Source organism: Triticum urartu, chromosome 6A, assembly GCF_056163025.1.
Source record: "Triticum urartu cultivar PI428250 chromosome 6A, HENAU_Tu73, whole genome shotgun sequence".
NCBI classification, from domain to species: domain Eukaryota; kingdom Viridiplantae; phylum Streptophyta; class Magnoliopsida; order Poales; family Poaceae; genus Triticum; species Triticum urartu.
In genome coordinates this window covers 255,334,212-255,406,300 of record NC_141878.1, presented here as the reverse complement: position 1 = coordinate 255,406,300, position 72,089 = coordinate 255,334,212, and the positions used below count along the sequence as shown (strand labels likewise).

Sequence of the window (72,089 nt, the reverse complement as noted above, 5' to 3'; positions counted from 1 at the left end):
CAGAGATTGTTGGGTTTTTAAACAGGCCGGCAAGCTAAATGCCGAAAGAAAGGAGAAGGGATCACAAGGCGAGGACGATGACGAGGAGCCCCGGCTACCGAACACTGGGGGACAAAAGAAATTTCCCCCTCAGGTCAAAATGGTGAACATGATATATGCTACCCACATCCCCAAGAGGGAGCGCAAATGCACACTCGGGGACGTCTACCCGATAGAGCCAGTCGCCCCAAAATTCAATCCATGGTCATCATGCCCGATCACTTTTGATCGTTGGGATCATCCGGCCAGTATCCGTCATGGCGGTTTAGCTGCACTGGTCCTCGACCCAATCATTGATGGATTCCACCTGACGCGAGTCCTCATGGACGACGGTAGCAGTCTCAATCTACTCTATCATGACACAGCGCGCAAAATGGGCATTAATCCATCACGGATCAAACCCACAAAGACTACCTTTAAAGGAGTCATTCCATGTGTAGAGGCCCGCTGTACGGGCTCAATCACACTGGAGGTTGTCTTCGGATCGCCGGACAACTTCCGAAGCGAGGAGTTAATCTTCGATAGCGTCCCCTTTTGCAGCGGCTATCACGCACTGCTCGGACGAACCGCGTTTGCTCAATTGAACACAGTGCCACACTATGCTTACCTCAAACTCAAGATGCCCGGACCACGTAGCGTCATAACAGTTAATGCAAACACGGAACGCTCCCTCCGTACTGAGGAGCACACAGCTGCCTTAGCAGTAGAAGTGCAGAGCAGCCTTTTTAAGCAGAACATCAATTCGGCGGCCGAGGACCCGGACACTGCCTAGACAGTCTGGACCACTCTGCAGTAGGACAGCCCAGCTCGTCAGGAGCTCGACTAGCAATTCGGCCTCCATCCCAGTCCCGATCAAATAGCTGCGTTCGTACCGCGCGTACATAATTACGGACTCAAGATACCATGGGCATAGACGGAGGCATAACTAGCCTGTCATCCACAATACGGCTCGACCGCTCCCGGACACACATACTCTCACTGTTTCCTCTTATACTTTTCAGGTTTTCTCTCCATAGGTTACCCCTGGTGGCCCAATCACCGGTCCTTTCAAAGGATACATATACCAAGATGGCACAGAGCACAGACGTATAGGGGAATTTAGGTGGTTTCTTTAACAATCACTCTACCTGTTTTTAGGACCCACACATAGCTCTCTCTTGGTCGTGGCTTAGCTCGTTGCTTATTGCACTATTTGTATCAATGCACTTCAACGTATTAATAAAACTTAACAGAAACAGTTTGAGGCCCAAATTCTGCGGCATTGGCTCATTACCCTTGCTCTTTTTCTGATTTCCTTTTTTCATTATTGATAATATTATCAGATAGCGCACGTACACTTTGGTACATTCTAATTTTCCAGGGGCTTCATAGCACCCCACAACAGGGCAACAAAGTCCGAACACTTTCCGCTATTCGGCACCCCAAATTTAGCACTATATGCACTTGCTCTGAATCATGTATTTGGTCAATAGTTGGGTTGCCCGGCTCCTGTGCTTACTACCTTACGTTCCGCTATATCGGCTAAGGTAGTAAAGGGAGAACTACTGCGATTGTGCCCTGGTTTACCCGGGTGAGCACCTTAGTAGAGAAAGCCGAAAACTGACTGTCATGATGCGGCGAGAGACGGTCAGCTCTTTGGAGGTCTCAAATCGTTAGAGATTTTTTCCGCATCACGCGAGGGATAGGTGCTTGCCCGATCAGGTGTTTATAGCTTCCTGGTTCGAATACCAGGGGCTGCGCCTGAATTTTTATTGTCAAACTCCTATGGCTAAGTGAGGGTATTCAAGCTGAATAGTCTGATTGCCTGGTTCGCTGCGCTAAACACCTCCTTCTAGGACCAAAGAATTGGATCAAGAGTGTTTAGATTATATCCCGAACACCCCCGTACTTCCTACGTGGGGGCAGAAGCCGACGACTGGCCAACTCTCAGATTTCATACAACACGGCCGCACAGGAGGTGAAAATTTTAAAAAATAAACATTATATTACATAACAATTTTTTTTCATCATACAAGGCAGAAACAACATGAATATGTTCATTCGAATATAATGTCTTGCGCACATTGCGTCGCCACAATGCGGCACCCCTCCAGGACATCTTCAAAATACCGCTCCAGCGTGCGGTGCTCCTTGCCTTCAGGTGGCCCCTCGGTCACAAGCTTGATAGCATCCATCTTCGCCCACCACACCTTGACGCGGGCGAAGGACATGCACGCGCCCTCGATGCAGGCCAACCTCTTGACGATGTCCAGTCGAGGGCAGGCACCAACCAGCCGCTTCACGAGTCCGAAGTAGCTATTGGGTATAACTTTGGCAAGCCATAGCCAGATTATTAAATCCTTCATGGCCAATTCGGCCACCCTATGCAGCTCGACCAGCTGTTTTAGCTGATCGGTGAAGGGCACTGGATGTTCTGGCACAAGGTATTGTGACCAGAACAGTTTCTCTGTTGAGCTCCCTTCTTCAGCTCGGAAGAACTCCGCAGCGTCGTACACACAGTGCGGCAGATCTGCGAATGCCCCTGGAGAACTCCGAATCTGGGTTAGTAGGAAATACTTCTTATTCACATACTTGCTTGGCATACTAAATGCCTTACCCGCCGCGATCTTCTTGGCCTCCTGGATCTCTTGGAGGGCACCTTGGGCTTCAACTCGGGCTACTTTCGTGCTTTGGCGAGCCTTGGCGAGTTCGGTCTCTCGTGCCGACATATCGCCCTCCAAGGTCTCATACTTCTTCACAGCGTCCTGGAGCTCTTGATGGACCTCGTTCAGCCTGTCCTTAAGCTTCTTACGAGCAGCCTGCTCCTTGACAGCTCTCCCCTCAGCTTCGGCCAGGGCCTTTTTAAGGGCCTCGACCTTGGTCGTCGCTCCTACACATATCATGACATTACGGTCAGTATACATCATTTATTCTTTTCCGAATATATAGCAAGTCACTACATACCTTGCTGGTCTTCGAGCTGCTTCCTCGCTTGGCCGACCTCCTCTTCGGCCCGCTCCAGTCTCTGCTTTAGTCCGGAGACTTCGGCAGTGTGTGAGGTCGCGGCCAGTAACGATGCCTACTTATTAACATAAGACACATTTAGTTAGTTTCCTACGCACTTTAATTGATCCTCTATCCGTCTTTTCTTTCCGAACACAGGACAATGTCTCAGGGGCTACTCTCTCTCTATATATAGGGATTTTATCTTTGGTGTCGCTTACCTCAAAACCTATCAGCAGGCCACTGCAGGCTTCGGTCAGTCCGCTCTTGACGGACTGAACCTTCTCAATCACCGTACCCGTAAGGATACGGTGTTCTTCCACAATGGAAGCGCCTCGCAGCGCTTCCAGTAGATTATCCGGTGCCTCTGGATGGACATAGGTCAGCGGTGAGACAGGCACGCCCCCCCTCTCTGGAAGGAGGCTGCCTATCGGATTCCGGAGCCTCATGGGTCTCCGGATCCATGTTCGGATGAGGGACGAACTGAGCATGGCCCCCATCGTCAATCTTCATGGGGGTCTTTTCCCGCATGTGTCCGGCGGTCGAGGTGTCGCCCTCCGGCGCTGCCATGACGGCCTCCTGAACCTCTCCCTGGCCCAGGAAGGTCCTTTGAGATAGCACCTCGTCGTGTCCCTTGGCCTTGGGAGAGTAAGCGGCCGACGGTGAATCGCTGGCCATTGCTTTCGAATCAACGAGCCTCTTGATGAGGATCGCTGGGAGCTGTCATGGGCCGGACTACAATAACATGATTAGCCATATAAAATACCATAAGGTGGAGAGGCCGGATAAATGGACGTGTGCGGGTTCTTAGTACTCACAATGCGGCTAGGGGCTTGTTCCGGGGACGCCGCTCCGGACTGCTGTCGACGTCCCACACAGAGTTGTCCGCGAGAGGGCCTTTCCCCTTCTTGGGCGCCTCCGCCTCCAGATTTGTGGAGGCCGCCCTCTTCTTCCTCACCCCATCAGGGGGAGAGTCGCTCTCCTCCTCCCCCCTCGTCGTCGTCTTCTGCGGCGGAGGAGCGGGTCTTGTCTTCGGACGTCACGTCTGAAGCACCCTTGCGGTGGGGGCCACTCAGAACCCCCTTGGCCTCCTTCTTGCCTTCTTCTCCGACGCCGTACAGGGCGCCGGTACCAGCATCTTCGCCAGGCATGGGATGACTGGTTCCTCGGGCAGCGGATCCGGACACCAAATCCACTCCGCTCTCTTTGTCCATACCTGAAATAATGGAGTTTAGATATCCTCCTTGAAACAAGCAAGTAGAGGATACGTAAAAGGCTTACCTCGTTGGCGGAATGGGTAATGTCGTGGCCGCAATACGAGCCTAGGGCTGGCGGCGTCTCATTGCCTTTAAAGACCAACTTCCAAGCATCTTCGTGAGTGGTTCCGAAGAGCCTCTCCAGAGTTTGATGCTTCTTCGGATTGAATTCCCATAAAGGGCGGCTTCGGCTTTGACATGGGAGAATCCGGAGAACTAGCATCACCTGGATTACATCGACGAGCATAATGTTTTTATCCACCATGCTTTGAATGCGTGTTTGCAGCGCTATCAGCTCGTCTGGCGAAGACCAATTAGGACCCTTCTCAATCCAGGAGGTGAGCCATGTTGGAGCTCCGGAGTTGAACTCGGCAGCCATGGCCCAGGTGGCACCGCGGAGCTCTGTGATGTAGAACCATAGTTTCTGCCACTCCTTGACAGTCTCCATGAAAGTACCTTTTGGATAGGTGACATTGGATAGCCTGCTCACCATGGCGCCTCCGCACTCCGCGTGCTGGCCGCCCACCACATTTGGCTTCACATTGAAGACCTGGAGCCATAGTCCAAAGTGGGGTTGGATGCAGAGGAAAGCCTCACACATGACAATGAATGCCTAGATGTTGAGGAAAGAGTTCGGGGCTAGATCATGGAAGTCTAGCCCGTAATAGAACATCAGCCCGCAGATGAAAGGGTGGAGTGGAAACCCTAGCCCGCAGACGAAATGGGGGATGAATACCACCCTCTCGTTGGGCTTTGGTGTAGGGATGACTTGCCCCTTGGCTGGGAGAGGGTGGGCAATTTCCTTTGTCAGATACTCGGCTGCCCGAAGCTCAGCAATGTCCTTCTCCTCGACAGAGGAGGCCATCAACTTGCTCTGATCTCCGGATCCGGACATGGTTGAGTGCTTGCTCGAGTTGGGATAGATGAGAACTTGGACGCTAGAGCTCAAGAGTGGAAGGCCAGAGGAAGAGAGAAGGCGTGGGTTAAGAAGGGGAGTCCTTATCCCCTTATAAAGGCAGTAAAATATTGAATGCCTCCCCACTCACCTTAAAACTCGCCTATTTCCAAGGGCTGTATAAACGACACGGTTGGATTACCCACGCCCGTATTGATGAGAATCCCGCAATAAGGGGGACACGATCTCTTCTTTGATAGGACATGCCAATGGAAACCGCATCTCGAAACGCGGTACGGCAGACAAAAACAGTTCGATATAATGACTAGACAGATGTGATGTAATCTCGCAAAAAGTTGTCAGCATATGGGATTTGTTAAATATTATACTCTCCACGGCTGTGTGTGTGGTACTTTTGTTGTAGCTTCAGACACGTTCGTTTCATACGAAGACTATCTTGGAGTATTCGGAAAGGGGAACCTGCCTTGCAATGCCGAAGACAATCTGCGCGCCGGGCACCTCGTCATTGAAGCCTGGTTCAGGGGCTGCTGAGGGAGTCATGGACTAAGGGGTCCTCGGGTGTCCGGCCTATTGGACATGGGCCGGACTAATGGGCTGTGAAGAAACAAGACCGAAGACTCTCTCCTGTGTCCGGATGGGACTCTCCTTGGTGTGGAAGGCAAGCTTGGCGACCCAATATGAAGATTCCTTTCTCTGTCACCGACCTTGTAGAACCTTAGTCCCCTCCGGTGTCTATATAAACCGGAGGGCTTAGTCCGGATAGATATGCCATCATAATCATAGTCATACAGGCTAGACTTCTAGGGTTTAGCCATTACGTTCTCGTGGTAAATCAACTCTTGTAATACTCATATTCAGCAAGATCAATCAAGCAGGAAGTAGGTTATTACCTCCATAGAGAGGGCCTGAACCTGGGTAAACATTGTGTCCCCTGTCTCCTGTTACGATCGACCTTAGACGCACAGTTCGGGACCCCCTACCCGAGATCTGCCGGTTTTGACACCGACAATCATATAAATAAAAATCCACCGAAGGTGGCGATCTCCTAGCATGGAAATGAAAATTTTGCACAAAAAATAGTGAGTAGGAGTTACTATTCGCGCTGGTCGTGGAGGAAGTCGACAAGGCCTGCATTCTCAGCCAAATAATAAAAATCTTCATAAATTCCAGCTTCTCTCAAGAACACATCACAAGGCCATTCACACGGCCGAACTTCCGCAGTGCGAGGGAGATTATATTTGGGCTTCTTATTTTCTTCAGTTTGCTTATCATTCGAGCTTCGGCTCAAAGGTCCCCTCAACAATCTTTTCATCATTTTCTTCCTGAAAAAAATCTGAAATTTTTAGTAACTCAAAATAAAAGTGAGCCAAACTCAACAAAATTGATAGCAACTACTCCTACAAGTGCCTAGAGGCCATAACATACATTAAAACTACTTGGGACCATATAAATTTGACATGCAAGCTCAAGAACAGAGTCACCTAAGCAGCAAAAATTTGCAATAAATAAAGCACTAGAACAAAAACTAGTTGGACCATTGGAGGAGCCACATACTGAAGAACAATCCCCCAAAGCAGTTTTGTAAATGGAGCCTTGAGCAAGGAGATCGAAAATGGCAGCAAGATGAGCTAGAACTCGGGTTTGAGCTGGTGGATGATTTTTTCTAGAGGAATACGAAGTGTGTGGGTGAAAGAATAAGTGGAGGGGGAGCCACGTGGGGCCCACAAGGTAGGGGGGCGCCTAGGGGGTAGGGCGCGCCCTGCACCCTCGTGGCCAGGTGGTTGCCCCCTCTGGTGTTCTCTCAGTGCCAATAATTCTTAAATATTCTACAAAAAATCATATTTCATTTCAGGACATTTGGAGAACTTTAATTTTCGGGGTATTTTTTATTGCATGGATAATTCAGAAAATAGACATAGAATACTATGTTTGCTTTATTTACTCTTAATAACAGAAAGTAAAAAGAGGGTACAGAGAGTTGTGCTTTGTAACTTCATCCATATCATCCTCATCAAAAGGAATCCACTAATCGCATGAAACTGGAGAAATTACGAATAACACTAGGTTACACCAAAGGAGATATGCACGTCACCAACAATAAGAATATCATATTTCTTCTTAGCAGTAGGAAGAGGAAATTCAAAACCTCCAATAGTAATCGTTGGAATTTTTCCAATAGAATTGATACTGTGGACTTGAGGTTGTTTCCTCAGAAAGTGTGACATACGCTCATTACCATTAACATGAAAAGTGACATTGCCTTTGTTGCAATCAATAACAGCCCCTGCAGTATTCAAAAAGGGTCTACCAAGGATAATCGACATACTATCATCCTTGGGAATATCAAGAATAGCAAAGTTCGTTAAAATAGTAATGTTTGCAACCACAACAGGCACATCCTCACAAATACTGACAGGTATAGCGGTTGATTTATTGGCCATTTGAAAAGATATTTCAGTAGGTGTCAACTTATTCAAATCAAGGCTAGGATATAAAGAGAGAGGCATAACACTAACACCGGCTCCAAGATCACATAAAGCAGTTTTAACATAGTTTCTTTTAATGGGGCATGGTATAGTTGGTACTCCTGGATCTCCTAGTTTCTTTGGTATTCCACCTTTAAAAGTGTAATTACTAAGCATGGTGGAAATTTCAGCTTCTAGTATCTTTCTTTTATTAATAACAATATATTTCATGTACTTAGCATAAGGATTCATTTTAAGCATATCAGTCAAACGCATACACAAAAAGATAGGTCTAATCATTTCAGCAAAGCGCTCAAAATCCTCATCATCCTTTTTCTTGGATGGTTTAGGAGGAAAATGCATGAGTTTCTGAACCCATGGTTCTCTTTCTTTACCGTGCTTCCTAGCAACGAAGTCTCTCTTATCATAACGTTGATTCTTTGATTGTGGGTTCTCAAGATCAATAGTAGGTTCAATCTCTACATCATTGTTATTGCTAGGTTGAGCATCAACATGAACATCATCATTAATAATATAACTAGGTTCATGTTCATTACCAGATTGTGTTTCAGCATCAGAAATAGAAATATCTTTGGGATTCTTAGGTGTGTCAACAACAGGTTCACTAGAAGCATGCAAAGTTCTATCATTTTTCTCTTTCTTCTTCTTAGAAGAACTAGGCGCATCAATATTAGTTCTCTGAGAATCTTGCTCAATTCTCTTAGGATGGCCTTCAGGATACAAAGATTCCTAGGTCATTTTACCCCCTCTATTCACAACTCTAACAACATTATCATTTTTCTTATTATTTAATTCATTGAGCAAATCATTCTGAGCTTTAAGTACTTGTTCTACTTGAGTGGTAACCATAGAAGCATGTTTACTAATAAGTTTAAGTTCACCTTTAACTCTAGACATATAATCACTCAAGTGTTCAATCATATAACCATTTCGTTTCAAATGTCTACTAACATAAGCATTGAAGTTTTCTTGCTTAACAATAAAATTATCAAACTCATCTAAGCATTGGCTAGCAGACTTATAACGGGTGATATCACCTTCATCAAATCTATAGAGAGAATTTACCTTTACTACCTGTGTCGGGTTATCAATAACATGTATTTCTTCAATAGGTGGTAAATTCTTAACATCTTCAGCTTTAATACCTTTTTCTTTCATAGATTTCTTTGCCTCTTGCATATCTTCAGGACTGAGAAATAGAATACCCCTTTTCTTTGGAGTTGGCTTAGGAGTTGGTTCAGGAAGTGTCCAATCATTATCATTACTCAACATATTATTCAATAGCAATTCAGCTTGATCAATAGTTCTTTCCCTGAAAACACAACCAGCACAACTATCCAGGTGGTCGCTAGAAGCATCAGTTAGTCCATTATAAAAGATATCAAGTATTTCATTTTTCTTGAGAGGATGATCAGGCAAAGCATTAAGTAATTGGAGAAGCCTTCCCCAAGCTTGTGGGAGACTCTCTTCTTCAATTTGCACAAAATTATATATTTCCCTTAAAGCAGCTTGTTTCTTATGAGCAGGGTAATATTTAGCAGAGAAGTAATAAACCATATCCCGGGGGCTACGCACACAACCAGGATCAAGAGAATTAAACCATATTTTAGCATCACCCTTTAATGAGAACGAAAATAACTTAAGGATAAAGTAATAGCGAGTTTTCTCATCATTAGTGAACAGGGTGGCTATATCATTTAATTTAGTAAGATGTGCCACAACAGTTTTAGATTCATAGCCATAAAAAGGATCAGATTCAACCAAAGTAATTAACTCAGGATTGACAAATCATAATCCTTATCGGAAATACAGGTAGGTGAAGTAGCAAAAGCAGGGTCATATTTCATTGTAGCATTCAAAGATTTTTCTTTAAGCTTAGCTAATAATTTCTTAAGATCATATCTATCATTCGAAGCTAATAAGTCTCTAGAAGTTTCTTCATGCATAACATAAACCTCAAGCACAACAGGCAATTCATATCTAGGAGGAGAATCTTCATCATCACTTTCATCAATATTATCAGTTTCAATAATTTCATTCTCTAGAACCCTAGCAAGTTGTTCATCAAGAAATTCACCTAATGGCACAGTATTATCAAGCATAGAAGTAGTTTCATCATAAGTATCATGCAAAGCATAAGTGGCATCATCAATAACATGCGACATATCAGAAAGAATAGCAGGTGTAGGTGTCGCAAGTTTACTCAAAACAGAAGGGGAATCAAGTGCAGAGCTAGATGGCAGTTCCTTACCTCCCCTCATAGTTGAGGGAAATTTTTTGGTTCTTCCATCTTTCAAGTTCTTCATAGTGATCAACAGATATAAATCCCAAGTGACTCAAAGAATAGAGCTATGTTCCCCGGCAATGACGCCAGAAAATAGTCTTGATAACCCACAAGTATAGGGGATCGCAACAGTTTTCGAGGGTAGAGTATTCAACCCAAATTTATTGATTCGACACAAGGGGAGCCAAAGAATATTCTCAAGTATTAGCAGCTGAGTTGTCAATTCAACCACACCAGGAAAACTTAATATCTGTAGCAAAGTAGTATGGAAGTAACGATAACGATGGCAAAGGTAATAGTAGTAGTTTTGTAGTAATTGTAACAGTGGCAACGGTAAAGTAACTAAGCAAAGATCAATATGTGAAAAGCTCGTAGGCAATGGATCAGTGATGGATAATTATGTCGGATGTGATTCCTCATGCAGTAGTTATAACATAGGGTGACACAGAACTAGCTCTAGTTCATCAATGTAATGTAGGCATGTGTTCCGAATATAGTCATACGTGCTTATGGAAAAGAACTTGCATGACATCTTTTGTCCTACCCTCCCGTGGTAGTGGGGTCCTATTGGAAACTAAGGGATATTAAGGCCTCCTTTTAATAGAGTACCGGACCAAAGCATTAACACTTCGTGAATACATGAACTTCTCAAACTACGGTCATCACCGGTAAGTATCCCGATTATTGTCACTTCGGGGTTAACGGATCATAACACATAATAGGTGACTATTGACTTGCAAGATAGGATCAAGAACTCACATGTATTCATCAAAACATAATGGGTTCGGATCTAAAATCATGTCACTCGGGCCTTAGTGACAAGCATTAAGCATAGCAAAGTCATAGCAACATCAATCTCAGAACATAATGGATACTAGGGATCAAACCCTAACAAAACTAATTCGATTACATGATAAGTCTCATCCAACCCATCAGTGTCCAGCAATCCTACGATGGAATTACTCATGAACGGCGGTGAGCATCATGAAATTGGTGATGGGGGAAGGTTGATGATGACAATGGCGACGGATTCCCCTCTCCGGAGCCCTAAACGGACTCCAGTTCAGCCCTCCCAAGAGAGATTAGGGCTTGGCGGCGGCTCCGTATCGTAAAATGTGATGAATCCTTCTCTCTGATTTTTTCTCCCCAAACGTGAATATATAGAGTCGGAGTTGAGGTCGGTGGAGCAACAGGGGGCCCACGAGGTAGGGGGGTGCGCCCCAGGGGGTGGGCACGCCCCCACCCTCGTGGACAGGGTGTGGGCCCCCAGGTCTTGATTCTTTCGCCAGTATTTTTATATATTCCAATATTCTTCGTGAAGTTTCAGGTCATTCTGAGAACTATTATTTTTGCACAAAAATAACACCATGGCAATTCTGCTGAAAACAACGTTAGTCCAGGTTAGTTCCATTCAAATCATGCAAGTTAGAGTCCAATACAAGGGCAAAAGTGTTTGGAAATGTAGATACGATGGATACCTATCAGGACTGCATCACCTAAACTCCCCTCTGCTCTTTCCATGGACGTGGTCAACACCTGCATCTTGCCACCTCATTGACCTACCTTGCTGCTATCCACTCGAGGTCCTTGTGTTGCTTCATTTCGGACCATCAAGACTAGGAAGATCGACTACATGCATGGACGCCAAGTACCATGACACCGAAGACCCGGACTTCACCAAAAACCAGTACGCGACGACCCTAGGGTGCGCCAAGTACCTCTATCGATGACTCGAACGTCTACGGCCCGTGTACAACTACCGTCGTCTCGGATTGCACCAAGTAACATGATGCCTAGAGCCCTCGAATCTGTCAAGTTCGACTACGACTTGGGTACGACTACGCGGGATTCCCTGGACGCCAAGTTCAACGATGCGTCAAGTACCTCTACCGATGACCCTAACATCTACATAACGTGTACGTCTACTGCCGCGTGGGTTCGACAAGAAGACGTGTACCACTACTTACACTACCGTCACGAGAATGACTACTTCCCTCAACGAACCCGCTCCGCTCCAAAAATGCATGCTTCAAAGGTATAATGATGAGACGACCGCCCATGGACGACATGCATTGTATGAGATGCTCGTGTTTGCACCGTGTCCGAGTTGTCATTGCACGTTCCTCCTCATTTGCCACACATCGACCCATGGGTACCCTATAACCGGGATCACCGCACAATCTCTAGCATGTTTCGCACATCTGCACACTTGCTCTTTTGCACCGGTATCTCAATGAGTTGTCGGACCATCGGAATGTTGCCGTGGCACCATTTTGTTGTCGTTGTTGTGGCACCATTTCCGTTGTCGTTGCCGTGGCATCCCTTTCGTTCCGCCACGGTGACAAATGCTTCATCACGTGCTCATGCCAACATTTTCATATAAATTGCATAAAACTTTTATATGTCATCCGCATCGTGATAACAACATGTTAAATGTTTAAATTGTGGTTTGCATTAAATTGCTGAATGATATGTGGGGATTTATCGGAATTGTTGTTCGATGTTTTCAGCCTCATTTAAACTGTCCTAAATAGTTAGTTTAATTATGTTTCACCTCTTGCCATGTTAACCAACATTTAATATTGATGGGTACATAACCAAGAGAGAACTAAATAAGTCATGTGGTGTTTCATCAATATGGAACTCGTTGCATATTGAGCTCCACTTAATTTGTAGTATTGTTTGTTGCACTTTGCCATGCCGTGCCTCATTAAATAGGACATGCAGCATACTTGATTGTGCATCATGCCATGTTTATGTGATGGTTGTTTACTTTGTCATTTGCTTCTTTCCGTTTGCGCTTCTCCTTGATAGTTCCGGTTACTTTGCGAATGTGAGGATTCGTTCATCTACGTTGGCTCGTCTACTTCATGGACTCGGTCTTCTGCCAAGCATGATCTCAGGAAAGATGACCGTCACCTTGGATCTCACTACTATCTTTGCTATGCTAGTTGTCTCGATGCTATCACTATGTGTAGCGACCCAATCCCAATGGACCATAGTCTTTGTGCTTAAGTGTCATCCCTGGATCGGTATTGCTGACACACACAGTACACAAGGATTTATTGCAGAGTTCAATCACACACTTATTATATCGAGTGTCTCATAAAGAGTACTTATTACAATAATATGGCTAAAGGCCATCTAAACAAGATAACTGTGGAAGCCTCGAAGATAACTGAGTCCATCCAACTCCACAGCAAAACTGAGTTCATGAAAATGACCTATCGCACCTTACTCTTCGTCTAAAAACTCTGAACATGATACGTTGCAGCCGTGTAGGTCAGCACATGGAATATGCTGGCAAGATAACACTATAGAGCAATGACCAAATAACAGCTATCACTACATGCATATTTGGCTAGTGGAGGCTCTATGGTTATCATTTGCATAAAGCTAATTTTTCCCTACAACAAAGGAATATATTTTATTTAACTACGAAGTTTGATGACATATTGAGAAGGTACCCCCAACTAAATCCCAAATTAACATTAATAACCCAACAAATTCATTAAGTGAAGTGATGATATCAAAACAATAATTCAAACACCAGATACTCAAGATGTCCATAACCGGGGACATGGCTAACCATGATTAGTTTCTACACTCTGCAGAGGTTTGCGCACTTTTTCCCACAAGACTTGATCTCCTCTGTTGTATTTCTCACACTACAAGATGTTTGATAAACGGATGACCGAGACACAGTCTTTCTGAAGAGGTCACCTTAACCGATAGATAGGCCGGTACATCTATAATTTTTTATTGTTCCATGCTATTATATTATCTGTTTTGGATGTTTAATGGGCGTTAATATACCTTTTTATATTATTTTTGGGACTAACCTACTAACCAAAGGCCCAGTGTAAATTGTTCTTTTTTGCCTATTTCAGTGTTCGCAGAAAAGGAATACTAAACGGAATCCAAACCGAATGAAACCTTCGGAAGAGTTATTTTTGGAACGAACGTGATCCAGGGGACTTGGAGTAGACGTCAAGAAAGAAGCGAGGAGGCCATGAGGCAGGAGGGCGCGCCCCCACCCTCGTGGGCCCCTCATAGCTCCACCGACCTACTTCTTCCTCCTATATATATCCATATACCCTGAAAACATCCAGGAGCACCACTAAACCCTATTTCCACTACCGCAACCTTCTGTAACCATGAGCTCCCATCTTGGGGCCTTTTCCGGAGGGGGAATCGATCACGGAGGGCTCCTACATCAACACCATAGCCTCTCCGATGATGTGTGAGTAGTTTACCACAGACCTTCGGGTCCATAGTTATTAGCTAGATGGCTTCTTCGCTCTCTTTGGATCTCAATACAAAGTTCTCCTCGATTCTCTTGGAGATCTATTCGATGCAATTCTTTTTGTGGTGTGTTTGTCGAGATCCGATGAATTGTGGGTTTATGATCAAGATTATATATGAACAATATTTGATTCTTCTCTGAATTCTTTTATGCATGATTTAAATATCTTTGCAAGTCTCTTCGAATTATCAGTTTGGTTTGGCCTACTAGATTGATCTTTCTTGCAATGGGAGAAGTGTTTAGCTTTGGGTTCAATCTTGCAGTGTCCTTTCCAAGTGACAACAGGGGCAGAAAGGCACGTATTGTATTGTTGCCATCGAGGATAAAAAGATGGAGTTTATATCATATTGCTTGAGTTTATCCCTCTACATCATGTCATCTTGCCTAATGCGTTACTCTGTTCTTATGAACTTAATACTCTAGATGCATGCTGGATAGCGGTCGATGTGTGGAGTAATAGTAGTAGATGCAGAATCGTGTCAGTCTACTTGTCGCGGATGTGATGCCTATATACATGATCATGCCTAGATATTCTCATAATTATTCGCTTTTCTATCAATTTCTTGACAGTAATTTGTTCACCCACCATAGAATTTGCTATCTTGACAGAAGCCACTAGTGAAACATGTGGCCCCCGGGTCTATTTTCCATTATATTAATCTCCCATCAACTAGCTATTTCTGGCACTGTTTATTTTGCTATCTTTATTTTCCAATCTATACAACAAAAATACCAAAAATATTTATCTTATTATCTCTATCAGATCTCACTTTTGCAAGTGACCATGAAGGGATTGACAACCCCTTTATCACGTTGGTTGCGAGGTTCTTGTTTGTTTGTGCGGGTACGAGGGACTTGCGTGTAGTCTCCTACTGGATTGATACCTTGGTTCTCATAAACTGAGGGAAATACTTACTCTACTTTGCTGCATCACCCTTTCCTCTTCAAGGGAAAACCAACACATGCTTAAGAGGTAGCAAGAAGGATTCCTGGCGCCATTGTCGGGGAGGTTGCACCAAGTTAAGTCAAGATTTGATCTCCCGCCAATGTGCGATTTCTGGCGCCGTTGCCGGGGAGATCTATGCACAAGTCAAGACATACCAAGTACCCATCACAAACTCTTATCCCTCGCATTACATTATTTGCCATTTGCCTCTCGTTTTCCTCTCCTCCACTTCACCCTTTCCATTTTATTCGCCCTCTTTTCTGTTCGCCTCTTTCATGTCCGTCTCTTTTCGCTTGCTTCTTGTGTGCTTGCGTGTTGTATCGTTTGTCACGATGGCTTAGGATAATACTAAATTGTGTGACTTTTCCAATACCAACAATAATGATTTTTACCACTCTGATTGCCCCTCTTACCGATGATGAATCTTGTGAAATTAATACTGCTTTGCTGAATCTTGTCATGAAAGATCCGTTTTCTGGCCTTCCTAGTGAAGATGCTGCTACCCATCTAAATAGCTCCGTTGATCTATGTGATATGCAAAAGAAGAAAGATGTGGATAATGATATTGTTAAATTGAAGCTATTTTCGTTTCCGCTTAGAGATCGTGATAAAACTTGGTTTTCCTCTTTGCCTCAAAATAGTATTGATTCATGGAATAAGTGCAAAGATGCTTTTATCTCGAAGTATTTTCCTCCTGCTAAGATCATCTCTCTTGGAAACGATATTATGAATTTTAAGCAACTTGAGCATGATCATGTTGCACAAGCTTGGGAGAGGATGAAATTAACGATACGTAATTGCCCTACTCATGGATTAAATTTATGGATGATCATACAAAAATTCTATGCTGGATTGAATTTTGCTTCTAGAAATCTTTTAGCTTCGGCCGCGGGAGGCACTTTTATGGAAATCACTTTAGGAGAAGCTACTAATCTCCTAGATAATCTTATGGTTAATTATTCTCAATGGCACACCGAAAGATCTACTAGTAAAAAGGTTCATGCTATAGAAGAAATTAATGTTTTGAGTGCAAAGATGGATGAACTTATGAAATTGTTTGCTAATAAGAGTGTTTCTTCTGATCCTAATGATATTCCTTTGTCTACTTTGATTGAGAATAATAATGAATCTATGGATGCGAATTTTGTTGGTAGGATATTTTTGGAAACAACGCGTATAGAGGAAACTTTAGTCCTAGGCCGTTTCCTAGTAATTCCTCTAATAATTATGGTAATTCCTACAACGACTCTTATGGAAATTTTAATAAGATTCCCTCTGATTTTGAGACTAGTGTTAAAGAATTTATGATTTCGCAAAAGAATTTCAATGCTTTGCTTGAAGAAAAATTGCCTAAGATTGATGAGTTGGCTAGGAACGTGGATAGAATTTCTCTTGATGTTGATTCTTTGAAACTTAGATCTATTCCACCAAAGCATGATATCAATGAGTCTCTCAAATCTATGAGAATTTCCATTGACGAGTGCAAGGAAAGAACCGCTAGGGTGCGTGCTAAAAAAGATTGCTTTATAAAAGCATGTTCTTCTAGTTTGCACGATAATAAGGATGAAGATCTAAAATTGATTGATGTGTCTCCTATTAAGTCTTTGTTTTGCAATATGAATCTTGATAATAATGGGACTAGATATGAATCAACTTTAGTGAAAAGGCATCCCAATGATTCGGAGTTTTTAGATCTTGATGCAAAAATTGGTAAAAGTGGGATTGAAGAGGTGAAAACTTTACATAGCAATGAACCCACTATTTTGGATTTCAAGGATTTTAATTATGATAATTGTTCTTTAATATATTGTCTTTCCTTGTTGCAATCCGTGTTAGATTCTCCTCATTCTTATAGTCAAAATAAAGCTTTTACCAAACATATCGTTGATGCTTTAATGCAATCTTATGAAGAGAAACTCGAATTAGAATTCTCTATCCATATAAAACTTTATGATGAGTGGGAACCTACTATTAAAATTAAGATCAAAGATCATGAATGCTATGCTTTATGTGATATGGGTGCTAGTGTTTCCACGATTCCAAAAACTATGTGTGATGTGTTAGGTTTCCGTGTATTTGATGATTGTTCTTTAAATTTGCATCTTGCGGATTCCACCATTAAGAAACCTATGAGAAGGATTGATGATGTTATTATTGTTGCAAATAGGAATTATGTGCCCGTAGATTTCATTGTTATTGATATAGATTGCAATCCTACATGTCCTATTATTCTTCGTAGACCTTTCCTTAGAATGATTGGTGCAATTATTGATATGAAATAAGGAAATATTAGATTCCAATTTCCGTTAAGGAAAGGCATGGAACACTTTACTAGGAAGAAAATTAAATTACCTTATGAATCTATTATGAGAGCCACTTATGGATTGCATACCAAAGATGACAATACCTAGATCTATTCCTATTTTTATGCCAAGCTAAGGGCGTTAAACGATAGCGCTTGTTGGAAGGGAACCCAATTTTATTTTTGTTTCTTGTTTTTTGTTCCTGTTTAGTAATAAATAATTCATCTAGAATCTGTTTAGATGTGGTTTTATGTTTTTAATTAGTGTTTGTGCCAAGTAGAACCTTTGGGAAGACTTGGGGGAAGTCTTTGCGATCTTGCTGTAAAAAACAGAAACTTTAGCGCTCATGAGATTAGCTGCCATTTTTTAGTGGAGAGTGCGATTAGGTTGATTCTTTTTGAAGATGACTAATAGACAAATTCCTCACGTCCAACAATTTATTTCATAATTTTTGTGGTTACAGAAGTAGTCTAAACATATAGATTACTACAGACTATTCTGCTTTTGATAGATTCTGTTTTTTTGTGTGTTGTTTGCTTATTTTGATGAATCTATGGCTAGTATCGTGGGGGGGGGGGGTATGAACCATAGAGAAGTTGTAATACAGTTGGTTTAACACCAATATAAATAAAGAATGGGTTAATTACAGTACCTTGAAGTGGTGCTTTGTTTTCTTATACTAACGGAGCTCATGAGATTTTCTGTTGAGTTTTGTGTTGTGAAGTTTTCAAGTTTTGGGTAAAGATTTGATGTATTTTGGAACAAGGAGTGGCAAAAGCCTAAGCTTGGGGATGCCCAATGCACCCCAAGGTAAAATCCAAGGACATCCAAAAGCCTAAGCTTGGGATGCCCCGAAAGGCATCCCCTCTTTCGTCTTCGTCTATCGGTAACTTTACTTGAGGCTATATTTTTATTCACCACATGACATGTGTTTTGCTTGGAGCATCTTGTATGATTTGAGTATTTTATTTTTATTTTACCACAATCATCCTTTCTGTACACACCTTTTGGAGAGACACACATGATTTGGAATTTATTAGAATACTCTAGTGCTTCACTTATATCTTTTTAGAGCACGGTGGTGGTTTTATTTTATAGAAATTATTGATCTCTCATGCTTCACTTATATCATTTTGAGAGTCTTATAGAACAGCATGGTAATTTTCTTTGGTTATAAAATTAGTCCTAATATGATAGTCATCCAAGATGGGTATAATAAAAACTATCATAAAAAGTGCATTGAATACTATGAGAAGTTTGATACTTGATAATTGTTTTGAGATACGAAGATGGTGATATTAGAGTCATGCTAGTTGAGTAGTTGTGAATTTGAGAAATACTTGTTCTAAAGTTTGTGATTCCCGTAGCATGCACGTATGGTGAACCGTTATGTGATGAGTTCAGAGCATGATTTATTTATTGATTGTCTTCCTTATGAGTGGCGGTCGGGGAGGAGCGATGGTCTTGTCCTACCAATCTATTCCCCTAGGAGCATGCGCATAGTACTTTGTTTCTATAACTAATAGATTTTTGCAATAAGTATGTGAGTTCTTTATGACTAATGTTTAGTCCATGGATTATATGCACTCTCACCCTTCCACCATTGCTAGCCTCTCTAATACCGCGCACCTTTCGCCGGTATCATACACCCACCATATACCTTCGTCAAAACAGCCACCATACATACCTATTATGGCATTTCCATAGCCATTCCGATATATATTGCCATGCAACTTTCCACCGTTCCGGTTGTTATGACACGTTTCAGCATTGTCATATTGCTTTGCATGATCATGTAGTTGACATCGTATTTGTGGCAAAGCCACCTTGATAATTCATTCATACATGTCACTCTTGATTCATTGCATATCCCGGTACACCGCCGGAGGCATTCACATAGAGTCATATTTTTTTCTAGTATCGAGTTGTATTTTTTGAGTTGTAAGTAAATAAAATTGTGATGATCATCATTGTTAGAGCATTGTCCCTTGTGAGGAAAGGACGATGGAGACTATGATTCCCCCAAAAGTCGGGATGAGACTCCGGACGAAAAAAGGGGGGGGCATAAAAAAAGAGAAAAGGCCCAAAGAAAAAAAGAGAGTAAAAGAGAGAAGGGACAATGTTACTATCCTTTTACCACACTTGTGCTTCAAAGTAGCACCATGATCTTCATGATAGAGAGTCTCCTATGTTGTCACTTTCATATACTAGTGGGAATTTTACATTATAGAACTTGGCTTGTATATTCCAATGATGGGCTTCCTCAAAATGCCCTAGGTCTTCGTGAGCAAGCGAGTTGGATGCACACCCACTTAGTTTCTTTTTGAGCTTTCATACACTTATAGCTCTAGTGCATCCGTTGCATGGAAATCCCTACTCACTCACATTGATATCTATTGATGGGCATCTCCATAGCCCGTTGATAAGCCTAGTTGATCTGAGACTATCTTCTCCTTTTTGCCTTCTCGACAACCACCATTCTATTCCACCTATAGTGCTATGTCCATGGCACATGCTCATATATTGCATGAAGATTGAAAAAGTTTGAGAACATCAAAAGTATGAAACAATTGGTTGGCTTGTCATCGGGGTTGTGCATGATTTAAATACTTTGTGTGATGAAGATAGAGCATAGCCAGACTATATGATTTTGTAGGGATAACTTACTTTGGCCATGTTATTTTGAGAATACATGCTTGCTTTGTTAGTATGCTTGAAGTATTATTATTTTTATGTCAATATTAAACTTCTGTCTTGAATCTTTCGGATCTGAACATTCATGCCACAATAAAGAAAATTACATTGAGAATTATGCTAGGTAGCATTCCACATCAAAAATTCTGTTTTTATCATTTACCTACTCGAGGACGAGCAGGAATTAAGCTTGGGGATGCTTGATACGTCACCAACGTATCTATAATTTTTGATTGTTCCATGCTATTATATTATCTATTTTGGATGTTTAATGGGCTTTAATATACGTTTTTATATTATTTTTGGGACTAACCTCCTAACCAAAGGCCTAGTGCAAATTGCTGTTTTTATGCCTATTTCAGTGTTTTGCAGAAAAGGAATTCCAAACGGAATCCAAATGGAATGAAACCTTCGGGAGAGTTATTTTTGGAACAAACGTGGTCCACGGGACTTGGAGTGGATGTCAAGAAAGAAGCAAGGAGGCCACGAGGCAGGAGGAAGCGCCCGAGGGGGGTGGGTGAGGGAGTCCTGGAATAAGGGGTGCTCAGATGTCGGACCTGTTAGCCATGGGCCGGACTGATGGGCTGTGAAGATACAAAGACCGAAGACTGCACCCATGTCCGGATGGGACTCTCCTTGGCGTGGAAGGCAAGCTTGGTGACCAAATATGTAGATTCCTTTCTCTGTAACCGACCATGTGTAACCCTAGATCCTCCCGATGTCTATATAAACCGGAGGACTTAGTCCGAATAGAAGGGAGGACTCATTACCATAGACATACAAGCTAGACCTCTAGGGTTTAGCCATTACGATCTTGTGGTAGATCAACTCTTGTAATACTCGTATTCATCAATATCAATCTAGAAGTACGTAGGGTATTACCTCCATCGAGAGGGCCCGAACCTGGGTAAACATCGTGTCCCTTGTCTCCTGTTACCATCGACCTAAGACGCATAGTTCGGGATCCCCTACCCAAGATCCACCGGTTTTGACACCGACATTGGTGCTTTCATTGAGAGTCCTACTCTGCCGTCGATGAAAGGTTCAATGGCCCCTTCAATCGTTGATAGTGACGCTGTCCAAGGAGAAAGCTTCCTCCCCGAACAGATCTTCGTGTTCGGCGGCTTCGCGCTGCAGGCCAACTCATTTGGCCATCTGGAGCAGATCGATAGCTACGCCCCTGGCCATCAGGTCAGATTTGGGAGCTTGAATTACATTGCGGACATCCGTTGAGATTTGATCTTCACCGGATTTGAGACCGCGGCGACCGCTCTTGATCACCTTGAAGAACATGACATAAATCTATCGTCAGACCGCATCCAAGAGATAGCTCCTGTGACCACTCTGGCCTTAGATCCAGAGCACGCTGTGGCATCAAAGGATTGGAGGCTCAACCACACCACAGAGGCCATAGATTCCCCAGTGTTGGAGCCGCACATGGACTTAACCTCACACAATATTTGTGTCACCGGAACTCCGGACTCCTCTCTGGGTGTATGTTCCGAACCATGTGAGTCTGCGGATGCCGAACTTGATCGTTTGTCGACCTTTGAGTTCAGCGCGGAAGACATCTTCCAGCACTCACCCTTGGGCGACATGCTAACCTCATTAAAGAACCTGTGCTTGGCAAGGGACTCACAGCCGAACTATATCCGGTTCGAACTAGAAGCTGATGACGGGGAATTTAGCTCCCCACCATCCACCCACTTTATAGCCACTTTCGAAGACTTAACCGACATGCTCGATTACGGATCCGATGACATCGACGGTATGGACAACGATGCCAGAGAAGAAGAGGCCCAAGACCCGCCATTCACCGGATGCTGGATGGCCACTTCCTCGTACGATGTGTACATGGTGGATGCACGAAAGGAGAATAGTGGCGACGACAAAGAATACCCAGTTGAGGATAAACCTCCTGAGATACAATCAAAACACCGGCGTCAGCAGCGCTGCTCTGAGTCACGCCGCAGTAAAGATAGCAACACCAGCACAGGGGAAGACAACACTCCGAAAGGTGCCGAAGACAATGAAGACACCGTTGACGCAACTACTGAACGGGATGAACGGGAAGATGGGCAGGTTAGCCTTGGTAGACAGGCCACGCATGAGGACTCGGAGGATAGTAATTATATTCCGCTCTCCGAGGACGAGGCGAGCCTCGGCACTGAGGATTTCATCGTGCTGAGTAACCTCTTGAGCAGGAGCGCTTCAAGCGCCAGCAAATAGCCACTGCAAGGAGCCTGAAAAAGAAGAAGCAGCAGCTTCAAGCTGACCAAGATCTGCTCAACGATAAATGGACCGATGTCCTAGCAGACGAAGAATACAGCCTCAAGCGCCTGGCCAAAAGTTACCCGAAGCGAAAATTACTACCTCAGTTCGACGACAAGGCGCCGGAACACATACCACCATCGTGCAATGCGGATGACCGACCACCACATGGACGGGACAAAGCGGCAACTCAAGCCGAACACCAGCTCGCCCCGCCTCATCGCAAAGGCAGAGGTAAATCAGCTCACAGTCATACATATGACCTTCGACATGACCTAAACAATAAAGCAGGATATACCCAATCGATTTACGGATCGCGAGGACGTTCCTCAACACGTGATGATGGCTACCTATTCGGACGTGACAAACGCAGTCACACCCGAGCCGACAATTGCAGACGGACTCCATCGGAGCTACGTCGCGACGCAGCCCGATATAGAGGCGCCGCACACCCTATTTGCTTCACCGATGAAGTAATGGATCACGAATTCTCCGAAGGGTTCAAACCCGTTAACATTGAATCATACAACAGAACAACCGACCCCGCGGTATGGTTCGAGGATTTTATTCTCCATATCCACATGGCCCGCGGAGATGACCTCCACACTATCAAATACCTCCCACTAAAGCTCAAAGGGCCAGCTCGGCACTGGTTAAGTAGCTTGACTGAAAATTCTATCGGTAGTTGGGAGGACTTGGAAGAAGCCTTCCTCGACAACTTCCAAGGCACACATGTCCGTCCACCAGATGCCGATGATTTAAGCCACATAGTGCAACAACCTGGGAGTCAGCCAGGAAATTTTGGACTAGGTTCCTAACCAAAAAGAATCATATCGTCGACTGTCCGGATGCCGAAGCCCTAGCGGCCTTCAAACATAGCATCCGCGATGAATGGCTTGCCCGCCACCTCAGCCATGAAAAGCCGAAATCTATGGCAGCCCTCACGGCACTCATGACCCGCTTTTGCGCGGGTGAGGATAGTTGGTTGGCTCCTAGAAAAAACACAGCCAGCGAGGTAGGCCCCTACGAGGTTAAGAACTGCAACGGCGAGCTCCGACGCAGCAAACACAAACGCCGAAGCAATGAAGACAACACCGACACTGCTGTCAATGCCGGAATCAGCGACTCCAGGTCAGGTCAGCGGCAAAAGCCGTATAAAAGAAACAATCAGGAACCGTCCAGCATAGACCGCATACTCAACCGTCTGTGCCAAATCCATGGCACGCCAGACAAACCAGCCAACCATACCAACAGAGATTGCTGGGTTTTTAAGCAGGCTGACAAGTTAAATGCAGAAAACAAGGAAAAGGGATCGCAGAGCGAGGACGATGACGAGGAGCCCCTGCAGCCAAACACAGGGGAAAACAAGAAGTTTTCCCCTCGGGTCAAAATGGTGAACATGATATATGCTACACACATCCCCAAGAGGGAGCGCAAGCGCGCACTCAGGGACGTCTATGCGATAGAGCCAGTCGCCCCAAAATTCAATCCATGGTCATCGTGCCCGATCACTTTTTATCATCGGGATCATCCGACCAGTAACCGGCATGGCGGATCAGCCGCACTAGTCCTAGACCCAATCATCGATGGATTCCACCTGATGCGAGTCCTCATGGACGGCGGCAGCAGCCTCAATCTGCTCTTTCTGGATATAGTGGGCAAAATGGGCATTAACCCATCACGGGTCAAGCCCACAAGGACTACCTTTAAAGGAGTCATACCAGGCGTAGAGGCCCGTTGTACAGGCTCAATCACACTAGAGGTTGGCTTTGGATCTCGGGACAACTTCCGAAGCGAGGAGTTAATCTTCGACATCGTCCCCTTTCGTAGCGGCCATCATGCACTGCTTGGACGAACCGCATTCGCTCGATTCAATGCGGTACCTCACTACGATTGTCTCAAGCTCAAGATGCCCAGACCACGTGGCATCATAACAGTCAATGCAAATACAGAACTCTCCCTCCATACCGAGGAGCATACCACGGCCTTAGCAGCAGATGTACAACGCGACCTTTTCCAGCAGACTCTTAATTCGGCGGCCGAGCCCCGGACACCATTAAGATAGTCCAGACTATCCTGCAGCAAGACAACCCGGCTCGTCAAGAGCTTAACTAGCAATTTGGCCTCCGTCCCAGTCCCAATCAAATGGCGGCATTCGTACCGCGTGTACATAATTACGCACTCAAAATTCCATTGGTATTGATGGAGGCATAGCTAGCTCGCGATCCACAGTGCGGCTCGACTTACCCTAGGATTCGCACACCTTCACTTTTTCTTTTCATTTCAGGTTTTTCTCTTGTCGAGGTTTCTCCTGACAACCCGTTTGACAGAAACACCAAGGGGGCAAGGAGCTTTGGCATACAAAGGAATTCCCATGTGGTCTCTGCTAACGATAGCTATACCTGTTTTATGTACCCACACGCAGCTTGCTCTTGATCATGGCATGTTAAATAGCCTTACTTGCTTATCGCATTACTCGTACAAGTACGCCTCGACGTATTAATCACATTACAATGGTAAATAAATGGCAGCGTCAGCTTATTATTTAATTTTCCCTCTTTCCTTACCTTTGTATTTATTACTCATTGCACACGTACACCCTGGCACATTTTACTTCACCAGGGGCTTTCGCGCCCCACAGTATGGCAATAAAGTCCGAACACCTTTTTTAGTGCCGTTCGGCACCCCGAACTTATAACATTATATGCATCGACTCCGAATCATGTCCTTGGTCAATAGTTGGGTTTCCCAGCTCCTGTGCTTACTACCTTACGTTCCACTATATCGGCTAGGGTAGTAAAGGGAGAACTACTGCGATTGTGTCCCGGTTCCTCCGGATGAGCGCCTTAGTAGAGAAAGCCGAAAACTGACTATCATGATGCAGCGCGAGCCAGTCAGCTGTTCGAGAGGTTTCAAATCCGTAGAATTTTTTTCCTCTTTATGTGAGGAATCGGTTTCTTATCCGGTCAGGTGCATGTAATGCCCCAAGTTCGGTCTTCCGAATACAAGGGGCCTCACCAAAATTCTTATTGTCAAACTCCTATGGCTAAGTGAGGGCGATAAAGGCCGTATAGTCTGATTGCCTTGTTCGTTGCGCTAAATACCTCCTTTAAGGACCAGAATATGGAGTAAAGAGTGTTTAGATTCATCCCGAACACCCCCATACTATCTACGTGGGGGTAGAAGCCGATGATTGGTCAACCCTCAGATTTCATAAATGGCCGCACAAGAGGTAAAATTTTAAAATCACAATCATTATATCACATAACATCATTGTTCCATGTTACAGGACAGGATAATACGAATGTTTTCATGGGAATATAACATCCTACATACATTTCTCCGCCACAAGGCGGGATCCCTCTAGGACACTATCAAAATATAGCTTGGGTTGGCAGTGCTCCTTGCCCTCAGGCGGCCCCTCGGTCATCAGCTTCTTGGCATCCATCTTTGCCCAGTGCGTCTTGGCACGGGCAAAGGCCATCCGTGCACCTTCAATACAGACCGACCGCTTCACGACCTCAAGCCGTGGGCAGGCACCCACAAGCCGCTTCACAAGTCTGAAGTAGCTGCTGGGCATGGGCTAGGTAGGCCATAGTCGGACTATCAGGTCCTTCATGGCTCGCTCGGCCACCTTGTGCAACTCGACCAGCTGTTTCAGCTGGTCGCTGAAGGGAACCGGATGTTCTGGTCCAAGTTATTGACACCAGAACAGCTTCTCCATAGAATTCCCTTCTTCGGTTCTATAGAACTCGGCAGCGTCTGATACGCTGCGCGGCAAATCCGTAAACTCACCTGGTGAGCTCCAAATTCGGGTAAGTAAAAGGAACGTTTCCTTCACAGACTTGCTTTGCATAACGAAAGCCTTACCCACGGCGATCTTCTTGGCCGCCTGGGTTTCCTGAAGGGCGCTCTGGGCGTCGGCTCGGGCATCTTGTGCGCTCTGGTGGGCCTTCACAAGTTCAGACCCTTGCGTCTTACAATCACGCTCCAGGGACTCGTACTTCTTGATGGCGGCATGGAGCTCTTGCTGGACTTCGCCAACTCAGGCCTCATGCTTCTCGCGCGCGACGTGTTCCCTGGCCACTTTGTCCTCGGCCTCGGCTAAAGCCTTCTTGAGGGCCGCCACCTCGGTTGTGGCCCCTACTAAAGTTCATCGCAATTTAGTCAGCACGAACCATTCATATTTCCTAAATATACACGCAGGTTACTGCATAACTTGGTTGTCCTCCAACTGCTTTTTCATGAGGCCGAGCTCTTTCTCGGCCCGCTCCAAGTTCTGCTTCAGTCCAGAAACCTCCATAGTATGAGCGGCAGCGGCCAGTAGCGACGCCTGCTTACTCACATAGACATCTTATGTTAGACTCCAGCAAAATTTATTTTGATCCTCTGCTCGGCTTTTCCTTTCCGGGCACCAAACAGAGCATCATGGGCTAATGTCTACACTGTGATATTATTTCTATTATTATTACATCAAAGCATATTAAAAGCCTAGCGCAGGCCTCGGTCAGTCCGCTTTTGGCAGACTAAGCCTTTTCGATCACCGTACCCATAAGGACACGGTGCTCATCCACAATGGAGGCGCCTCGCAGCGCTTCCAGCAGATTATCCGGTGCCTCTGGTTGGACAGAGGTCACCGGCGGAACAGGCATACCTGCTCCTTTCAGGGAAGGCCGTTCGCTGGACTCCGGAGCCGTGTAGGTCTCCGGAATGGTATCCGGTTGAGGGCCAAATGGAACTCGGCCCCCATCACCAGTCCCCATGCGGGCTTTTCCCCCCATGTGTCCGACGGCCGAGGAGTCATCCTGGGGTGCCACCCTGACGATCTTCGGAACCTCCCCCGGTCTGAGAAGATCCTTTGGGACACCACCTCGTCATCACCATTGGGCGAGACAGAGTGAGCGGGCGGCGGAGACATGCTAGCCATCTCCTTCGAGTCTAGCAAACCATCTGTCGTGGATCGCGGGGAGCTGTCATGGGCCGGACTGCAATAGCATAATTTAAGCATATTAATATTATAAAATGGAAAGGCCAGACATTTGGATGTGCATAAGGTACTTACGAGGCAGCCCGAGGCTTGGTTCGGGGGGGTCGCTCCGGACTGCTATCAACATCCCACACGGAGTTATCCGCGAGGGAGCCCTTCCCCCTCTTCGGCGCCTTCGCCTCCAGAGTTGGGGAGGCCTCCCTTTTCTTCCTTCCCATCCTCAGCGGGAGTCGTTTTCTTCCTCCTCCTCGTCGTCGTCTTCGGCGGCCGAAGAGGGAGTCTCGTCTCCGGACGCCACGTCCGAAGCACCTTTTGGCGAAGACCACTCCTGGCCCCTTTGGCTGTTTGCTGGGCCTTCTTCTCCGACACCTCATAAGGCGCAGGAAACAACATCTTCGTTAGAAGTGGGGTTTCTTGGTCTTCGGGTAGCGGAGCCGGATAGTTAATCCGCCCCGCTATATCGATCCAGGCCTGAAAAATTGATAGGAAGGCTTACACTCCTTCCTGAAAATATGCCAGTAGAGGGAATACCTTGAAAACATGATAAAACTTACCGAATTAGCCTGGATTTTTAAGCTGAGTCTGCGATCCTCGGTCGTGGGCGGTGGTGTCTCGCCGGCCTTCAAGAGCACTTTCCAGATGTGTTCGTGCATCGTGCCGAAGAGCTCTAGTAGCGTTTGGTGTTTGGCCGGATCGAACTCCCACAAATAGCAAGTCCGGCGTTGGCACGGAAGAATCCGGCGAATGAGCACAACCTGGATCACATTGACGAGTTTGATCCTCTTGGTTATCATGTTCTGTATGCACGTCTGGAGCCCAGTCATCTCGCTCGAAGAGCCCCAAGTTAGGCCCTTCTCTTGCCAGGAGGTGAGCTGCATTGGAGCTCCGGATCGTAATTCGGGGGCCACTTCCCAATTGGTGTTGCGTGGCTAGGTGATGTAGAACCACCCCGACTGCCACCCCTTCATCGTCTCCACAAAGGAGCCTCCAGGCTAGATAACATTGGGCATCTTGCCCACCATGGCGCCTCCACACTCTGCTTGTTGGCCACTCACCACCTTCGGCTTCACATTGAAGGTCTTCAGCCATAGCATGAAGTGAGGTGGGATGCGGAGGAAGGCCTCGCACACGACAATAAATGCCGAGATGTTGAGGGCTAGATCATGGAAGTCCAGCCCATAGTAAAACATCAATCCGCGAACAAATGGGTGGAGAGGGAATCCCATCCCGCGAACGAAATGTGTGAGAAACACCACCCTCTCATGGGGCTTCGGGGTAGGGATGATTTGTCCCTTGGCCGGGAGTCGGTAAATGATCCCCTTGGCTAGGTATCTAGCCTCCCGGAGCTCCTTGATGTCCTCCTTCTTGATGGAGGAGGCCATCCACTTGCCAGTACTTCGTCGCCAACTTCTAGGGCACTCGCGACCGCCCCCCGGCCGTGGGTAACCTGCGGCGCATCAAGTAGCAGCCAGGGGAAACCCTGCAGAAATACATCCAGCGCTTCAACAACATTCGCCTCAAGATCCCCAAGGTGACGGACGAGGCCTTCATCTCCGCGTTCTTCGACGGCGTTCGTGACATCAAGATCAAGGAGGGGCTCGCCATCCACGAAGACCTATGAATGGCTCTGGAGATGTCCAACATGCCAACCAAGTGTGCAAGGGCTGAGGAGGGTGTCTCTCCCTCGCCGAACTCCCTACTACCCACCTAGAAGACAAGAAGGCCAAGGATGTGAAGCGTAAGGGAGCAGTCGTGCTTGTGGCCGGGCCAGAGATGAAGCGCGGCCGCGACCACCTGGAGTCTTCGAAGGGCAAGCGTCTGTTCTGCGCCTTCCACGACGTGCACAACCACAACACCAATGACTGTCAAGAGCTCAGGGCCATCCGTGATGGGCGCTTCGGTCGATGCCCCGAGCGCAACGACTGAGGCCACGACCGAGGAGGAGGATGAAGCGGAGGATGCTGGGATGACCGAGGACCTCGCCAGGAGTGGCATGACCAGCCTCGTGAGGACCACTAGCAGGACCAGCCTCGCAAGGTTGCCTGGAGGGACCAGCCTCGCGAAGACCGACCTGAGGGCAAGGTTGGCCTCCCTCCACTCCCGCCACCACCAAGGAGGAACGACGACCATCATCAAGACGAAGGGGCTGGGGGCTTCCAAGAGCCACGCACCGTCGCCTGCATCCTGGGTGGTGCCCAGGCCCCAGCCTCCCAGCGCGTCTTCAAGTAGTTCGCCCGTGAGGTGAATGCGGCTCTCCCCAGGCTCGAGGCCATGCGCCCCCTCAGGTGGTCCAAGTGTGCCATTACCTTCAGCTCGTCAGACCAGCTCAAGTGCGCAGCAACTGTCGGCGCCCTTCCAATGATTTTTTCACCCATCATCAGTAACGTCCAAGTCACCAAGACCCTCATCGACAGCGGAGCATGGCTCAATGTCTTGTCCGTCGAGACATTCGACTGCCTCCAGGTGCCATACGATCAGCTGCAGCCTACCAAGCCCTTCTCAGGAGTGACCGACGGCTCCACCACCCCGATAGGGCAGGTCCGCCTCCCTGTCACCTTAGGCACCTGCGACAACTACTGCACCGAGCTTGTCGATTTCGACGTTGCCCACATCCCTCGGTCCTACAACGCCATCCTTGGATACCCAACCTTGGCCAAGTTTATGGCAGTGACCCACCATGGCTACAACGTCCTCAAGATGCCAGGGAGCGGCGGCGTCATCTCAATCGCCTGTGAAGAGAAGGACGTGGTGTGCTCCCTTGAGCGCCCTTACCAGGCTGCGGCGGTCGAAGACCCAGACAACGACGGCATCACACACCCCCCTGAAGCCATCCCCAAGAAAAAGAAGTAGCCGCTCCACCAAGGACCTCAGGAGGGCGGCGTATCCAGCAGCACCACCTCAGGACCTGCGCCCGCAGATGGGGCGCCTCCCTCCCTCGCATAGGAAGGTGCGCCCGGCGCCCTCCTTAGGCTGGGCTTGGGGGCTCTCTTCTGCAGGGCATCAAACCAAGCCAGTGTCACGAGGGAGGCGCTCGGGCACCACGTGGAGGCATGCTTCACCGCATGTTTCCCACCAAACGGCACAAGGCATGGAACACCTACTGCTCTGGAGTTCATCACCAAGGCGACTGAGGAGCTCTAGGAAGCGAGAGCCATGCCCGGCGACCGCCGCCCACTACCTGGCGTAGCTCCGCATCCTGGTGAGGGTGGCGAGCTGCGCGTCTATGTCGACATTCCAGGGCTCAACAGGTCTGCATCTCACAGGTGCTTCTGGCCATTGAGTGTTGGACGGTGCGAGGGTCCCCCTCATTGCTATGTTCGCATGCCTTTCAGCCTGCCGGATGCAGCTGTCACCTTCCAGCGCCACCTGCGGAGCATTCTAATGGCTTAGGCGGCCAGGCACCACGCTGCCCTGGCGGAGGTGGTGATAGTTCTTTAGGAGCCACTTGGGCCCCCTGAGTCTCCTGAGGCTCAGGGCCCTGGCGACTCGTGAGGGGCAGCTTCTTTAGCATGCATCTTCAACTACCCCAACACCTCTCCAGCAACGGTATTAGGTGACTCTTTCCAGTTCATTCAGTTGCAGGCGCCCCACGGGCTGCATCATCCCCAGGTCACATGGGCCCGTCCCTGCGACGCGTATCCTTTTGTATATCTAGCTTAGTCAGTTGGGGGTGCCCCTCGGGCTGCATCATCCCCAGGCCGCTTGGGTCTGTCCTGGTGGAATGTATCATTCTTGCATCTATCTAAACTAGCTTGCCTTCTCGCATGAATTGCTTTATAATCTTTGCTTACCTAGTGCTTGTCGGCATTCTAGGAACGGGGGTCCACAGACTTGCCTGCCTGCGGCCCACGGCGTGGCTTTGCTAGCAGGTCTGTACAGCCCATCTTCATCAATAAGGCATTCAAGACACTTGCGAGGGGCCAGGCCTCGCGAGGCGGATGACACAAGACCTCCTCAGGAGCGGCCTCACCAGGCTGGCTCGCGAGGGGCGGAGAGATCAAGACACGGCAAACCTCGCGAGGTTCCCGTGACATGAGCCGTGACGATCGGGACCAGGAGGGCGCCAGCGCGCGCAGCATCCTTGTTTCCTCTTTGGAGCTAAGGGGGCCAGCGCAGGTGCGGAGTACCAAGGCGTCAAGCAAAGGTTTCCATATTGGTGCAACGAGACCAAGACCAGCAGGACTGCAAGACGGAGGTCACCATGGAGCCCAAGGCGGCCTCACCACCGGAGCCTTTTGCAGGCGAAGACCACTTTTGTCAGGATAAGATGTACTAGCTGTCCCCTTTCAAATTGGCCGTTGTTGGCTCCTTTCCCGCTCAATATTAGGGAAGAGGACCAAGGCCACTATAAATAGAACTAGCCACCTCCGTAGCTAGGGGCGACCTCATCTTAGACTAGAACTAGTTCATCCCCACAATCACATCCACCAAGCATAAGAACACCTCAACCCGAGGAGGCTGTTCTTCCCCTTGTACTGTCCATCATCAGCCCAAGAGGCAATCCACCACCACCACACTGGAGTAGGGTATTACAGCACAACGGTGGCCCGAACCAGTATAAATCTTATGTCCTTTGTGTTGCGAGTTCGTCGAGTTAATTTGTAAGATCTTAGCTGAGTTAGGACATGGATTGGTAGGGGGGAAATCTTCGCGTGCACCCCAGAGTTCGAACCTTAAGGGTTTTGCCGGAACCCGGGATCCGACAGTGCTTGCTCATCACGGCCTCCCGCGTTGCTGATCGGTAACTTGCTCATCCAGCAACAGGAGTCTCACATGCTGGCACGGTGCTTGTGCTCAGGCCCGTCCCTACAACACTAGTAAACCTGTTCGGTCGAGCTCTGGCTTGCGGCCCGCTCCACGTACGTCACCTCACCAGATCCACAGTGCCTTCATCTTCTCGCGGAAGGAGCAATGGTAGGGCGGCAAGCGTGACCATGGGCTACTGTCTCTTCTCGCACTAACCCGCAGGAATCTTCAGTGCCTAGTTGCAGGTGGCCCTGCTAGCTGGTCCCTTTCATGCTTTTCGCTTGGGCGTTAAAGGGAGGGCTCCTGAGCATCGCGCCTTAGGAGCTCTTACTGACTCTCCAGCCCTCACCGCCTGGCCTTGACCTTGGCATCGCGACCTGGCTTACCAGCGGCGGCTGAGCTTGCTCGAGGGTTTGGACCCGAGGACGCAGAGCATTCAGGAGAGTGTGAAAGGGGGGAGCTTGCGTGGACATAATCTGGAAGCATCACCATTAGCGGCGCATGAATCGGGCTCCACACAAGGAATCGACCCAGGACTACTAAGATAAGTCATGTATTCAAGGCAGCCCAGCTCGCGACTTAAGATTCTCAGCTCCCGCAGCCTTGCTCCGGCAATGTCGCTTTCCTTTTCTACCTCTAGGAAGCTGCTTGCATGCCAATGGGGATCTCTTGAGCATCACACCTCAGGAGCTCTTATCGTGCCTCGGGATGCTCACTTCCTGGCCTTGACCACGGCATCGCGACCTGGCATACCAGCGATGGCTGAAGCCTGCCTGGGGACTGGGACTCGGCGGCATAGAGCACTAAGCTGCCGCGAGGTCAAAAAGGGGGAACAATGGTGAAGCAACATGTGCAATCGAAAATTTCATAATGGGAATAACATCACTGCAAAAGTACTACAGAGTCTTTACACACACCCCACAGGGTTCATCTCGATTCCTTGCAGGGAACAAAAGAAGAAGATTTCCAAGAGTCATATCTATAGGCGTCGCCGCCAACGCCATCATCAACAGTGAACCACGAGGAGCTGGCGCCAACTCCATCCAGATCAGCGACGACGATGGGTGGACGCTGCTGCTATGCTCTGGGCACGGCTAGCGTTGGGGGGGGGGCACGTAGCTATCACCGCTCGTCTCTGGAGTCTCTTCAGGCTCAGGAGAGTCGCTGGACTCCCAGGAGCTGCTGCTACTGCCGGAGGAGCTGTCAGCGGGCCCGGTGCTGGCTGCTACGCCGTCCAAGCGACCCCCTCCAGGGTAACACTCCAGGTGGCGGCCTTCCTCGTCGAAGACCTTGAAGAACAGAGTGGAGGCGCCATCATACTCGAAATGTGTGGTGAGGGCCCCCTCCGCGCGACAGACGAGGGCAACCTCGCCCCATCCACGAGTCATGAAGATCTTCCCCGGGGAGACGACCTCGACCTCTACTCCCGTTGCCGGGGCGCTACACTCGGCGTCCTACAGCCACAGCTAGAGCGGCCCCCTCAGCGACATCTCTTCACTAAAGAACTACGGGAACTTGATCTAGGTGCTTGGCGGCATTCCCGCCCACACCACGAGCTCCCGCGAGGAGCCCTCGGCGTGAGTTCGCGGGCCGGTGATGCGTGCCACCATAGCCCGGCTACCGCGGCCGTGGCGCGAGCGGCGCGAGGCGCTGCATCCTCCTCTAGAGCCTTGCACTTGGGCGTACAAGGGCAACGGGTAGCCAGGGGGAGGCCACTCGTACCATGGCCTCGTCACCTCCTGCCTCGCAACAGCGTCGCGGGAGCAGGTCAGCCTCTTCTTCGGTGGAAGAGGCCCCTGCTCTTCGCGGGGGTCCTTTCCTTTCTCGGCGGCTGAGAACCACCTTATCGGCGCCATGGGTGTCATAGCAAGACGGCTGAGCAAGGAAGAAGAAGAAGCAGGCGAAGTGGAGCGGGAGATGCTCGGCGGGGGCTCTGCACCTCTCCTCATTTATAGCCAGAGGGAGGCCAACCACCGGCCTCCACAATCTAAGGTAATTATGACTTTCTTCTGCATGCAGCAGGGTCTCGTCAAGTCGGGCAGTTGCCGAGGCTGCGTGGGGAAGTGGAGACGCCCACGTCCTGTTAATCGCCATGCGCGACCAAGGCCGCGGGCGGTTGGGGCCCACGGCGCTCCGCACTTGCCATTTGGCTTCGCCTCGAAGACAAGCTCAAGCACGCCTTGGCCCCGGGGGTTACTGTCAGCGTCCTGGGAACGGGGTTACCTAGACTTGCCTACCTGTGGCCCACGGTGTGGCTTCACCAGTGGCCTGGTACATCCCATCATCGGCAGTGACAACTCAAGACCCTCGCGAGGGGCCAAGCCTCACGAGGCAGATGATGCCAAGACCTCCCTGGGGGCGGCCTCACTAGGCTGGATCCTGGGGGACGGATCATTTGGACCATCCTCAAACACACCAGCTTATCGAGCTCAAGAACACTTCTCCTCAGGAGGCAGTTCATCCATTGTACTAGTTCATCCCAAGACCTCGAGGCAATCCACCACCACAACACTGGAGTAGGGTATTACACCACAACGGTAGCCCGAACCAGTATAAACCTTTGTGTCTCGTGTTCCTTGGGTTCGTCGAGCTAGGCCTTGAGATCGTCGTGCGAGCGACCTAGAGAGAGAGAGAGTTATTCATGCGCACCCCAGTGTTCGAAACTCAAGGGTTTGCTGGAACCCACAAATCCGATAGTACCGGCGGGGGAGAAGGAGAGGCCGCACCATGTCTGGATCCGGAGGAGCTTCTCGCTAGGGGAAGGGGATCGCGGTGGAGTGAGGAAGATGCAAGGTGGGAAGCAATGATGGCCCTGCGACATGCGACATGCTTTTTGTCAACCCGGGCGGTTGCCCAGGTGACATCGGGAAGTGTGGCACCCCGGCTCAGAGAAACCGGAACACCCCGCATTCCAGCCCAGAGATCGAGGAGAAGTCTCTGGAATGCGACACTGCTTGACATAGAACAAATAAGCTCTTATTACAAGAATAATAATACAAGGGTCTGATGTTACAAAGAAGCACATCAGCACGGCGACACTACGGCTGCGATACTACAATTGCTCTATGCTAGCAGTGAAACAACTCGTAGCAGCAGAATACTTCTAGCAGCGGAACAACAACGAAGGTGGTGAACTCCACTCCGTAGGGACTCTGGCTGGGACACGATCTAGCTCACACGCACGGCAACCATCGACAAGCATTCAAGCAATCATGGCATCACCTGCAATCTGGCATGACACGCCATGTCAGTACATTGATTGTACTTGCAAGCTCACAACAACCATAAACATCAAGGCAAGACAATAACATAGCATTAACAGGTTAATTATATTAATGACTATTATGATGAAACAACTACCAAGCATGGTATGAAACTGATACAATACTAATAAATCACCATCTCAGATCTCCGTAACCATATCACTCTTGGCTAAGCAATAAACCATCTCGATCACCTTGTGATCAAAACCAAACGGTGATCTTTCCGGCGATCACAACCATGAACAACACTTAGTCTCAAACGGTGATGTTTCCGGCGATCACTACCATGAACAACACTTGGTCTCCAACATAATCATCAACATCCTGCCAATCTGTACTGCTCAACATATCAACATAGAAATCACCTATAATTCATTCCGTCATGTGAGTGTTTATCGAACGGTGTGACCTAGTACGAACCCATGCCCATGACCGAGGACGAGGCTATCGATATCTTAAACAAACACACTCTGCAGAGGTTGCGCACTTTACCCACACCACGGAACCCATGGCCTCGCACTCCCATTCGGGTGGACCAATGGCGTTCCAACAAAACGATCTACTACCATGACACTCTCCCGGCCACTCCGACTCACTCCCCACTGGGCTAGTCCTTGGTGGCCCCGTGTCTACCAAAGACACAACGACCACCGTCATGGCCAAAATGTCTGTCACGGGGACCAGATCCATAACAACAACAACGGGCACACAAGGTTATGTCTGCTTATCGGGCCAGGGTACCGGACGCCCATAACCTTCCCTCGTTGGAGGCACCGGCGAGAGGCACGACAATAGACCGCATTAGGGCCTTCCCATAAAGGCAAATGTGGTTGCACTAGAGAAAGCCCGGCTCGGTGGCACCTGACCAACTTAATGACGGAATTTGTCCCCAAAATATAATAGTAATGTCACATCCCTAGTTTTGGTATGAACTAGGCTAGCCTTCATGTTTGCATCATGTTTAAATTTCACTGAAATTTGAAATGGGGATTTGCGAAACCCTTCGAAATCATTTCTAGAAATGACCCAGATAAAAATTGCTCCAAAAAGGTCTAAGAAAATGTTCATGTTGCTCTCTGAAAATATTGGACAGAGATAAAAATCAAACCAATATTTTCATGAGCTCCTAAATATTTATTTGGCCATTTGGAATTAATGCAATAATCATTTGCATTGGATATATATATGATATATATATTTATATATGTCCAATAATTCTGATTTTTATGTGAGGGGCTCTGGAATATTTCAACTAGCTCCTACAATAAATTTCAGAAGAAAATAAGTTGATTTAGTATTTTACTAAATCAGGAAACAAATTACAGAAATAGAAAAGAATAACAAAAAGGAAAAAGCCTACCTGTGCTTACCTGCGGCCTGGCACTGTGCAGCCGGCCCGGCCCAGCGGCCCAGCAGGCCGGCCCAGCCGACTGGCACTGCCAGTCGTCCCATTCCTCGTGCGAGGAGGACAGGCGCACACGCCCGGCGCGCGCGGCCATGTGCCCGGCCACCTCCTGCCTGCATGTCTCTCCCCTCGTCGTCTGGATGCCCCACACGACGCCACACGCCGCCCCGCACCTCTCCCACTCTCTCTCGTTCCTTCCCCTCCTCACCCTCGCTCGCTCTCACCGCGCCCGAGCACTGCCGTCACCGCAGCTCGTCGGTGTCGTAGCTACCGCCTCCCCCTCGCTCTCTCTCTCTGTGTCTCTAAGGTCCGCCACGTCTCCGCCTACCTCTCCGTCGAGCCACGCGCCTCGGGAGGCCCTGGAGTTCCTCCATCGCCGTCGTCTTCATCTCCGGCCGCCTTGGATCCCCATCACGGCACCGTCGAGCTCAGCGCGTCCCCGAGCTCGCCAACCCCTCCGTTCGATCCGCTGTGAGCTTCTGCGTCGACCCCCTCTCTCATGGCTCCTTCCCTCCCGCTAACACCGTTGCCGTCGCGGCCGAGAGCTCTGCTCCGTCGTTCATGTCGCTGTCGTGGCCACTGTCACCCAGGGCCACGACCGAGCACACCACCGTGCTCAGTGCAACGCCAAGAGGCCATCGAGGCACTCCGCAGCCCCTACCATGCCCCGTAGCTATATTCCGCCCGAACCCGTGCTCCGGCCGCCGCCTTGAGCTCGATTCCGGTGAACTCCGATCGTCCCTGCCTCTCCCACTTGCCCCAGAAGATGCGGACGAGCTCTGGCTCCTCGACCGTGGCCTCCGCCGTCCAAATGGTCGCCGGAAGGCGAATCCTGTGCCCTCCGCCGCGTTCTGCCTCGCTGGCGGCTAAACGCCGGCGGGATTGACCGGGTTTTGACCCCGCTGACCAGGAGGTTTGACCACCCGTGGTCGCTGACATGTGGGGCCCAGCCCTGTTAATTTTAGTTTAGGATTAGTTTAATAACTAACTAACCCTGTTAACTAACTGTGACACTGACGTGTGGACCCCACACGTCAGGTTTGACCTGGTCAGACCCATTGAATCGCTTACATCATGCTGACGTAGTGCTGACGCAATATATCATTTTTTGGTTTTAAAATAAATCAGGAAATTCCAGAAAATGTTATAAACTTCAAAAATTCATAGAAATTCAACCGTAGCTCAGATTGAAATAATTTATATATGAAAAATTATCAGAAAAATTCAATCTATCCATCTGTACAATTTTCATGCATGGCAAACTAACCTATACATACTATATATATGAGAACACACTTATGGCATATTTAAGAGCTTAATTTGGAGTTGTATTTGAACGCTTGGTTCAAATGGACTTCAACCAAATAAATGCTAGATGCATTAACTCAAACAACATCACATCTTCATGCCATGTTCATGCATCATATTGTTGCATATGCTTGTGTATTGATTTCCGACACCATTCCTTCTCGATAGGTCCTGCTCCGGAGACCGATCCAGAGTACCTGTCAGAGGAGCAGTGTCCCCCTGTTGATCTACCAGGCAAGCAAACCCCCTTGTTCATTCCGATACAATCCTACTCTCTCGCTCTTGCTCTCATTTATTACATTAGGACAACAACGATTCAACTGCTACTTTATGCTGCGGTAGTTGAACCCATTCCTCTGCATGACCTGTCATTGCCACAGTAAATAGTTAAAACCCACTAGCATGTGTAGGAGTTGTTTGAGCCATGTTGTGTTCCTACCATGCTTTGCCTGCTATCGCTTAGAGTATGTCAGGTCTGATTCATTGGGAATGAATTGGAGTACAGTGCTATGTTCTGATATTGAGAGTTAAGCGTGTGAACACGATTTGGTAAAGGTAGCGGTGAGAGGCCATGTAGGAGTACATGGTGGGTTGTCTCACTGGAACCGTCCCTAAGCACTGAGTTCTGTGTATGTTGTCCAAGGACTAGCTACTACCACACATTGGGTTCTGGTAACTCGACCCCTCTCGACTTATTAACCAACTCGATCTCTGTCCAGGAGTTGCAAATAGTTTCTGGTGTTTGTAGGTAGTGCTATTTTTCTACCGAGTGGCACCCGGCAGGGTGGACTTGGGACAGACTAGGCACACGTGGCCCGGTGTACCAAGTGGCACTCGGATGGTGGGCTCGGGAACCCTGTACACATCGTTTGGGGCCATGAGCGAAACCTCGGCCGGATCTCCTTACCGATGGAACCCGAATAGGCGATAAAGCTGGACTAGAGTCTTGTGTGGTTAGTCAGGTCGTGGCCGACACCCTTGCCAGGCTTCCGCTTGAACGTTCCCGAGATACATGACGTGTGTATGGTGATAAGTGGTGAGAGCGTGTGTGAAGAAGTGCACCCCTACAGGCTTTTCATGATCTATTCGAATAGCCGTGTCCTCGGTTATGGACTTCTTGGATGCTTACATGGTACATAGACAACTTAAAGTGGATACTCTAAAATGCTCAAGACAAGTGTGAGTGCTATGGATGGCCTTCTCGTAAGGAGACGAGGATAAATCCATAGTAGTGTATTGATGTGGTGATTAGTGGACTCGTGTGCACTGCCTCACCTCAAAGAAGTTTCTCGTTGTCTTAGAACAGGTTAGCCATTGAGTCAAAGCTGGCTTGCTGCAACTAAACCCCACATTTGTAACGGCCTCGATGCGGCTATATCTCCCACGTGTCGAAGCATGACTTAGAGGCATAACCGCATTGAAAGCAATGTTGCAAGTGAGGTAATCTTCACACAACCCATGTAATACATAAGGGAAAGAGATACATAGTTGGCTTACAATCACCACTTCACACAATTACATGAATAAAGCATTACAACATCCAGATACAATCAGGGCCCGACTACGGAGCCCAAAATAAAAGAAGACTACCCCAATGCTAAACAGATCCCCGATCAACCCCAACTGGGCTCCACTACTGATAAACTAGAACGAAACGACATAAAGGACAAGATCTTCAACGAGCTCCTCCTTGAGCTTGGTTGCGTCACCTGCTCGGTAACATCAGCACCTGCAGACTGGTTTTGGAAGTATCTGTGAGTCACGGGGACTCAGCAATCTCACACCCTCGCGATCAAGACTATTTAAGCTTATAGGAAGGGTAAAAGGTATGAGGTGGAGCTATAGCAAGCGACTAGCATATATGGTGGCTAACATACGCAAATGAGAGCGAGAAGAGAAGGCAATGCACGGTCGAGAAAACTATGATCAAGAAGTGATCCTAGAACAACCTACGTCAAGCATAACTCCAACACCGTGTTCACTTCCCGGACTCCGCCGGAAAGAGACCACCACGGTTACACACGCGGTTGATGCATTTTAATTAAGGTCAACTTCAGGTTTTCTACAACTGGACATTAACAAATTCCCATCTGCCCATAACCGTGGGCACGGCTTTCGAAAGTTCAAATCCCTGCAGGGGTGTCCCAACTTAGCCCATGACAAGCTCTCACGGTCAATGAAGGATATACCTTCTCCCGAGACATTCCGATCAGACTCGGTATCCCGGTTCTACAAGACAACTTCGACAAGTTAAAACAAATCCAGCAACACCGCCCGAATGTGCCGACAAATCCCGATAGGAGCTGCACATATCTTGTTCTCAGGGCACACTCAGATGAGACTAGCTACGAGTAAAACCAACCCTCAAGTTTCCCCGAGGTGGCCCCGCAGGCAGCTCGGTTCGGACCAACACTTAGAGAAGCACTGGCCCGGGGGGGTTAGAATAAAGATGACCCTTGAGTCTGCAGAACCCAAGGGAAGGTGGTAGGTTGTTAGTGCAAATGGTAAAACCAAGGTTGGGCATTGCTGGAGGAGTTTTATTCAAGGTGAACTGTCAAGGGGTTCCCATTATAGCCCAACCACGTAAGGAACGCAAAATCTGGGAACATAACACCGATATGACGGAAACTAGGGCGGCAAGAGTGGAACAAAACACCAGGAAAAAGGCCGAGCCTTCCACCCTTTACCAAGTATATAGATGCATTAATTAAATAAGAGATATTGTGATATCCCAACAAGTAAACATGTTCCAACAAGGAACAACATCTCCATGTTCCAACAAGGAACAAACTTCATCTTCACCTGCAACTAACAACGCTATAAGAGGGGCTGAGCAAAACAGTAACATAGCCAAACAACGGTTTGCTAGGACAAGGTGGGTTAGAGGCTTGGTTCAACAATATGGGAGGCATGATAAGCAAGTGGTAGGTATCGCAGCATAGGCATAGCAAAAGAGCGAGCAACTAAGCAAGCAAAGATAGAACTGATTTCGAGGGTATGGTCATCTTGCCTGAAAACCCGCAAGGAAGAAGAACGAGTCCATGATGAAGACAAACGGACGTAGTCGAACGGTTCCTCAAAACGCGATGTTATCGGAACCAACCCGAAGAAGCAACACCGAAAAGAAGCAAACAACATAGTAAACAACCACTACATGAACATGACATGATGCACAAACAAGTATGATGCATGTCCGGTTTAAAGAGGCATGGCATGGCAAAGTGCGCAAACAACCCTACAAATTAAGTGGAGCTCAAAGTGCAGCTCCGTTGCATATTGACGAAACACCACGTGACTTATTTAGTCCGATCTCGTTTAAGTACCCAACAAAATTAAATGTTATTAACATGGCAAGATGTGAAGCATAAGTGAACTAAACATTTAGGCAAGTTTAAATGAGGCCGAAACAACAAGCAACAATTTCGGTAAAACCTCATATGCATTTATCAATTTGGTGCAACAAAATTTTTAACCATTTAAATGTTATTATCATGATGCGAATGACATGAACAAGTTTATGTAATTTTTATTAAAAGTTGACATGAGCATAAGGAAGCATTTGTCATCGTGGCGGAAACAAAAGGGGTGCCACGACAATGACAACGGAAATGGTGCCACGACAACATTCCGGTTCTGATAGCTCACGGAGATACCGGTGCAAAAGGAAAAGTGACGGGAGCGTGACATGCGATAGAAGGTGGGGGTGATCCCGCAACCGGGTTCCCACGAGTCAACGACGGCATGGCAACGAGGAGAAACCATTAACGTTCACGGGTGAAAACAACAACTAAACATGCATCTCATTCAACACATGCTTTCGTCCACGGGTCATCGTCTCGGCGGTTATACCTTCCAGGTGCATTCTCGGAGCGGTTCGGGTTCGTAGAGGAAGTAGAGGAAGTAGTCGTCCACGGCGACGGTAGTTGTACACGGGCCTTCAGCCACGGAAGTAGTCGTACAATGTTTTCATAGAGGGACTTGACGAATCTGAGTAACTTGGGTTCGACGATGGTTGTTCACATCCATAGTCGCACAAGGTTCCGTAAATGTTTGGGGTCTCGGCGAGGAACTCGGTGTTTCGGTGCGATGTAGGGGTACAAGTCGAAGGTCGTTGTAGTACTTGGTGTAACATAGGTCTCCGAGGTCGTCGGGTACACATTCACATTGTAGCCGTACACGTCGAGGGTCTTATCGGAACCTCGTCAAAGTTCGAGATCCACCTTGACGTTCCGAAGAGGTACTTGGCGTCATGGTACTTGGGTCTTGGCGGTTCGTTGTGTAGTGATACATGTATCGTAGAGGAACTTGGTCTTGCGAAGAGGTACTTGATGGTAGTGGTACTTGACGCGTTCGAGGGTCGTTCATGTCATGGTACTTGGAAAAATCCTCGGAGAAGGTTCTTGACGGTCCAGGTACGGTTCTTGGTGTCTCATCCTTGCTGATCCAAAACAAACGCGAGACGGAAGGCCTCTAGTGGGCAGCAGCAAGGCAGGGACGGGAGGATCGGACCCAACGCGGCCGGATCTGGCGATCTTCGGCGACGAACGTAGCAGGGCGGCGACGTGATGCTTGACAGCAAGGACTTGAAGCGAGGAGGAGGCCACGGTAGGAGGTCGGCGACGTGGTGGAGCAAGGTAGGGGCTCCGGTCCACTACTGTTGTTGACGCCGGCACCGCAGACGAGGCAGGGAGACGGCGCGGCGCTCGCCGGAGATAGAGCCAGCGGTGGAGGGCGGTCCTGGTGTGGGAACTATGGCCGAAGGCGGGGAGGTACTTGGGCGGCGGGAGGAGCAGCTCGGGCAGGACGAGGGACTCGGCAACGCGGACTTGTGACGCCGGCGACGGGCGACGTCTGCGGGCGCAGAGGACGACGGCTGCAGGCGCGGGTGCTCGAGGAGAGGCCGAGCGCGGCTAGAACCAACCAGAGGCGACGCCCTACGGTGCGGGGACGAGGCAGGAGGCGGCTCGGTCTGCGGCTCTCGGATGCTCGGGCGTGGGCGGAGCCGGTGCGAGGAAGAGGAGCCTAGCATGGCTCCCGCTTGAGGTGGCCTTCCTGGAGGAGCTCAGCGGCAGCTGTCGCCGGTCGGCGCGGCGGAGGAAAAGGAGGCTCGCGTGAAGGAAGAGCGACGGGGAGGCATGGGCGAGGAGATCCATGGATCGGGACGGGGGTGCAGGGCTGCTCTCTCCCTCTCTCCGACGGTGCACGCACAGGAGGAAGGGATCGATGGGGGGAGATGGGGATCGATGCAGGGAGGCTAGGGTTACAGCGGGGAGCGACTGGGCTAGAGGTCGGGAAGCAAGATGGGCCTTGGGGCCGGCCCAAGGAGAGGGAAGTGGACAGAGGCCTGCTGGCTGGATGGGATTCGCTTGAGCTGGGCTCTCTCTTTCTCTACTCTCCTCTCTTAACCAAAAATAGAAAAGAAAAATAGAAGGAGAGGGTATGGATGGAATTTGGGCATGGGAGTAATTTCCACGGACTCGCCAAAAATGCGCATGTTCCAAGAAAATGGAGTGGGCATTTTTGAAAGTTCTAAATTCAAACTCATTTGATCTAAAATCAAATGGTTTGAATAGGAAGTGAGGGTTAGGAAGGTCCAAAAATGTTCGGATTTTTGGTGGAGCTCTGGAAAATGGGGAAAGGATAAAAGCAAAGTTTGGGGACCCAAACTTGAAGCGAGAAAAGGCATGTGATTATTAGCAAGTGTGTTCATGGGTGATTCCGAAAATGGAATATTGAATATAGCTCCCTAAAATATTGGGAGAATAAGTTTTAAAGAGAATCACCATGTGAATTCCCTCGGTTTAAATGGACCGAAGATCCATGCAATTTATTTAGTTGATTTTTAGAACGGGATGCATGATGACATGATGCAATGCACATGATGCAAAGATGAATGCAACAGACGAAACAAATCACACAACGAAACCCGGAAACCCTGGAAGGCATCTGAAGCTCCGGTCTTGGGGCGTTACAACATTACCTTCTTGATACAAATGCATGTATGATAGGATCTGATGTAAGTCTTGCTGAGTACCTTTGTACTCACGTTTGCTTTATTTATGTTTTGCATGTGAGACATCTGTCTCACTAGTAGTACCGCTTGGACTTCGACGAGTAGCTTGTTACCTCAGCTATGATCTTGTACCCTTGGGAGGGACTTGCAGATAGTCAGGCTTCTCGGCCTTTTTCTTTTGTAGTTGTCTATACTCAGACTTGTAATGCTTCCGTTGCTTGTATGCTCTGAATGATGGGTCATGAGACCTCTGCTTGTATTAATGCTATGTGGCTCTTCTGGGCCTTATTCTATATGAGTTTGCGTTATGTTGTGATGCCATGTTGTATAGCACATACTTGCATGTTATGTGTACGTGTGACATGTATTGCTATGTGTGGGATCCGACAACCTAGTTGTTTATCCTTGGTAGCCTCTCTTATGGGGAAATGTAGTCTAGTGCTTACACTAAGCCATGGTAGTCTGCGACAGCCCGGTTCACCGGAGTCCTGCTAGCCGAGCACTACTGCTCCGGAACACTTAGACTGGCCGGCATATGATTCACTTCGTTCCTGTGTCTGTCCCTTCGGGGAAATGTCACGTGGTGACTTCCGGAGTCCTGCTAGCCTGCTACAGCCCGGATTCCCGGAGTCCTGTTAGCCCAGTTGCTACAGCCCGGATTCACACGCTGATGACTGACATGCTCGATGTTGTTTCATGTATGCCTGTCCCTATAAGTCAGTGCCACATTGGGTTCACGACTAGTCATGTCAGCCCGGGTTCTCTGTCATATGGATGCTAGCGATTCTATCATATACGTGAGCCAAAAGGCGCAAACAGTGCCGGGCCATGGTAAGGCGACACCCGTGGGAATACCGTGCGTGAGGCCGCAAAGTGATATGAGGTGTTACATGCTAGATCGGTGTGACTTAGAATCGGGGTCCCAACAACTTTGGTATAAGAGCCTGACTTCCTGTAGGATTACCAAGCCAACCTGGTCGAAGTTGGGTCTAGAAATTCTTTAGCTATATAGGGGAATTGATTGTGGAAGGGAACGTAAGGCTCTTTTTACTCCTTATACCTCATGCCTTCTGACCTGAGTCATCCTATCTTTCCTACGGGGTTAAGGAACTAGGCTTCCTCTTCTGTCTATCAGGATCACGTGTTACTACTCCGTAGTCTCTTAGGATTGGTTGATTAGAGTCATATTCCAGATTTCATGTACTTCCGGTGTAGTTTGTTTAGTAATATCTCAGAACCTTTAGTGATGATGTTGAGTATGGTGCTACCCCGCATTTTGCAGAATGTCTCATTTTGAGCATTTTACTGCCGTTATGCTGCCGGAATTGTCCTAGGAGTTCGAGAGATACTAATTTCATGTGCTACCTTTTGCATCCTATAGTTGGTGTTGAATCCATCCTTGTTTTCTTTGGTTTCGTTCTTCAGGATGTTGCCGGTTAACCGAAGTTCTGTTGCTCGTAGCCGAAACCACGAAGATGGTAGGGATGAGGATCCTCCCGACCAGTCTTCATTGGCAGAGTTCATGTTAGAGATGGAGAGGAACAAGCGTCAGTCTAACAGCTTATTAGCACATATTGAGGAGAACACATCCCATCAGCACAAAGAGTCAGCGACCATCTATGATTTCATTGGTCTGAAACCACCTACCTTCCATCATTCCATTGAACCAGTCGATGCAGATGACTGGCTCCGTAGTATCACACACAAGCTGCGTTCTGCGAACGTAGCTGAAGGTGACAAGGTCACCTATGCTGCAAATGATAAAATAGTTAATATCGTGTGCAATGGCAACGCTATCACAAAACGGTTTAACGGTGAAAATTGTGTGTTGTACTTGCGAAGGGAAACGTTTTCCTTGGAGCGACTGTGTGGGATGTTCATACGAATGGAAAATTTTAGCGGGGACTGATTGTGTGGTATGTACTTACAACCGGAAACGATTTCGCCTGTATAAATGTATTTTTCAGCATTACTGGACGTATAACCGTATTTGAGCGCTTGCCTGTCGCACACGACCTCATTTTGCCGAGCGTGTGTGCCAGCAGGGCATATCCCCGATGGTTTCTGGGTTGTGTGGGAAGGACCCCCCTATCTCCCACACTCACTTGGCGATGTTTCCAAATGCCATCACAGAAAGGGGTTGAAAACCGTTTGTACAGCACATCGTTGTACTAATGCGCATCTTGGAGGGCGGTGGGCCAATAGAATCCTCGCCGGAATGCTTTCCCAACTAATTTCCTTGATCCAATGTGGGAGCCACACATGCCTTTGTGTATTTCCTCCAGCAGTTCCTTTCCTTCTTCCCGACAGATGCACTTCAATTTCACACCATTGGGCCTCCTTCTGTATAGAGTGTTATCGACAAACTAATACATACTGGCCCTCCGAGCTACTCTTTCTGCTTCCTCTTGCTCATTGGGAAGTTCTCCAGTTTGGAGAAAATGGACTATGTGCCTTGCCCATGTTGGAGCCTGGGGCTCGGCAACAAGGGCTAGCGGCACTTCCTCATCTGCGGGAGTGTGTTCCTCGACCGCGGGGACCAGTGGCCCAGCAGGAGGGCGCAGCCCAGTAATTGATGGGGAGTTGTTTCCAGCAGGGTCCCTACCAGGAGCCTCGGGAGGCTCTACGGGGAGAGGATTACCGGAGTCCAACTTCCTCCTCTTTTGGGCCATTGTTGCAAGGGATACGGAGGGCTGAGTACGATGGAGAACACAAGTTCCTGGTTCCACAGGAAGTTTTTGTGCAACACACTTTGATAGATGATCAGCTATGCTTTTTTCCGCACGGGGTATGTGTTGTGTTTGCAATCTGTCAAAGTGCACCTCCAATCTTCTCACTTCCTCGAAGTATGCCTCCATCAATGAACTTTGGTAATCCTTGTTGACTTGTCTCCCCACAAGTTGTGAATCTCCTCGAATGATCAGGTTCTTAATTCCCAATTATGTGGCAATCCGGAGCCCGGTAAGGAGCCCTTCATATTCAGTTGTATTGTTGGTTGCCTCCTCACGGGGAAAATGCATCTGGACGACGTACTTCAACTGCTCCCCAGTGGGAGCAACGAGAAGCAAACCAGCCCTTGCACCTTGCAGGGAGAAAGCACCATCGAAATACATGATCCATTCTTAGGGCGCTTCCTTGCTGGGGGTAACTGTTTCCAATACTTCTTCATCAGGTGTTGGCGTCCATTCTGCAATAAACTCTACCTATGCCCTACTCTGAATTGTTGATGTGCTCTTAAATTTCATGCCAAAGCTGGATAACTCCAAAGCCGACACCACTATTCTGCCAGTAGCCTTAGGGTTTCGGAGTATCCTTTGCAACGGAAAAGCAGGTGACAACCGTAATTTCATGGGCTTGGAAGTAGTGGCGCAGTTTCCTTGAGGCGATAATGAGGCCAAAAATCAACTTTTGCACACCAGAGTACCTCAATATAGCCCCCTGTAATAGGGAACTGACAAAGTATACTGGGCGCTGCACCACTTTCTTCCTTGCCGCGCCCTTGGGGTTTCCCCAGCTGCAATGCTCTTCTTTGTCTTGATCCTCATCCTGCCATGCCGGGCTTTGTTCACTCTCTGTTTACTCTACTTCCCGCTGTGCCACTAGGGCTGCACTAACCACTTGATTAGTCGCTGCTAAGTACAGCAACAATGGCTCTTGTGGTTGAGGGGCAACCAAAGTGGGCACAGAGGACAAGTAGGTCTTCAAATCTGGTAACGTTACGTCTTCTTCTGGGTCCACTTCAAGGGTCCTGCCTTCTTCGAAATTTTGAAGAACGACAGGGCGCGCTCGGCAGACTTGGAGATGAATCTGCTAAGTGTGGCAATGCACCCTGTCAGACACCTCACATCTTTGACAACCCTGGGTGCCTGAATCTTTTTGATAACCTTGATCTTGTCGGGGTTGGCTTTGATCCCATGATGGGACACGAAGAACCCAAGTAGCTTGCTGGAGGTAACGCAGAACACACACTTCTCTGGTTTCAGCTTCAAGTTGATCTTGCGCAGATTAGCAAATGTCTCCTCCAAATCCTGGATGAGGGTTGATCTGTCCTTGGTCTTGACCACAATATCATCCATATAAGCCTCAATGTTTCTATGTAACTGTGGTTCAAAGCCAATCTGGACTGCTCTTGGAGAAGTGGACCCGGCACTCTTTAACCCGGAAGGCGTGCGTAGAAAGCAGTATGTACCACATGGGTGGATGAATGAGGTATTCTCTTTGTCTTCCTTGGACATGAAGATCTGATGATACCCAGAGTATGCATCCAGAAAGGAGAGCAAATAAAAACCTCAAGTGGAGTCTACAATCTGGTCGATGCGTGGCAAGGGTAATGGGTCCTTCGGGAAAGCCTTGTTGAGATCAGTGAAATCTATGCAAAGCCTCCATTTTCCGTTAGCCTTGTGTACGACTGATGGTTCGCTAACCATGTCAGATGCAGTACTCCTCTGACCAGACCAGCTGCCTCAAGCCTCTTAATCTATTCTGCAATGAACTGCTACCTCTCCAAGGCATGCTTTCAAACCTTTTGCTTGATGGGTCGGGCATGTGGGCAGACAACAAGGTGGTGCTTGATTACCTCGTTGGGAAAACCGAGGATATTAGATTGTTGCCAGGAAAACACATCGATATTCGCTCGCAGGAAGGCAACGAGCACGCTTTCCTATTTGTCATCCAACGAGCACGCTAATGGTGAAGGTACCATCAACGCCAGCCAGCCCTGCTGGGACCTTCTGTACATGTGGCGTAGCAACCTTGGATCTCTTGCTATTGGAACTCTCCCGCAAGTCATCAACATGCATAGCACACTCCGAAGAGGTATGCTTCCTGGATTCCGTGATGGTGTCCTTGCTATCCTTATTCTTTCCTTAGTTCTCCTTGGCGGGAACTGCTGCTGCCGCGGCCTCTGCCGCGACCGCATCCCGGTACATCTTATCCACACAAATAATTGCATCTTTCTCATCTATCGGAATGGAAATGACTCCTATCGGCCCTGGCATCTTCAAGGTGTTGTAGGCATAGTGGGATGCCGCCATGAATTTTGCCAAAGCTGGGCATCCAAGGACCCCATTGTACGGCACGTGGAGATCGACCATGTCAAACACAACCTTCTTAGTCCGATAGTTCAATTCTCCTCCGAATATCACTGGCAACATGATCTTTCCCATAGGATGACTCATGCCGAGATTGACTCCTTGAAACATTCCCATGACCTTTAGTTCTTCCTCTACTATCTGAAGCTTGCTAATAACCTTTGGTGAAATCATATTCAACCTGGCCCCGCCGTCAACCAACATCTTTATGACCTTGAGGTTGCGAATTGTTGGAAAGACCAACAACGGCAAACACCCTACCGTAGTGGTGCGGTTAGGATGGTCCTCTTAGTCAAAGATGATGGGCGTGCGTGACCATTTGAGCAGCTTCCGAGACTCTGCCGCCGTCTCCACAACATTGACGCCCACTGTATAAGTTGGCGGTGAGAGGGGTGAAAATATGCACCCCCGTCAATGCACAGGGCGTCAGTGGCCTTCTGGAATTCCTGCTCATTGGTTTCCTCTTCATCCCCTCCATCACTCTCATCATTGCAAACTTCCTTCTCTCGGCCCGAGGCAAGTTTTCCTTGGTTCCAAAAAGCCTTGTTGGGGCAATTTTCTTCACCGTCTTGGCCCTTCCGACCAGTGCCATTCTGACCTTTTTCTTTATCACGCTTCTCATATTCAGCCCTCTGCCTCTTAACGAGCTGTTCAACCTGGTGACACTCTTGGAGATCGTGGCCTTTGGTATGATGAATCTTGCAGTATGGCCCATCGCCTTTCCCAGCCCTCTCGGCAGCCTCAGCCTCCCGGCAGTCAGCGAACGCGGCAGCTTCCTTGTCGGGGGCCTCGGCCCTAGCCTTCTTGCCGGTACTAAGCGTGCTTCATCCTTCGACGGTCATCACTGTCTTATGCTTGTGCCTCTTGTTTCGCTTGTTCTTCTTCTTCTTCTAGCTGGTGGACTCGTCGTCATCCTCTGAGTCGATGTCGACGCAATCCTCCTCTCCAGTGAGTTTCCTTCCCTCCTCCACCTGAGTGCATTTGTCCCCCAAGGTGTAAAGCTCCTTGACAGTCTTGGGCAACCGCACGTTCATCTTGGAATGTATCCTGCGGTTGCGCACATTGGATTGGAAGCCAGCTATCACAGCCGTCGGGTGGATATTTGGGATATTTCTGTGAGCTCTGCTGAATCTCTACAAATACTTGTGAATAGTCTCTCCTTCTTTCTATTGGAGAAACTGCAAGTCGCTAGGCCATCTTGGTTCTTGATGGTGTCCAGGTTAGCCCACAACGAAATGGAGTTCTCCGATAGGTGCATCAGCCAGGACATCACGTTGGACTTGAGTGCCAAAGGGAAGTAGTTGGCGAACACCTTCTCATCTCTTCAACCGACAGCTTGAACAGCGATGGTGTAGATGCTCAAGAACTCTACCGGGTTCAGCCTCCCATCATACTTCTTGGGTATCTCCGGCTTGAACATGTGAGTGGATGACCAATGAACTTGCCGCAGCTCACGAGTAAAGGTAGGTCACCAACCTCGAAAGGCAGGCACCCGCCATCCTCGAGCACAAGCTCGTCGATGTCAGGGCCATCGCACCCATTGGTCCGACAGTGGGCGTCGCGGCTCGACGACGATGACGCACGCGCCTCCCCTCCGCCTGTCCTCCGAGGTGCGTCATTGGCCCAGATATGCTCGAGGGACGAAAGAGCCCATTGATACGTCGTCGGTTTCTTGATTACGTAGCTCCAGCACTGATTGCCGTGGTGGGGGCTGCACAGTGGGGGTGGCCCCTTCCACACGGCCAGCAGCGCGAGCCGTCGTTGTCGCCTAGGGAGGCCGCGGCGGGCCAGCCCGTTGTGAACCCCCAGCCTCGGTGAAGCCAATCAGAACCTAAATGGAGACTCTCCATTCATCCATCTAATCGACCGTCCGCGGGAACCTTAACAGCAGTTGGGCCCGCGTCATGGCCTCCGTAGTGCCTGGCATCGATGATGATGATGTAGATCATACCGTCGTACGGCTTCTGACGGTGCCGGTGGCGACTATGGCGCGCCCTCACTATTGCCAACCAGCCGCTTGGATGGGATGGTGATGCGTTGAAGGCGCTAGAGGGCCAGTGGCTCCATTAGGCACAAAAGTAGGGTCAACCCGCTCCTGGGGAGACGCGCGCCCTACGGCCGTGCCCGTGCCAGGGGCGGCCGGAGGCTGGTGATTCGCCCCAGACCGGGTGCCACCACTGTGGCTGTGCCCTTCGGCAAGGGGAAGAGGTACAGACGGCATAACCCCACCATTCGTACCTCATGGAGCATGACCGCTCGGATGCTGCTAATGCTGCTCTCCTCTGGCGCCTCCCGCTCCTGCCTCGGCTGCGGGGGAGGCGGTGACAATGCCACCTGCACCGACCGCATCCCCCACAGCGCCCACATCCTCGTGCGCCTCCGCATTCCCCGTGGTGTCAGCGGCTGCGGGTGGCGGAGCCTTCGAGGTGGATGGGTGAGCTGTGGCACCGGGCTTCTTCTTGGGCGCCATGCTTCACGGAGCTGTCGATGATGGAAATGGCAATGAAGATGATGCACTGCTGACGCTCTCGGGTTTGCGCAAGTGATCCCCCTATGTAACACCCTCGATGCGGCTATATCTCCCACGTGTCGAAGCACGACTTAGAGGCATAACCGCATTGAAAGCAATGTCGCAAGTGAGGTAATCTTCACACAACCCATGTAATACACAAGGGACAGAGATACATAGTTGGCTTACAATCGCCACTTCACACAATACATGAATAAAGCATTACATCATTCAAATACAATCAAGGTCCGGCTACGGAACCAAAATGAAAGAAGACTACCCCAAATGCTACACAGATCCCCGATCGACCCCAACTGGGCTCCACTACTGATCAACTAGAATGGAACAACATAAAGGATAAGATCTTCATCGAGCTCCTCCTTGAGCTTGGTTGCGTCACCTGCTCGGTAACATCGGCACCTGCAAACAGGTTTTGGAAGTATCTGTGAGTCACGGGGACTCAGGAATCTCGCACCCTCGCGATCAAGACTATTTAAGCTTATGGGTAAGGAAAAGTATGAGGTGGAGCTGCAGTAAGCGGCCTGCATATATGGTGGCTAAACGTACTCAAATGAGAACGAGAAGAGAAGGCAAGGCACGGTCGATAAAACTATGATCAAGAAGTGATCCTAGAACAACCTACGTCAAGCATAAATCCAACACCGTGTTCACTTCCCGAACTCCGCCGAGAAGATACCATCACGGTTACACACACGGTTGGAGCATTTTAATTAAGGTAAACTTCAGGTTTTCTACAACCGGACATTAACAAATTCCCATCTGCCCATAACTGCGGGCACGGCTTTCGGAAGATCAAAACCCTGCAGGGGTGTCCCAACTTAGCCCATCACAAGCTCTCACGGTCAACGAAGGATATTCCTTCTAGCGGGAAAACCCGATCAGACTCGGAATCCCGGTTACAAGACATCCTCGACAATGGTAAAACAAGTCCAGCAAGACCACCCGCTGTGCCGACAAATCCCGATAGGAGCTGCACATATCTCGTTCTCAGGGCACACCAGATAAGCTAAGCGTACGGGAGCCAACGTAACCCAAGTTGCCAAGGGACGGCCCCACACGGTGCTCTGGGTTGGACCAACACTTAGAGAAGCACTGGCCGGGGGGTTAAAATAAGATGACCCTTGGGCTAGCCGGCCCAAGGGAAAGAAAAGGCTAGGTGGCAAATGGTAAAACCAATGTTGGGCCTTGCTGGAGGAGTTTTATTCAAGGCGAACTGTCAAGGGGTTCCCATTATAACCCAACCGCGTAAGGAACGCAAAGTCCGGGAACATAACTCCGATATGACGGAAACTAGGGCGGCAAGAGTGGAACAAAACACCAGGCATAAGGCCGAGCCTTCCACCCTTTACCAAGTATATAGATGCATTAATTAAATAAGAGATATTGTGATATCCCAACAAGTAAACATGTTCCAACAAGGAACAGCATCTCCATGTTCCAACAAGGAACAAACTTCAATCTTCACCTGCAACTAACAACGCTATAAGAGGGGCTGAGCAAAGCGGTAACATAGCCAAACAACGGTTTGCTAGGACAAGGTGGTTAGAGGTTTGGCTTAACAATATGGGAGGCATGATAAGCAAGTGGTAGGTATCGCAGCATATGCATAGCAAAAGAGCGAGCATCTAGCAAGCAAAGATAGAAGTGATTTCAAGGGTATGGTCATCTTGCCTGAAATCCCGCAAGGAAGACGAACGAGTCCACGAAGAAGACAAATAAACGTAGTCAATGGATCCTCACAAACGCAACGTTACCGGAACCAACCCGAAGAAGCAACACCGGAAAGGAGCAAACAACATAGTAAACAACCATCACATAATCATGGCATGATGCACAATCAAGTATGATGCATGTCCGGTTTAATGAAGCATGGCATGGCAAAGTGCACAAGCAACCCAACAAATTAAGTAGAGCACAATATGCAACTCCGTTGCATATGAACGAAACACCACATTCAAGTTATTTATTTCGATCTCGTTTATGTACCCAACAATATTAAATGTTGTTAAACATGGCAAGAGGGTGAAGCAAATGAAAACTACCTATCTAGGCAAGTTTAAATGAGGCCGGAACAACAAACAATAAGTCTGGAAAATCCTCATATGCATATATTTGGTTTGGTACTCTTCTGTCCTAAACCATATTTTGTAGTTGTTAAACATGCAAAGTGATGCTACCAAGTTAAACTATGCAAAATTCTACCCCATTTACATATAAAGTTTGTTAGGTTTGGAGCTACGGTTATTAAGTTATGAAATAAAGCATTTTAGCAAGTTATTTAAGCAAATTTAATCAAACATCATATTAAACATTTTAAACATGGATGAAAAAGACATATTATGAAACTAGATGAAAAACTAAGCAAGTTTCATATACAAAGTTTTTACATGTGATGCTTAGTTTGTGAGATATTAAATGCATGAAGGCTAGGGGTTTTCTGTAAATCTGCAAATCCCCGGAAATTAGCGAAATTCGCAGAACCAAAAAAAACATCCACTGGGCCGAAACTGAACTGGCCCAGTGGTAAGAAAAAAAAGGAGGGGGCGCTTGGGGTGGCTCACATTGGGCTAAGGCCCAGTTGGTGGAAGCAGCAGGCTGGCGGGGCAAGTGGGCCGGCTGGATCTGGCTCAAGCGTTATCGCGGTCAATGTGATAGGGACAAGCGGGCGCGCTTCTCTGTTCGACAGGAAGCAGAGCCGCGGCGGCACGTCTGCTCACCGGAGACGAAGGAAGGGAGGCGGAGACGGCAGATCTGGACGGAGGGGGGGGGGGGATGCAGGTGAAGAAGCTCCAGGCAGAGAAGGATCCATGGGGCGGCGCGTTGCTCTAAAGAAGAGGAGGCAGCGGCGTCGAAGCCCTGTCCAAGGCGGCAGAGAGAGGGAATAGAGAGATTGGGGAGGTGGAAGAAGAAAGGATGGAAAATGAGAAGGGCGACGAGGGCTGGCCTTGCCGCGGTGGTCTCCATGGCGAGTCGAGGCGGGGTGCACTGCTGCTGGCCAGCGCGTGGATGAGCTCCGGCTCCTGGTTCGAGAGGGGGCGCAGGAAAACGGGGCGCCGTGGTGCTCCCTTGGTGGTGGTTGACGGTAGCGGCGCCGGTCGTCAGGCGATGAGGCAAGGTCGAGCTTGAGGCCGGCACACAGAGGTCGGGAGCAAGAGGACGACGTGGCTGGCCGAGGAGGAGCTCGTCCCCTTGCTCGATGCAGGCGGCAGTAGGCGTGGCGACAGGGTCCTGGTGGCTCCAGATCGTGGCTGAGTTTGCGGCGGTGAGCTGGTGGAGGCCCTCGGGTGCTGCTGCGGCTGAATCGTGGGAGGAGGCCGAAGGTCCTGCAGGAGATCCTCTCCGGCGACGAGGTGGGGCTCGATGAGGAGCACGCCATGGAGGAGCCCCTCTCCTGTTGGGCTCGGAGAGCAGGACGAAGCAAAGAAGGAGGGGGTTCGAGTGGAGCTCGGGGATGAGGGGAGATCGGGCGCTGCTAGGTAGAGGAGCTCGGGCTCCTGCGGGATTAGAGCGACGCGGCTTGGTTCGATCGATTGGAAGGAGGAGGAGATTGGCTTGTGCTGAAAACGAGGGAGTTGGTCGTGTCGGCTGGGTGGAGTGGATGGATCTGGGAGGATCCCGATGGAGATGGTGAGTGGGTGGCAGCGGCGAGATGAGAGGGATGGATGGGACATCTAGGTCTAGGGTTACAACGATTATATAGGTAGGAGATAAGGTTTGAGGTTATCTAGGTCCCTCCGATCGTAATCGGACGGTTTGAAAAAAATGCTTTGGGAGTCCAAACAAATAATCGCAGATGTTTTAGGGATATTTGGGGATGATCCGAATCCAACAGTGACGACTGCCTAGGACGGGTCCGGGATAACTTCTGGGCGCGCCCGCGAGGAGGGCCGCGGGCTGACGAGAGAGGTTAGGTTGGGCCTGGCGGTAGGTAGTGGGCTATGTAGACGGTCTCGAGCTGAGAGAAGAGAAGAGAGGGAGGCCTGGCGACTGTTTTCGGAGACTGAAAACGTCCGACGTTAGACCAGCTATATTGTCGCTATAGTTATCCGTTGGGGCGTCAAACGGACTCCTAATGCGATGAAACTTCGCAGGCGGCCTACTAACAACAAAACAACACCGCACGCCAACTTTCGTCCCATTCCGAGAACATTTTCTGTCCACTTCTAAAATAATATTCGGACGTGCCGCGGGTGCATGCAAGTGTGTCTGGACTCAGAACGGACAACGGACGGAATTGGGGGAACCCGTACGGATGCAAGTTTTGAAAACATGATGATGCAATGCACATGATGACATGGTAAGATGCAACACGCAAGCAAAAGACATGGCAACGACAGCGAATAACTGGACGACACCTGTCACATCGGTCTCGGCGCGTCACACCCTACCTGGCGCGCCAAAGAAGTCGTGGGAAACCACGGCCACCTATTGGACCAAGAGTCCCTTTCTTGTTCGGCGAGGGGATGGCACGTTGCACAAAGAGTGGAGGAATGTGGAACGGCACGGCAGAGATCACACGGGAAGTCTTTACCCTAGTTCGGGCCACCATGCGGCATAAAACCCTACTCCTGCTTTGGTGGATTGATGGTGGAAAAATGGTGGTGAGCGCAACACGCTTGCCCGGCAGGGTTTGCCTCGGGGCGAGAGTGACGACGCGCGTAAGTACGTGCAAGGGTCCGAATCCTTTCTACGGTTGCCATGGTCCTCCTTTTATAGGTCTAGGGGACACCATAGTGGAAAATCAGTCTTTACGCATTGATTATATAACAAACAGTGCTATCATACCTAACTCTACGGGCAGACGGAGCGCATTAAATGTGCCGCTCAACGTCACATCGCAGCTCGCCCGGCAGGCCCTGCCTGGCTGTTTTGCTAGCTTCGCGCCTGCTTGCTTGACACGTCTCAGGACGGGTGTCACTTGGAGGTATTCATAGGAAGTGGCTGCCATGTGGCAAATAACAACCACTTAGTCACTTTGGAGCTTGACACCGCACTGATTGATGACATGCGTTGTGATGAGCTAGTGAAGTGGAGTGGTTCTGCTTCTGGAAGCCCCGGCAGGCCTGCAAGGATGACCCGAAGGCTTGCTTCCGGGGGGTAACCCCATCCTTGCCAGGTTCGCTTGCCTGGTAAGGGAGGTTTTCCCCTTAGCAATATCTTGCTTTTCTGGCTCTTCTTGGTCTTCCTGATCTGTATTTGGATCCTACAAAGGACGGGTCCCTTGTGCTCCAATCCGACCTTGGTGATGTGAACTTGTTCTCGTGCCTGTGCACAATCTGGGCAACGAACCCAGGGTTTGTTGCACTGACATCTTGTGGCACAAGTATTTGAGAAAACTAGAATAACCATCTAGAAAGCAAAAGTGTGTATGTTTGGATAGTCTTTCTAGCATTTGATCAATAAAAGGTAGAGGATAATGATCATTCCTAGTAGCTTTGTTCAAATTTCTAAAATCAATTAGCATTCTATAACCTGTGACAATTCTTTGTGGAATCAATTCATTTTTATCATTAGGAACAATTGTAATACATCCCTTCTTAGGGACACAATGAACATGACTTACCCATCTACTATCAACAACAGGATAAATTATATGTTCTTCCAGAAGCTTTAGTATTTCATTTCATACCACTTCCTTCATCTTAGGATTTAACCATCGTTGGTGATCAACAACTGGTTTAGCATCAGTCTCCATATTAATTTTATGTTGACATAGAGTGGGACTAATGCCCTTACGATCATCAAGAGTATATCCAGTAGCGGCACGGTGCTTCTTCAGAGTTTTCAACAATTTCTTTCCTTCATGCTCTGAAATATTAGCACTAATAATAAGAGGATATATCCAATTTTCATCAAGATAAGCATATTTCAAAGTATCAGGTAATTATTTAAGATCAAACATAGGATCCCTCTTGGCTAGTAGAGGATCTCCAAGAGTCTCGACAGGAAAATTGTGTTTCAAGACATGCATTTGTTTAAAGAATACCTCATCTAATTCCCTCCTTTCATTCATGAACATATCGTTTTCATGGTCTCACAAATATTGTTTTAAAGGATCATTAGGAGGCACAACAATAGAAGCAAGACCAATAATTTCATCGTTACTAGGAAATTATTTATCATGGGGTTGTCTATGAAATTTGGAGAAATTAAACTCATGAGACACATCCCAAAAATTACACTAACAGTTTCTTTCTCGCAATCTATATTAGCATTGACAGTGTTCAAGAAAGGCCCACCAAATATAATGGGACAAAAATCATCTTGTGGGGAACCAAGAACAAGAAAATTAGTAGGGTTTTTTACTTTCCCACACATGACCTCAACATCTCTAACAATCCCAATTGGTGATATAGTATCTCTATTAGAAAGCTTAATAGTAACATCAATATCTTCTACCTCAGCGGGTACAATATCATTCATGATTTCTTGATATAAGGTAAACGGAATTGCAATCACACTAGCACCCAAATCACATAAGCCGTGATAACAATGATCTCCTATTTTAACAGAAACAACAGGCATGCCAACAATAGTTCTATGTTTATCTTTATCATCCGGTCTAGCAATTCTAACAGCCTCATCACAGAAATAAATAACATGCCCATCAATATTATCGACCAAGAGTTCCTTAACAATAGAAACACTAGGTTCAACTTTAATTTGTTCAGGGGGTGTAGGTGTTCTAGTATAAATATTACGAACCACAGCTGATGCTTTAACATGTTCTTTTATCCTAACAGGGAAAGGTGGTTTCTCAATATAAGCAGTAGGAACAACTGGATCAACATCATAAGTAATAGTTTCTTCTTCTACTTTAATAGGTGCTGCTGCTTTTTACTTCAATGGGAGGATTCTATTTAAACCACCTCTTCTTAGGGAGATCAACAAGAGTAGCAAATGATTCACATAAAGAAGCTACTACTTCAGTGTCCAGTCCATATTTAGTGCTAAATTCATGAAAAGCATTGGTATCCAGAAAAGATTTAACACAATCAAACTTATGGTTTATAAATGACTCCTTACCTTAGTCGAGATCCCAATCTTCAGAGTTGCATTTAATTCTTTCCAGTAAATCCATTTGAATTCAATAGTCTTCTTCATAAGAGAACCAGTACAAGAAGTATCGAGCCTGAATTGATCATTACGAGAAAGCCGAGCATAAAAATTCTGAATAATAATTTCTCTTGAGAGATAATGATTGGGGTATGAATATTACATTGAATTAAGCATCCCCCAAGTTGGAGTGATACTTTCTCCTTCACGAGGCCAAAAATTATATATATAATTCCGATCACGATGAACCAGATGCATGGGATAAAACTTCTGATGAAATTCCGATTTCAATTGGTTGTAATTCCAAGTCCCTATATCATTGCATAGCCTATACCATGTCAATGCCTTTCACTTCAAAGATAAAGGGAAGACCTTCTTCTTGACATCATCCTTGGGCAAACCTGCATGCTTAAATAATCCACAAACTTCATCCACGTTGATTAGATGCATATCAGGATGTAGTGTTCCATCTCCTGCATAAGGATTAGCTAGCAGTTTCTCTATCATACCTGAAGGAATTTCATAATAAATATTTTCAGTTGGTTCAGTAGGTTGAGGGGAAACTCTTTGCTCTTACCGTGGAGGTGAATATACCCCAAAGAAGCCCCTCAAAGGATTATTTTCCATAGTGACAAGTGACAGTAAATTTCAGCACGTAATATAAATGTTTCCTTACCAAATTCCACTTACCAAAGGCGCTTCTGTCGGATTTTGGGTTCCGCAGACCGTTGAGAGGTTTGAACTCTGGGGTGTACGTGAAGAACTCATCCTCCTCAGTCTGCCTGCTCGCTAATCTCACGGCCTAGCTCAACGAACTGAATGGACAAGAGACACAACAGTTTACCCAGGTTCGGGCCACCTTGCTGTTTAAAAACCTACTCCTTCTTTGTGGTGGATTAGCCTCGAGGGGCTGAGAATGAACTAGTATAGTGGAGAACGACCTCAGGAGGAGAGGTGTTCTTGTGCTCGATGAGCTGGTGGGTGTGAGGATGATCTGAATGACCCATCTTTCTATGGTGGTGGCTAGGTCCTATTTATAGTGGCCTTGGTCCTCTTCCCAAATGAAGGCGGGAAGGGATCCCATAATGGCCAAATTTGAAGGGAGACAATTAGTACATGCTATCCTGACAAAAGTAGACTTCGCCTGCAAAAGTCTGTGGTGCTGACGCCGCGGTGGGCTCGGTGATGACCTCCGTTCTGCCGGTCCTGGCGGTCTTGGTCTTGTTGCACCGGAATGGAAACCTTTGCTTGATTCCTCGGGACTCCGCGCCTGCACTTGCCTCCTTAGAACCAAAGAGGAAACTGGTACGTTGCGCCCGCTGGCTCCCACCTAGTCTTGGTCGTCATGGCTCACGTCATCTGAACCTCGCAAGGTGAGGCTTGGATAGATCTCTCCACTCCTCGCGAGCTAGCCTGGGGAGGCCATCCCACGTGGAGGTCTTGGTGTCGTCTGCCTTGTGAGGCTTGGCCCCTCTTAAGAGTCTTGAGTTGTTGATCTTCAAGCTGGGCTGTACCAAGCCGTCGATGGAGCCACGCCGTGGGCCGCAGGCAGGCAATTCTGCGTACCCCCGTTCCCAGAACACCGACAGCTTCACTCCCTGGAAATGGTGCTAAAAAGAGTCTTGATGACGCACAAGTATAGGGGATCTATCTTAGTCCTTTCGATGAGTAAGAGTATCAAACCCAACGAGGAGCAGAAGGAAATGATAAGCGGGTTTCAGCAAGGTTTTCTCTGCAAGCAATGAAATTATCGGTAACAAATAGTTGTGTGATAAGATAATTCATAACGGGTAACAAATAACAAGTGTAACTAAGGTGCAGCAAGGTTGGCCAGTCCTTTTTGTAGCGAAGGATAAGTCTGCACAAACTCTTATATGATGCAAAGCGCTCCCGAGGACACATGGGAATTCCTGTCAAGTTAGTTTTCATCATGGTCATATGATTCGTGTTCATTACTTTGATAATTTGATATGTGGGTGGACCGGTGCTTGGTTTCTGTCCTTACTTGGACAAACATCCCACTTATTATTAACCCCTCTCGCAAGCATCCTCAACTATGAAAGAAGAATTAAGATAAATCTATCCATAGCATGAAACATGTGGATCCAAATCAGCCCCTTACGAAGCTACGCATAAACTAGGGTTTAGGCTTCTGTCACTCTAGCAACCCATCATCTACTTATTACTTCCCAATGCCGTCCCCTAGGCTCAAATCATGGTGAAGTGTCATGTAGTCGACGTTCACATAATACCACTAGAGGAGAAACAACATACATTTCGTCAAAATATCAAACAAATACCAAATTCACATGATTACTTATAACAAGACTTCTCCCATGTCCTCAGGAACAAATGTAACTACTCACAAAGCATATTCATGTTCATAATCAGAAGGGGTATTAAATATCATTAAGGATCTGAACATATGATCGTCCATCGAATAAACCAACTAGCATTAACTACACGGAGTAATCAACACTTCTAGCAACCCACATGTACCAATATGAGGTTTTGAGACAAAGATCGGATACAAGAGATGAACTAGGGTTTGAGAGGAGATGGTGCCAGTGAAGATGTTGATGGAGATTGACCCCCTCTCGATGAGAGGATCGTTGGTGATGACGATGGCGTTGATTTCTCCCTCCGCGAGGGAAGTTTCCCCGCCAGAACAAATCCGCCGGAGCCCTAGATTGTTTCTGCCCAGGTTCCACGTCGAGACGGTGGTGCTTCGTCGCAAAAGCTTCCTTATTATTTTTTCCAGGTCAAAACCCTCCATATAAAAGAAGATGGGCACCGGAGACCTGATGGGGGCCCACAAGCCCTAGGGGCACGCCCCCAGGCTTGTGGCCTCCTGGTGGGTCCCCTCTGGTATTTTCTTTGCCCAATATATTTTGTATATTCCAAAATAATTCCCTGTAAATTTTCAGGACTTTTGGAGTTGTGCAGAATAGGTCTCTCAGATTTGCTCCTTTCCGGTCCAGAATTCCAGCTGCCAGCATTCTCCCTCTTTATGTAAACCTTGTAAAATAAGAGAGAAAAGGCATAAGTATTGTACCATAATGTGTAATAACACCCCATAATGCAATAAATATCAATATAAAAGCATGATGCAAAATGGACGTATAACCTAGGTACCGTATGAAACCTCTGAGTGGTAGGTAGCTCATCTCCACTATCCTCTGTAGTGGCTCTGGCTGCCTCGACATCATCTCTGAGCTTCTCCATGATAGTTTGAACCTTTGTGATCTTTACATCAAGATCATGAACCTTAGTCTCGACAATCCGCTTTAGGCTCTCCTGGTTCTCGGAGATGTTGGACAGACTCCTCTCCATCCTTAGCGTTGCCTCTAACAAATATGGCGTCTGGTCATTATTTGACTTGAGGTTGGCTATTGGAGCATTCGGTGCTCTGGCCTCTTGAGCTGCCTGGATCTTGTTTTGAGCCTCAATAGATGTGGGCCGTGAAGGATCTATCACCCCCACATTATCCTCAAACTAAGGCTGAAGAGGAAGATGCCCACAATCATGTAGATAAGTGCTCGTTCCAACTTTGGAGTTGATGAGCATCTGAATATGTGGAGCATATCCACAAGATCTTTTCTGATAAGCAGTTGTCCTCTTGACTGTCTCAACAATCAAACTCGTGACTTTCAACTTCTGAGGGGTGTCAAACAGATATAGCAAATTAACGGAGTGACCACCGATCATCTTGTCATCTCCGGACTTGGGCAAAAGAGTATGCCTCAAGATTGTGTTTATGGTGGCCAAACCAGCTAGCTAGTTCTTCATAGAGCCAATCTTGTGACTCTCAAGATCCTTTGGAGGGATTTCCTTGTACATATTTGCCATTGAGTTTTGGTCCATCCTGGGCTTCCCGTACACATCAATGTCATTTTCTTCTTCCTTACGAGCACCAAGGAGTTCGGCCCACTCAGAAATAACTGACCGGTGCTTGGAACTTTTAGTCATCCATGCAATCCTCCCATGTGGATAGAAATGACTTGTGGAGTAGAATTACATGATCATCTCGTCATTCCATTTTGTGAGCTTCTGACCAACAAAAGCATCTACTCTGGCAAATCTGAAACTCTCATGAACATGAGGGAAATAGTCTTCATTTTCATCAATGTATTTCCAGTCCTACCATTTCATGTCACTAGCAATGGTCTTCTTATCAAGCAGCAGTTTCATACAAATCTTTTTGTTCTCTAGTGTGAAAGCAATAATCACATGCAGTCCTCCTCCTGACATAATAAGGACCAACCTTCATACACTCTCGCAATCCCTTATCCTTCCTAAGCGTCATGTTCTCAGCTACTGGGTGAGCATTGTCATGATCTGGGATCTTGGGCTTTAGCTTCCTGAGCACTAGTGGCTCATCATACATCTCAACCTCGGGCACTCGAGCCTTGTTCTTCTCAGTAGCAGAGATGTTTTTGGTTGACCTTTTAGGAGCAGAAACTTTGGGCTTAGACTTGGGCTTGGAGGGAGAAACTGACTTCATTGCATCCGAGATCAGTTTATCTGTCTTGGCCGGAGGTAATTCAACTTCTGGTTCCTCTTCTTCCTCCTCCTCATCAATCATCATGGATGGTCTGCCTATTACTCGAGCCATAGGATATACGTGCCTTTGACATAGGGACTCTCCTTATAACAGACCTTTCCTTTTTCTTCGATGTGGCCTCACTAGCCACCAAGTCTTCATCCTCATCATCTGAATTTTTGTTCTTAGTTTTGGTGGCAGCCATAGGGAGATCTGCAGAACTCCTCACACCTTCATAGTAGCTCTCATTGAGATTGGAACCCTCACTGAGATCAACATTCTACTCTGACTCATTCTGGCTATCAATTGCACTTGACATATTGCAAACAGACCCTGTGAATAGATGGATATGGGAAGAGTAGATGCGTTATCACAAAAGCAGGTAGTTTTTCAAAAAATTGAGTTCAAATCTTAATTCTAGGTTTTCACAGAATGCATTTCGGAGCTACCGAGTTGGTTATTTTGGTGATACCAAAGCACTAATAGAACCAAAAAACTCCATCTCGGTTAGACCAAGATGTGGTTCTGTGGTGTCGGAATCGGGGCTCCACGGACCCGAGAAAGGTTCGAACTCTGGGGTGCACACAAAGAACCTCGCTAAGCTAGTGCTTGCCACTCGCTATCTCACGGTGATGCTCCGTCGTGCTCGTTCGAGAAGGGAGAGGAATTAGACATGGTGATTTACCCAGGTTCGGGCTGATAACCCACAAGTATAGGGGATCGTTTGTAGCCTTCCTCGATAAATAAGATTGTCAAACCCAACGAGGAGCTAAATTTAGAACAAATATTCCCTCAAGTTCTATCAACCATCAATACAACTCTACGCACACGTTTGCTTTACCTAAAACAAGTATGAAACTATTTTGCAAGAATAAAACTACGAGTACTTTGCGAGAATAAAACTATGAATAAATTGTGAGTTAATAAAAGTGGATAGCTTTGGTCAACAAGAATGTCATTTGTCCCTAGACAATCGATAACTAGACCTGTAATCATTCTTGCAATTTTATATGAGGGAGAGGCATGAGCTAACATACTTTCTTTACTTGCATCATATGCACTTATGATTGGAACTCTAGCAAGCATCCGTAACAACTAAAGATCATTAAGGTCGTAAAACCCAACCATAGCATTAAGTATCAAGTCCTCTTTACTCCCATATGCAACAACCCACTTATCCGTGTTCAGGTTGCTGTCACCCTAGCAACTGACAATAAGAAAATCATGAATGTATTGCAACACCCTATGGCGGGGATCCCTCCTTTTGCGCCAGGCGGAGGGCACCGTAGGACAGCACCATAAATAAGATATACACTTATACCAACCGATATCACGATTAACCCATAGGACAAAACGGATATACTCAAACATCATAGGATAAACACATATCATTGGGAAATAATATATAGTGTTGAGCAGCATGTTTAAGTAGAGATTACAATGGGGAGATGGGAGGTTACACCGCTGTATAGAGAGGGAGAGAGTTGGTGTTGACGGTAGCAAGATTGTTGATGTAGATTGCCGTCACGATCCTTGCCCTGGAGGCGTTCCGGCGCCTTCGGGAGAGAGGGGGAGAGAGCCCCCCCTCCTCCTCCTTCTTTTTCTTCTTATTCTTTGGCCTCCCTCCTAGATGGGAGGAGAGTTCCCCCTCTGCTCCATGGCCTCCATGGAGGCGGAGGGGCGGGAGCCCCTTCGAGATTGGATCTCCCTCTCTTCTCTTCTATTTCGCGTTCCTGTTTTCTGGCCCTCCAACGTTTCTTAAATTATCATAGATCCCTAACTCTGATTACACTGAAATTTTTACATGATTTTTTCCATAAATTACCTTTCATGCGCCCGAAGAAGGGTCCCAACCGACTTATGGGGAGGGCAGAAGACACTTGGGAGCGCCAGGGGTGCCCGGCGCGCCCTGGTGGGTTGTGGATGCCATGGGCCCCGTTTGCATTGATTCCACCTCCTAAAACACACAAATATTCCAAAAAAATTCTCCGTAAAAAAATTTCGCGTTTGGACTTCGTTTGATATGGATATTGTGTGAAACAAAAAACATGCAACAAACAGGAACTGGCACTGGGCACTTGATCAATAGGTTAGTCCAATAAATCATATAAAATGTTGCCAAAATATGTGAAAGTTGTATAATATTGGCATGAAACAATCAAAAATTATAAATACGACGGAGACGTATCACGGGCCACCTTGTGGTGTAAAACCCTACTCCTACTTTGTGGTGGATTGCCTAGCGAGGAGGGTAAGGATGAACTAGTACAATGGGTAAGCTGGCTCAGGGAGGCTCTCGAGGGTCAGTGGATCCGATCCTCGATCTGTGGTGGAGTCTAGCCTATATATATACTAGCCCTGATCCTCTTCCCTCATGGTTTAGGCGGGAAGGGATATCACAATGGCCAATTTTGAAGGGGGGCAGGAGTACACCTTACCTGACTAAATGTGGCCTTTGTCTACAAAGCTTCTGAACATGACATGCTGGTGGGCTCGTCGATTACCTCCGTCCTGCCGACCTCGTGGTCTTGGTCTTCTTGCACTGGAACGGAAACCTTTGGGGAATTCCTTCGGAACCAGCGTAGGTCTTTGCCCCCTTAACTAGCATCAAAGAGGAAACTGTCCTCTCCTGCGCCCGCTGGCGCCCTCCTACTCTTGGTCATCATGGCTCACATCATCGCACGCCTCGCGAGGTGGGTACAAGCCTAGAGATATCCGCTCTTCGAGAGGCAGCCTCGGGGGGCCGCTCCTCGGGAGGCCTTGTCGTCGTTCGCCTTGCAATGTGGGGACCCTCGCGAGAGTCTTGCTCATGAAGTCCCGGTGTTGGGCTGCGCCAGGCCATCGAATGAGCCACATGTTGGGCCGTAGGCAGACAGGGCTGTGTACCGCCGCAGAACCCCAACAGTAGCCCTCAGGCCCACGGCGCGCTCGGCCTGGACTCGAAGCGAAGGCAGAAAAGGGAGGGCGAAGCGACGCGGGCCAGGCTTGATGTGTTTCCCAAGACGGACACTCCCACTTCCTATAACAGCCTGGATTTTGGCCCTTTTCTTTTTCTTTTGATTTATCTGGTTTTTGCTCTGTTTTTCTTTTTGGAGTGGTTCTGTGGCCTAGTCACCTGGGAAATTAGCTTCATTTCTTCTCCCAAGTGGCTCATCATTCTCAAATGCATCCCAAAATCATGTCACTCCACTGCTTGACCAAACCCAAATTTTTTTTGTTGGGAAAATTCCTTTTTCTATAAAGGAATAACCATGTCTGCCCTAGGTTGTGAAGCAACCTATATTTCTGTCCATTCATAAATTCCCAAATAAATCTCATAATTTCTTTGGGTCATATGTTGCATAAATATGTGCAAACATCACCTTGCCCAGTTCAATAATAATTCTCCAATATTCATTCTTCCATTCTTTCCAAAGTGGCACTTTGTGAAGGAAGTGTCATTCACCCTATCTTGTTTTCTCCCAAACTTCTTGAGCATGTTATTTCGTCCAAATAATTGCAACATGCCAAAATTCAACTTTATTTGCCTAGCCAATCTTCCTCAGTGATTTTTCAAAGTTTCTGTCAAATAGAAGCCACTGTGAAGGAAGTACTATCTAGAAGCATCCAAATGAGTTGAAATTTTGCACACTCCTTAATGTGCTCATATCTTTACACTCCTCCAAATTTCAGCCCCATACAATCATCTATGTGAGCACAGGATCAAATCTTTGCTTCTGGCAAAATTTTCAGGTTGTGAAGCAAGTGCATTTTATATTGCTTCCAAAATCCTGATAAATTACCAGATCATTCTCCTACCTATATAACTTCTCTCCACCAAATTTGGCACCATTTCACCTAGTCAATATTTCTCCAAAAGTCTTGCAAGATTCTGGTCATTGAAGATAGTTTTGAAGGAAGTACCATTTTGGTAAATCCAATTGGTATGAAATTGTTATAGCTTCTTACTATGACCAAATCATTAGGCCTTGACAAATTTGAGATCAAGTGGAATCACCATGTGAGTGCATCATCCAATTCTCATTTCTGGACCATTTTGGTCAGTTGCAAAGCAACTATATTAAAACTCGGTCCAAATCTCCTCAAAGTTACCAGGATGAATGTCCTTCTTACCCTAAACCTCGCAGAAAACTCCATTCCTCCAAATCATCTTCTTGTTGATCACCAGTGCTCACTCAAGTTTACTTCAGTAAACATCAGAGGGTGATTACCAGTTAACCATAGCTGTTTTAATTGATCTACCACCACGGTTGCAACCTCCCCTGGATGGACTACGCCCTAGACAACATTTGCCAACCATTGGCATCTTCTCCTTGCCAGTCTGCGCGGTGACCACCGCTTTGGCGAGCAATGGCCGCGTCTAGAACGACTTCTTGCTCGGGCCCCTCCTCTGCTCGGTGTCTCAGTGAGCATGAGCATGTCTAATAGATTTACCGTGTTGTCGCCGTCCTCCTGGACCTCTCTCCCTCTCAGTAAAACCCCTCACCGACGCTCATCGACGCTCGCCGCCGAATGCCCACGAGAGCACAGTGGTGGTTTGGCTCTGTTCGTCGCCGTCATCATCCTCCCTGCGCTCCCTTGGCCGCCTATGCCCCGTGAGCTCTCCCTCCTGTTCCCCCTTGTCGCCTAACTCTGAGCGCATGCACGTGCACACGCGTCCGCGGCACCAGACACGCGTCCGCGGCGACGCTAGTGCGGCAGCCCCTCCCCCTTGGCTATTTAAGCAGCCCCGGGCGCCCTCGACCTCGCCAAGCCACTCCTCCACCTCCCAGGACCCCTCCCAGCTACTCTCCAGAGCTCAAAGAGCTCTCTTCGCTGCCCATAACCACCATGGCCTCCACCGTCCACTGCTCAAATTCGAGCAAACCGCGCGTTTCCCCCTCGTCTAACCACCACCCAAAGACCACACCACCACCGTAGCACCTCCCCAACCCTTCGCCTCGTCGCCGGAGAGCCATATCCCCGAGTTCCACCTCTGCCAGAAGCCACCGTCCGCCGTAGCTACCGTCCCGCTCGTCCGAGCACTCCCTGGAGTCTGGGCTGTAGCCCATCTGAAGCACGGCGTCTCCCTAATCATCCCGGTGACTGGAGCGCCGCCGGAGGTGATCTATGGCGCCAGAACGGCCGCTGGCATCGAGCTCCTCCCTCTGCTCCACGGGCGACGTTGGGAAGGAGAAGAAGGCCCCGACCCCTCCCTGCCAGCTGGCCCGTGGGCCTCGCGGTCCCACCCGTCAGCCGCACACCCCGCTGACCCCACCACCGCTGAGGTGGATAAGTGGAAGCGGTATCCCAAAAATACGTTTTCGTGCGATGAAAGCGTACTCTGGTGTTCTGCGGTCAGAAATACGCGTTCACTTCACTGAAAGCGTATTCTCTGGATTGCGCGTTCTGTTTTTCAAGCCGAGGGCCTGTTTGTGATGATTTTATTACAGATAGGTCCCTCGTAGAAAAACTATCATAACTTTTCAACCACAACTCCAAATGAGGTGATTCCAAAGCCCATTTCTTTGTCTCGTCGAGCCCATTCTGTTGGTATCATTTTCATTATGTTTCAACATTCTGAAAATGACCATTTTGCTGCACTTAATCATCCCCCTTCGAGAGAGAACGTTTTCCGGCGATTCCTTACGTGAGTTTCTCGCACTTCTTCTCGGTGATTTCTTCTACCCCAGGCAAGCCACACCCTCCATTTGCATGATTTCAATGCATTGACATGGTTTATTTATTTGAACTTGTTTAAAATATTGCATTAGCTATGTATGCTTTGTTCATGGCATTCCTCGGAGTATTGCTTTGACATTGATGTTGCCATGATATTGCTTGGAGTTCTAGGGCTTATATTTTGATGATTATGTGGATGACATGTTGCCTTTGGATTCTTAGTGGCTATCATGATTATGTTCATGATGGTATTATGCTTTGGAGTATTACTTTGGATGTCATGTTGCCTTTGGATTCTTAGTGGCTATTATGATTATGTTCATGATGGTATTATGCTTTGGAGTATTACTTTGGATGCCATGTTGCCTTTGGATTATTAGTGGCTAGTGTTAGTTTCATCATGATGTTAGTTGATCTTATGTTTTGGAGTATGATGATGGAGATGATGCTTGCATGTGGATCATAGTTGGATAGTTAGTTCTTGATATTTGAGTAGTAGTCTTATCATTCTTGGATTCATCATAGTAGTGTTATGCTGTCATCTGAGTACTATGGAGAGACGATATTCAGCTTCGGATTATTTGTTAGATATTGCTATGATTTGGATTATAGAAAAATAGATGATATCGGAGTATCAGTCATTACTATTATATTTTGGGGATAAATTCCGTCATTAAGTTGGTCAGGTGCCACCAAACCGGGCTTTCTCTAGTGCAACCACATTTGCCTTTATGGGAAGGCCCTAATGCGGTTTATTGTCGTGCCTCTCACCGGTGCCTCCAACGAGGGAAGGTTATGGGCATGCGGTACCCTGGCCCGGTAAGCAGACATAACCTTGTGTGCCTGTTGTTGTTGTTATTGTTGTTATGGATCTGGTCCCCGTGAGGGACGTTTTGGCCACGACGGTGGTCGTTGTGTCTTTGGTAGACATAGGGCCACCCAGGACTAGCCCAGTGGGGAGTGAGTCGGAGTGGCGAGGAGAGTGTCATGGCAATAGATCGGTTTTGTCAGAACGCCGTTGGTCCACCCGAATGGGAGTGCGAGGCCATGGGTTCCGTGGTGTGGGTAAAGTGCGCTACCTCTGCAGAGTGTGTTTGTTTAAGCTATCGATAGCCGCGTCCTCGGTCATGGGCATGGGTTCGTACTATGTCACACAATTCGATCAACACTCACATGACGGAATGAATTGTATGTGATTTCTATGTTGATATGTTGAGCAGTACAGATGGGCAGGATGTTGATGATGATGTTGGAGACCAAGTGTTGGTCGTGTTAGTGATCGCCGGAAAGATCACCGTTTGAGACCAAGTGTTGGTCATGGTTGTGATCGCCGGAAAGATCACCGTTTGGTTTTGATCACGAGGTGATCGAGATGGTTTATTGCTTGGCCGGTTAGCCAAGAGTGATATGGTTATGGAGATCTCAGATGGTGATTTATTAGTATTGTATCAGTTTCATACCATGCTCGGTAGTTATTTCATCATAATAGTTGTCAATTTAATTAACCTGTTAATGCTATGTTATTGTCTTGCCATGATGTTTATGGTTGTTCTGAGCTTGCAAGTACATTCAATGTACTGACCTGGTGTGTCATGCTAGATTCCAGGTGATGCCATGATTGCTTGATTTCTTGTCGATGGTTGCCGTGCGTGCGAGCTAGATCGTGTCCCAGCCAGAGTCCCTGCGGAGTGGAGTTCACCACCTTCGTCGTTGTTCCACTGCTAGAAGTATTCCGCTGCTACGAGTTGTTTCGCTGCTAGCATAGAGCAAGTGTAGTATCGCAGGCATACTGTCGCCCTGCTGATGTGCTTCTTTGTAACATCAGAACCTTGTATTATTATTCTTGTAATAAGAGCTGATTTGTTCTATGTCAAGCAGTGCCGTATTCCCGAGACTTCTCCTCGATCTCTGGGCTGGAATACAGGGCATTCCGGTTTCTCTGAGCTAGGGTGCCACATGCTTGGTATCAGAGCAAGTCTGTCTATAGGACGCCCTAGTCAGCGCGAGTGGTAGAAATCGGTAGTATAGAGTCTGGCTTGTTTATTGCGTTTGGTTGCTGCATTTGTTTGTGCATAACATGCATATAACCTTATTTACTACTGACAGTTTATCTGGTGAGTGTAGATGGCATCGCTTCGGATCCACTACAGCTCAGCCCCTACATTTCTCCAGCTTTCCTTTTCTTGCCTGTTCTTCGATGATTGGCGTTATTTCTGTCCCAGCAGAGTGATGCCAAGTGATCCCGACACTGTTCGCAAAAATGGTGCTCAGGTATCGCTCTGAATTCCTTCCTTCAGCCCCATTTTGTTTCGATGGTAGACATGCTTCTACCCCGGATCGTCCTTTTTCTTGTCGTGTTGGCAACCCTTAACGGTTGTAGTCATCAAGAAAGGGCAATGCCAACAGACTCAGTTTCCCCGCTATCCATATTTCTTGGACGAGTACGGATATTTTCCGCCCGCTTGATAATAATGTGGTCGCGACATTCGTGTCCTGCTACATGGTTACCAAGTACATCCTCACCTTCGAGCTAGCCCAGGTTGCTACCTGACTAAGCTAGCACTTGGTGTAGTGCTGTTTACACCAATTCTTCCACACATTTATTCGTCCTCGTGCACATCGTCACAGCATGCTAGATCGTAGAACCGGAGATCCCGCGAGATTGGTGTGCTTAAGTAGGCATGCATATTGTGTGACTAGCAATAATATGTGACACTCATTGTGTGTAAATTGATTGTTGTTGTGTGCTTTTGTTTAGTTGAGTTTTCTTTTGGTTCGTTCTTTTTGGGCCCCGGTGTTACATTATTTTTACCCTATAAAGAGTTGCTCATCAACCGACACCGTATCCGAAGAATCAACAAGGAGTTTTATTTGGAAGCTCAACTAAACAGAATGGAATTCTCAGCCGACTGCAGGGAAATGGGGAATATCTGATCTTGAGGCTGATAATCAATTTTGCATTAAGTGTGCACTCCTCATAATAGTACTAATAACTCAAGTCTAC

General features: G+C 47.8%; 1 protein-coding gene across 1 annotated transcript; it reads right to left on the bottom strand.

Moving 5' to 3' along the window:
* Nucleotides 1-49,070: 49,070 nt before the first annotated feature.
* On the bottom strand, nucleotides 49,071-49,499 carry LOC147964921 (uncharacterized). The gene has a single exon (XM_087530212.1). It carries the CDS (start codon nucleotides 49,497-49,499, stop codon nucleotides 49,071-49,073), a length of 429 nt encoding a protein of 142 aa, XP_087386338.1.
* Nucleotides 49,500-72,089: the final 22,590 nt, after the last annotated feature.

Bases quoted from the DNA above. Each gene is read 5' to 3' on its own strand.
- LOC147964921 (XM_087530212.1), bottom strand. From the start codon at position 49,499: ATGTTGGTTGACGGCGGGGCCAGGTTGAATATGATTTCACCAAAGGTT.